The sequence below is a fragment of the Thermobia domestica genome, chromosome 11 (genome assembly GCF_964235325.1).
Source record: "Thermobia domestica chromosome 11, izTheDome1.hap1.1, whole genome shotgun sequence".
Lineage (NCBI taxonomy): Eukaryota > Metazoa > Arthropoda > Insecta > Zygentoma > Lepismatidae > Thermobia > Thermobia domestica.
In genome coordinates this window covers 186,749,970-186,822,058 of record NC_137464.1, presented here as the reverse complement: position 1 = coordinate 186,822,058, position 72,089 = coordinate 186,749,970, and positions in this window count along the sequence as shown.

Below are 72,089 nucleotides of genomic sequence, written 5' to 3'. Positions count from 1 at the left end.
TGGAAGGTAGTCGTAGTCTAATCACTCGTAAATAAAAGGTAAACACTAACCAAAGGTGAAGAACAAAAAGTAGTTTACTCCTGTTAGTCGAATATCTATGACTAATAAATGAGGTAATTGCATAATATTGCACGAATGGTTCTAACTTACGTTCTAGTGAAAGACGGACATTTGTAGTTTTGAACATTATTTTGGGGGTGTGGTGTGGAAGCTCCCTGTTTCTTTAATGGCTAGCACTTGTGCTTATGGTGCATGAGGTCTCGGGTTTGATTCCCAGTTGAAGAGCACACAAATTTAATTTAATGTAAATCCGGGACTGTCTCTGTGAAACCAGAACGTTTGGGAATTTTAACTCTTAAATGCATACCTTGGGTCTCAGAGGCCGGCATCTTGAAGAAAATGGATGAATTTAGTCATTTTTCAGATTTTTACGCTACTTGTCTCCGACAGCTTTCCAAATATATTCAGGATTAACTTCATACAAGCAATTTACTTAAGTTGCCAGAAATAAGACATTTATTGAGTTTTTCATTTGTACCCCGTTATTACATAACATGGGGCTCAGAGGCATGCTTAAGCTTTTACCATAGTTTGTCCAACATTTCTCTCACAAACGCTGTTGCTTTTTTCTACTTAAATTATAGCCTACTTATGAATTTCTCTGCTTTTGAAGTGAATGGTGTCTCAGAAGAGGAAACTCATATGATTGTGGTGTACTTCGTTACTGCCTGGAAGAGAGTACAGTAAGAAAATATTGTTCTATATGGATTATTTTGTGTCATCTTCAGTTATATATAGGGTGTTTCAAAACAACAGCGACAACGTATAGGAGGTGATTCCTCACACGAAGATAAGACAATTTGTATAGACCAACCTGGGTGCACAAATGTTTCCTTTCCGAGTTATTGGCTGCCGAAAACATGAAAAAAAATTAAATTTAAAGCTCCATACCTCCGTAGTTGGGTTAAGACTTCACTTAGGAACAAGTATGCGTCCTATCCAAATATCCATATTTCAAAAATCCTGCTGTAGGATTCCGATACATGTATTTTTGGATAGGGTAACATATTAGTTCCTAAGTGAAGTCTTGACCCGACTATGGTAGGTCCCGTAGGTTTGGAGCCATGGAGCTTTAAAAGTTCATTTTCAATGTTTTAGGCAGCCTATAACTCCGAAAGGAAGCATTTGTGCACTCAGGTTGGTCTGTACTTTTTGTCTTATCTTAGTGTCAGGAATGAGTTTCGAAACGTTGTCAGTGTTGTTTTGAAACACCCTGTGTACATATATAGAACAAAAGTTGTTGGTGGGCCATTTGCTCATTTGTAAACCCTCAGACTTGCGGAACAGTCAAACTGGTTTCCAGTCCTTTATCAATTATTTAGTAGCATAAGAAATTCGAAAATGTTAAATTTCCTGAGCTGCCGTTTCCTGAGTAGACAATATTATGGGTGTCCTGGATTGAAAATAAAATCTAAAGAAGATTATGTACCTTCTGGTGCAGTTGTTCAGTATAAATAATGTAACTAAGTATATGTGTTAATAAACACGTGAAGCAGATTATAATGTATCTACTATTTTGCAGACAAGTTGCAAGCCAATATGTAACTATCTCTAAAAAAAATCTATAATTGAGTAACTTTTTTTTTTCGGTATCAATGAAATACAGATAATTTAATCTTGCTGTTCGGTTTGCTTTTTTCAGGAGAAATTAAAAGTACCGTTAGATGATGTGATAAGGTATATTATGGAACGAAGACTGGTCGAGTGAGGAGGAAGATAGCCCGGGAATACACATAGATGCCTCATATGATGAAGATTCAGATGCGGAACCAGGGATGAATTCAGGGAATAGCCCGGGGGAATCTCCCCCCGAAGAAAATTTATTCCCCCTCCCCGGAGAAACTTCCAAAATTTCAGTCACAAAATGTAGAAATTACTTCACCCAATTATTTGCTTTTCTTTCCGAGCACATGCAGACGAAATCCGATCTCTCAATATACATATAAATGACGCAGACCGATTCTATATAAATATTAAACATGTAACATCTAAGATAGAATACCAAATAGTCAATAAAACCTATATTTCTTAACGCTATGACCGAGTTTTCCAGAACATGAAATTGTCAACTGTTGAAGAAAGGTTTGTATTTTAGTAGGTACTGTACTCTTTACCTATATTGTATATTAGTAGGTAGCACTAGCACAGATTGAGATAGGGAAGATCTTTCGATCATTCCATATGATCTCTTATGTCAGCATAATTCAGTTCTTCAAAATGTACAGTTCGTGCATTATTTGAAATAGAGCGCCTAAATCACATTCCTCGCATCGGAAGTAACAGACGTAAATGTGATTGACGATTGTTAATGTAAACACACCTTTCTTTAACTAAAAATAAGTCAGTTAAAGGGTGAGATTCAGAGGGATCAGGGAGGAGCAGTTATCCCTCCTGGGTTAGAGATTTATATAGAATTTATCAATATAATAGTATATATAAGTGAAAGATTGCTATTGAAGGCTACGAAGATCCTGCTCACTGCCGTGCCATGGGGGAGGGCAAGTGGGACGACGGCCCCGGGCGCCGAAGTAAGGGGCGCAAAATTCGGGAGGGAAAAAGAAAAGAAAGAAAGAAACAAGAGAGGAACGAAACACATGTGCACATGTGGGCATGTGGACATATATAAAATGAAAGGAAAAAAGTAATAAAAAGTGCTCAAAATCAAGGAAGAGCAGGGTTTACTTTTTTCTCATCTTTCGCGGCTGGTCTTTCGACCTCATTCATATATACGGGGGTGCCGTATACTCTCGCCCCAAGCGCTGATTTTTCACGACACGGCATTAATCTACTGAAGATTTCGTAAACTACACTGATGTGTATGCAGTGAAGAAACCAAGGCTAATATGCTTGATTTAGAATCAGAAGTGTGAGAAAGAATGATAACTTGTTGTTAAGATATTCCTATGTATGTTTGTCTTAGGCCAAAAAATATGTGAGTTAATTTAAATCTTTTTAAAAACTTCTACATTAGTAACAAACAGTAACTACTGACTATAGGAAATAATAACAAAAATAGCTACTGTAAATAACAGTTAAAGTTTACTATAAAATATTTTTGCCAGTCTTTATTTAACGTTTTAGATAAAATTAAACGATTGTTGTTTTCTTAATTATAATTTCACATTAATATTTATCAGCAATTAATCTCAATATTAGGTAAGATGTGCATGTGAATGAAAGTGTTAAATATGCTGCTTTCTTGCAAAAATACAGAAAACAACCCTCCCCCCGAGGAGTTCACATTCCCCCCGGGTGAAAATGTCTGAATTCAACACTGTGCGGAACAGTTAGCCTCAGCGTCTTCGAGTAAATAGTGAGATTCGTGTGCTAATACTTCAAATACAAGTGCTTTTTCGTGTAGGTGTACATAAAAGCTTCAAGTGAATATCCGTGTGTCTAAGTCTGATACAATTATTCGTGTGCTAATACTTCAAATACAAGTGCTTTTTCGTGTAGGTGTACATAAAAGCTTCAAGTGAATATCCGTGTGTCTAAGTCTGATACAATTCGGTCTTGTGTTCAAATTCTTAAACACCGGTCTGGAACATAATACGTTTCACAGATGGACCTACTTGTAACGTAAGTACGTTTGATATAAACAGTTCATTTTTGCTCTTTATGTCTCCGGAAATACTTTCCAAAATTTTTGTATGCACTAACAAAGAAGGAAAAAGGTTAACAGTTGAGAACAAAATTACTTCGAATGATGTAGCTATGAAAGAACTCTAAGCCTTCATTGGGATATTAATATTGGCGAAGGTTGAAAAAAGGGAGACACTTCAGTCCGAGTTATTTTGTTCTCATAGCGATCCACATTTTGTGTTTGTGAATCGAAGAAAGTTGTCTGACGATAAAAGGACCAGGAACGAGAGGGTAAAAATAGATCGACTGGCTCTTTTTCGATACGTGACGAACAGAGTGTTCCTTTTAGAGGACAATGTCAATTCGTTCAGTACATACCTAGTAAATCAGCCAAGTATGGACTTAAAATATTTTGGTGGTGTGATATGAAAAGTAGCTATGCATTTGATGGAATGATATACACAAGAAGAGAGGCAAATATCCCTGTATCAAAAGATTATGCCATAAACGTAACTCTTCAGTTAGCGTAGTTCTCAATCTCACACAGTGTACGTTGTCTCGGACATAGCACCAATTGGAGCTGAAAATCCCGAGTTTCTAGGACAAGTCATTCGTTAGTGGTCGCCGTTGACTTCCCACCAACGAAACTCCATTGTTTCATTCGAACTTAATGCGAACTAACAATTGTCTAAGAACCTTGTCTTACTATTTCCACATATTTCCTAAAATAAATGTGAAATAATGATAGTTCTATATCCTTGTGATCTGATAGGCTAGCACCTAGAAGATTCTATCAAAACATAATTACCTTTGTGACATTATACCGAGTAACGTTGGTTATTCTTCGAATAAAAACGGAGCAGATGCGTCTTAAATAATCATGAAGTTTTTTTTATTTGTATTTCGCCGTATAGTGAAGACAAGGCGAAAGATGCAGATTTACCTGTGAGTGCTGAAAAGTCAAATTCTCTTTGAAGAAAAAAGACCGAGTTAATGATACTCAGAATAAACAAGTTAATAAATTAAGTTTGAATAACGCGTTGAACGGTCATTCGGGAAGCATCATTGAAGAAACTATCATTGAAGGAACTTGGTAGCAAGTAAATACTTCAAACTTCGCCTGAACTCAATAGAACTAAAGAATAAGAAGCTATTGCAAAGCATTACATATTCTTCCTGCTCATATCCATAATTATGCATGTGGATTTTATTGAGCGGAAACCCGAAGGATGGAGTGCATATCACTTACTATACGTGAGTTGTTCAGAAAATTCTGAGAATAGCTCAGAGATGGCTTGCACTCGAAATAAAGCATGAGCATGACAAGGGCACCTGAACGTGCAGAGAAACGTCCATCGCCACATGTCCGATAGTATGATTTGCAGAGCAAAAGTGCGAAAGACATGACAAGTGGCGTCGCCTGTGCAGTTTGCAGGAGCACGTGAACCACCAAATATCGTGCCCTGTTTGTTGCTCCTTCAGCTATTTAACAATATTTAGAAAATTACTGTCGTTTTCTTTCTGCTCTCAGCTTGCTTTACCCCTTCAGTGTATGCATTCCCTAATCATATCACGTACACAACAGAGCAGCGAGCGTGATCTACTGTTCTGTGTGTAGTACAGAAGGGAAGCGCAGGTAGTTGAGGGAAGGAACTGCCGTCTCCTGAAGATTTGAACGTGCAGCGTTGACAGCTATTGTTGACTAATTTCCAGTAATGTGGCACTTTACACTGAATCAAAGAATTAACTGCAATTTAGAAAAGAAGAATATAGTAGATTCATTCCTTTCATCAGTTATCTACATTTCTTTTTATAATTGAAATAAATGAAAATAAACTATTGGAACATATAAAAATTACGGCTTTCCGAAGTCGTACCAAGGGAAATGGGAGGCTTTGAACTCTTCACCAGAGGTTCTTAAGTTAACGCAGAAGAAAATTAAATTTTATTTTCAAAACTTCTCTTGAAACACGTATAACGTTTGATTTTTCTGAATGTTTGTGAGGAAAGCGAATAGCTTATCAAAAGATGTAACTTACTTTGTAAAGTTGCTACAACGGTCAAATTTGAAGGAAATTTTGGAACAGATTTTTCTTTTCTTAACATACAAAATAGAAATAGACGAGTATTGGTATTTGTAGTAACGTACGTTCAGCTATAATAATTCTGAAAAAACACGGAAAGGATTTTTCTTTGGGCTGGGCATACTTACTTCGGAAACTGTACTTTATGCACAGAAACATTATTCTCTCAATGTATTTCAAATGGCAAACGTGAAAACATATTATGTGATGGTATACTGATTTACTTATAAATAAGTTTGCGAGTATTTATTATTTTTTTGCATAATTTCCATTGCTATGTACTGCTACAATTTTGGTAGGTATACGGCCGACCGTTTTCTAAACTATAGCTTATATCCATCCGTACCCCTCCATTACATATCTCATTGTAAATATAAGCTGAACTATAAAGAAATTAGGTGGGTATATTCCCTATACTCTCGTAAACCCTCCCTGATAGTTTTGTAATGTTAGGTTTTCCTAAAATACTTTCTCAATACTAGTGAATCTAAGACCTGTTCGGTACGGAAGCATTTTTCGGAAGATTTGTTGTAAGAAAATTTTTATCATCACCCTATTCTATAGAGGATTCTGTTGAGCGATTGCAAACTACTGTATATCTTTTAGTGCACTAACGGATTATGAAAGTTTAGAAAGAAGTTAGAACTTAGTCGGCAAAAGCAGAACTATCATCTGGAGGTAAAAACTAAGCTCTGTAGACATTTCAAAGTTGATTTAGAGGAATTTTGAAAGATTATGATAGATTATGAAATGAAAATATCGTTGTTTTACTTTTCTCGCGTATTATATGGAGGGATTTAGCAGCGGACCTGAATTGTGTAATATATAGACTTCGGAGTTTTGGGCAAATGTCTAATTTTTCCTTTCACAGTACAGCAATACAACTTTGGATCTTTACGAATTATGAAAATTTAGGCCTATTGGGACAATGTTTTAGTGACCTAAAATGTCCTAAAAGTGGTGTTAGCGCCTATTTTTGCTTTTTGTCCTTTAAAAGCTTAAAATAACCTAAAACAAGAAAATATCTATTTTTCACGCATTTTCTGCACAATTAAAAAGTAAACAAGTATTTTATTTATATGATAGCTTTTGTGAAAACTTTGTAGCAAATGCAACATAAAATGATTCATTTCATCTCTGTTCAATACTCTGTCAGAAACTTGTCAGAGCAGGAGATAAACTTATTCTAGCTACTTTGAGGAAGTAGGAAGGGGTTTGGTTGCTGCTTCCCATGGGCTATTTTTGTTCAAGGTTCACATACCTGTAGGTCAGGTGTGTGTGTGTTCTATGTAAACAAAAGATTTACAATGTTATATCTCGGTGCAGTGGTTGAAGTGACACGGTATGCGGTGGTATGCCATACCGCCTCTGGTTTTTCAGTGATGAAGGCATACCGCCTCTGGTTTTTCAGTGATCAAGACATACCGTCACTGAAGAGTAGATGCTATATATCTTGAATAACTCCATTTTTATATACAGTAATTGACGAATAGGTTTGCACGTAAAAATATTGTATTTCTTATATAGAAATAATTTCTAATTTAACAACACGGACATTTTAATAATATTTTTATCCTACCTTTTGTGTTTTAAATGAGGTGTCTTCAAAGAAGTTCATCTATTTTATATGTTGTCTTATATTGAGTTGTTTCTTTCTTATGTACGGTATGTCTTCTTGTCGTAATGAATATAAATGTCGTGTTTTGAACATAAGCAGTTTTAGGGGTCGGGGGCGGATCTTCCATGGGTTTAGAATATCCCTCAGTCGAGTGGGGTCCGCGAGTTTTCTTGCCGGAAATTAAAATAGAAACTCTCTTTTTGAGAATTTTTGTGCATAATTTTCGCAAATACAACAAAAAGGGAATTTTTAATTTTTTTCCAGAAAGTGGTTGACGAGGGATCAAAGTCTCCATGCTGCCCCCCGTAACTACAGAGAAGCTCTCCAATGATTTTTCAAGTCATTATGTAAAAAGAAATGGAATCTTTTAGACAACATACCACTATCTTTTGTAGTTTGGAAGAAATAAATGTTTGAAATCTGATCTTTCTTTTTGAATAACCCTGTATAGGAACTGTAATAAATGTTCTTTGTTCAGTTTTAAATGTACTGTGTTTTTAATGTATGCAGTCGGCATTTAATGTTCACTTGTGAAATATCTAGTGGGCTTTTGTCGTATCTTTGGAAAGTTAGAGTGGGCTTTTCTCTTACTCTTAATAAAATACACACCACAGAGTATATATTGCAATTCTGAGTGCTTGCTTGGTTTAAGAAAAGTCTGGTAAAATATGCTTTTTAAACATTTTTATTTAATTCTTTTTTTAGGAATTTGTCTTGGGATTTTTGTATGTCCACTTGAAAGAAACTAATTTTCTAACCAATTATATAATTAATTCTTACAATGAAAAAGGTTGTATTATGTAATTCATGTATAACTTCAGAACAGATAATGATAATAATTTTGGTAGTTCAAATATAGCTGTTACCGTTGGAATTATCTACGTTCATAACATTATTGCCAACTAGTTACTGCATCGTCGCAATTTCGTGTGATGGTGGCGAATTTCAGAGCTAAGGCGAGTGAATGAAAAAAGGCACAAGACCTAAACGGCACAAGACGTAAATGTCGTAGATCTAAACGGCACAAGACCTAAAAATCATTTCGCGGCAAGACCCAAACGGCATAAGACCTAAAATTCAGATCCAGTACCAATTTAAGGTCTTATGCCGTTTAGGACTTATGAATGTTACCCGACTCGACCCCATCATTTACCTTATAGCAAATGGACAGCAAACCATCTTCATAGTGACAGGTTTGGACGAATCGACATATTCTATTGCTGTCAAGGAATTGGAAGGTCTTTCAAATATATTAACCTTCGAGAAGACTATGTTAAAAAATAAATCTCAATCACTCTCATGTTGTTTATTTCTATTTGATTCTGAGATCTTACCAAACAGCCCACGTTGGTACTATTGTTCCTTTGCATTGTTGAAGAGAGCAAGCCTTCTACTCCCCCCCCCCAATTGACTCCGAACTTTATGAGTCTGCCTGTAAATTCCAACAAACATCTACCATGTACTATACAAAATTTCTTTTTTATCCACTGAAAATATATTTTCAAAATAGGGTATGAATCTCCAAGTATATAAGACATATTTCTAAGTCATTATTAGCGCATGCTCCAGAGGAAAACTTTCTATAATATATTAACGCAAGAAAAGTAATATAAAAATATGAATTGCCCCCATATTCTTTATCTGAAAAGGAATTTTCAGTATATTTAAGACATTCCATAAATATAAAATGATTTCTATAGCTTACCTTTCAAGAGAAGGCAAATGTTACCCCTATCTTCCATTTGTGTGCTAATTTTCAATATCCACCGATATAATAATGAACATCAATTCCATGTCTACTATCAGTTCGATCTAGCAACAATACATTACATATTTTTAATTTTCTACTTAAATTTTGCTAAACTTTATTCGGTAATATATTAGTAATACTGTAACAAATACACTGAGAAAAAAAATTGTAGGTGACATACTTAAAAAGATAGGTTACATGCATAATTCCTGTAGTTTTTGGACTTAACGTACAGCAGACGTATAACTGAAAACGCATGTTTTAAAATACTTTCTGTATAAGTGTTCCATCAATACGTACTTTCCGTATGAAACAATATAGATGGTCAGCATCTCACATACAAATATACGTATATAACATACAGCTGAGGAATGTAACATAAGTATATGCATGTGAACTACGGAAAACTGTTACATGTCAGACATCCTGCAACGGCATCATGTAACATCGAAGGGCAGTGCCTATGTAGCATATGGATAACGTGTGCTCCGTACTGATTTCTGTAGTAAGCAAGAGGATAACGTATATTTGTACAATATACCGCTGTCCGGAGAACGGATTTTTCTCTGTGTACCACAAAGATGTCCTAACTTTATGAAATGGACAACTTAATTATGCTCTTTTGTTACCAAAATAAATTTTGGAGAATTTTGGAGCGGAAGGGGTTCAGAAGTACGTAAAAATATAAAATTTACAGGAAAAAATGAAATAAAATCTTTGAGTTTTACGTCCCACACTTATGCCTGTTAGGCTAAAGGAAATGGTGATGTTGAGAGATGAATGAAATGGAGGAAACGGGAGAACCCCGAGGAAACCAAGCACACGGTATTTGTCCACCACAAAGTTCACTTGGTGGGAGCAGGGTTTGAAACCGGAACCCGAAGCACCAGAGGTGAACGCTCTACCACTGAGCCACCGCGGCCCCCAAAATTTACAGGAGAAATGGAAGGAAAATGAAATGAAATCTTTAAGTTTTACGTCCCAGGTTATGCCGGTTAGGCTAAAGGAGAGGATAAAGATGAGAAATGAGTGAAATGGTGGAATGAAGAAAGTGGGAGGAAATGAGAGAACCCCGAGGAAACACACGAGCACTGTGTTTTTCCACTACAAAGTCCACACGGCGTGAGCTGGGATCGAACCATGGACCCCAATCACCGGAGATGAACGCTCTACCACTGAGCCACTTCAAATATATCCGTGAAGTGTCATCATTTTAAATCTGGCAACAATTATCAAATAGTGTTCTTGTGTGTATTTTCTCGTACTATTTTCTATTGTGGAAAGGATAAGTACTATTAGTATGTAATACATGCATGGTTTAATATTTTATTAGGTTACAGTTGAAGTACATTGAACGTGGCGCAGTGCAAAGGTAATTTCTTTCTCACTCTGCAACCATCCGGTGTCAGAATTGTCCTTCCAACAAATGTTCTTTGAAAATGTCAATAAAAAATGTATTATCGAAATAGCTGTAAGATGCTTGACTCGCCAGTAACGGTGGGCACATCATTCAGTCCTCTTGTAGTTATTTAGTGCACCCGAACCTGATGACAGTGAGTGTACATTCTTCCTTATTATTATTGGAACTCGATCTCATTATTATCTGATCTTTCCTCATAGAACATTAGGAACGAACCCAGGATCACGATATATGATTTCTCTGAACTGGGATAGGGAAGAAACGAACCCATATACTCATAGAATGACTTATCCCAAACAGGGACATACAAGGTTCGAACCCCCGACTGTCATAGTATGCCTATTCCCGAACAGGGACACACGGTAATCGAACCTGTACACTCATAGTTTATTTCCTTCCCTTTTCTAAATCAGGAATTCACATGTGGTCCTGATTTAGAAAAGGGAAGGAATTCTAAATCAGGTAAGTGAAAGCATGTCAGTAAAATTAAAATCAGTAGCGATATTTATCCAGCACAAAACACGACTTTTCCTTCTGTTGGATTATATCAGTAGTGGTTCTCAAACTTTCCGATAGCGCGGACAGCTGTTCATTCGGGAAGTGATCTGCGGATTCCCTTGCAATTCGTATCTGAAATTTCACATTTTATAAAAATATATTAACTAGAATTACCACCGACAAGAAAAAGATCAAGAAATATAATACAATAAGTAATTTATTCTAAAGATACATTATTGTTTTCTAGTGAACTAAATTTCAATTCAAAATTCAGTAAATATCAAGACTGAACTTGATTTTTTAAAAAGGAAATCCACTTCAGAAACAATGTTCTCAAGTCAGGGGGTCAGTAATGTGAGAAATGAAATTCCTTGTTTTTCCATAACTGCATTTAACTCGGGAATAATTTCTGTCACCATCAACCTTAGGTCCGAATCCACATTAAGAAAATTTCGCTTTGAAATTTCAATACTGCAAAGAGCAGAAATGTCTGCTCACATGAGTGGTAATGAAATGCATCAAATGTTGCAATGCCTTCTTAGACAATTCTTCATACTCATAGCCTACACGCAAACCAATTTGAGTCAAACTTTACTCGCAGTGGCGGATCTAGGAACATATTTTGGGAGGGGTTTCTCATCTTTAAAAAAAATTTAAGATCCTTCGTAGCTAAGCGACTAGCTTACCCGCCTTTGGCGCGGGAGGCCCGGGTTTTATTCCCCGCTGGAGCTTATGTGGTTCGGATTCCACGTTAATCAATAGGTCCCGTCTCATATAGCCTTGCTGCTGATAGGGACGTCAAACTCAAAATCAACTCAACTCTTCTTGTCATGGGATTTTTTTTATAATTGTGCTATATTTGAAACAATAACGAATTAGGTAGAAACATTTAAAAGCGGGAATCTGCATTGGCAGGAGAATTGTTAATCCTAGTTAGTAGACGGCACTATTATCTGAATTTGATTGTACTGTACGTGGCATAGCCGGCGTACTGTTGCTGAAAACAAATTATATTTATTTGGACTTTTAAAATAAATTCTCAATTACGTACTTCCTAAGTGACTAGTGTTCTCTTATAACAGTCAAGCACAAAAATAATTGAAAATTCGCTTCGGGTAATTGTCATAAAACTTTATTACGTCTAACCCTATTATGCGGCTACTCTTGGTGGTTCCTTGTAGTAGAATGTTCTCTGTACATGCGTATAGTTTGGAAAGGTGGGAACCGGTGGCGTTATCTTGAAAGTATGCGCGTGTTTATTGCAGCTTATATAGGATAAAATGTGTATATTGTAACAGCATTTATCGATAGCCTTCATATTATATTTTAATATAATATTATCATGTATGCATAAATACTGTCTTCACAATAATCATGCATCTACTCTAAGTTAAGCATTTTACCTGAAAGTCGAACTCAGTAAATAAATTTAAGAATTTCTTAAAAAATGGAAAAATTGAAACTGACTTAAAATGTTTTATATCGTGTACATTTGAGATATATGTTTTGTAGGGTTCCTCTCTCAACATCCTCCCTAGTTTGGCCTTGGATACTCTAAACCCTTTTTCGTCCATCTTCTTAATAACATCAGAATTAATGTTACATTTTAAACAGGCATGCTGACTCAGAAAGGATTGAATTCGGCATTGAAACTGGAACATGAAATCACAATGTATAATCAACACAAGGTTACAGTACAAACTCTCCTATACTTTTTATTTTTTAGTATTTTACTTGGACTAGTAGCCAAAGTACGTACTGTTGGTTAACCAGTTCCCGAATTGAACGCACTACAGTGGTCAGATCCCTACAAAATATACGTAAGGTCAGTCAGAAGATGATTAAGAATGTTATTGCGAGATTGATTGCATATTATGCTTATGTCCAACAACAGTGACTCAAAATTCAGTACCAGTAGTATAACAATCTATCATTGTTCCAGTTTTTCGTGGCTATTATGTCGAGGTGTTAGCCAGAGAATATGATTAGTAAAGAATATTGCATGCTTGATTCCGGAAAATTTAATCCGATAAGAGTAAATCAGAAAGTGAGGAGAGAAGAGACAGGCAAACGGTTTTATAAGGAGTGATCAAATAAAACTCGCTCGGCACCCATGATAGAAACAATTGAGGACATAGGAGTATATCGTTTTAGTGATACGTAGTGACATGTATGCTTGTGGTATGAGTACAATACTCATTATGAAACGTTTTCTGTCTCTGGAGGAAAACGGTTTAAAGCATGGTATGCAACGTACTAAATCCGTTCTAGTAGGACCACCAAGTAGTCATTCAGTTTCTGAGTGCAGAATGATATCAATTGGCTGAGGTGTTCCGTCAGATTAAGGGTGTCTATGTAGATGTATATGTATGGATGAAGATCGTAATGGATATGTATGTATCGAGATTGTTTCCGATCTATTGTAAAGATTTCTAGATGCACCTACTTCAAGAAAATCTATGATACCACCGCCGATTTGGTCGAACTGCTTTCTGGGTATCTATTGTTTGGCACCAAGGTCTCTTTTATAGGAAGCTGCCACGCAGTGTAGACATGTAAAGTCGCAACGTCTTGACAGACTTTTCATAGGCTATGGTGCGGAACTTCCTCTATACTAAGGTCCGTTTCAGAAGACTGAACATTCAATAGTTCATCAGTGAGTCATCCATAGATTTCACTGTTTGGGGAAATGGTATGGCTACCAGTATGTGGTACTATTTATTGAAGAAACAGCACAGTCCTATAATGGGTATGATAGGATGTCTTGTGTTGATGCAGCCATAACTGGTTTGTCTCCTCTTCATACAGACGAGGAATGTCATGGCGTTAAATGGGTTTTCAGGATTTTATTCTCTTTATAGTTCAAGTGAACTTTACAATTTTTGGTGACATAGTGTTTCTTTAAATTTTCATTAGAATACAAACAGTAACAATGATAAATCTCTTGACAACACTTCCCTTATATAAACGGTACCATCTACAGAATACTTTAATACCTCATTCTCTGCATGAAATTACATGTGGGCAGCTTTGTTCTTACAATCATTAAATTACAGATATTCTTTACTTAGTGTAAAAACATATTTCCCCCTGTTGTCTTCAATATGGTGCTACGACGTTAAGCATTTTTGACAAGAGTTTTTGAACATGTTGATGTTTAGACAACCCAGAAAATGACCAATTGACTTGGACTATTCCAACGTACTTTGCAACATAGTGTCTTTGTAGTTGGGTATCTGTGTAGAGAGCCTATACTTTCCGGACATATATTGCCTGTGACTCATAGCAGGATGGGAGTTGGTTCTTCACTTCGCCTTTCCTGCAACTCTTAATATGCTATGTTATTCTTCTAGACGGTGAACCCACGTTCCAAGGGCACCTTTGTTATATCATCATAATGTGTTTGGCATCGAAAATTACCTTTATGTAGTCTTCCCAGTAGAAATCGGCCTTTGGTGACATTCTCCGAAACGTAATTTCGCCACACCTATCACAGATAAAGTGAGGTACATATATACGGGTATATATATAGGGTGGCTCACTTTAATCTTTCCTCGGAAATATCTCGAAAACGGTAGAACATAAATTAACCTAACCAAAACTCAAATAGGAAATGCTATGGGGCACACCGAACGGTGTTGTCGTGGTGTTCCACAGGGCCGTCCTTCATGGAGCCCAGGGCCCAATTTAGAAATTTTGAACGGAAATATGAGTCAAATGATACCTTGTTCGATAGATCTTAAAACACTAAACAGCGTTGCGGCAAAAGACTTTTCATATGAGTCACCATTTTCAAAATGGCTGCGAAGATATGGTGCCTGTATCACATAAAACGTCTAGTACCACTAGTATGAAAACGGTTGGATATATGAATCGAATAAAACTTGTATAGGAAATCACAGAGGGCATTCATCATTCCACGGATCGAGAATAATGCAACGGAGAAAAAGATTAATAAAGAATAAGTAGCATAGTGTAAAAGAGAAAATCTAATTCTTAAAAAAATTATCTTTTTGATCTCCCTCCGTAAGTAGGTGAAGCGGGAATGAATAATAAACTTGCATTTTACTTTCAACAGGTATGGTTTATCTGAAACATTTGTGTGCAGAAGTTATTGGTACTGTAATGAATGAAAATGAGATGAAATTCTCTTTCAAGAGTAACACCAATTTATATTGCAAAGTGTGATTTGGTCGGAAAAAGAAGCAACTGAAATGAGAAGCAAAGGTGTTAATAATACATTTTTGGAACTTGCAAACATTTTGGCTCCCCTGACAATTTAACTCAATGCGTGGCGTGCAAGATGTTTGAGAGGTATCTGCATTAATATGTACCGCTTCGTTACTAAGGATCACAACTGAAATTACCGCTGAAAGCTATTCGAAATGTAACTCTGGACATCTCAGTGAAACTCATATTCTATCATATAAAAGAAGACATAACAAGAAAAGAGTCGAATCAATATCTTGCGGACGGCTGTTGAAGAAAACCAACGTTTGCACACATTGTTTTAAAATTGCATTGTTCTACAAATTTGTTTCGCATTTCAATTGATTCATTTTTACATCAAATCATTGCCTGCAATCAAAATGGATGACACCATTTAACAAGAATGTTACCTACATTTTCCCATTACAGAGACATCTATCTCTCACAAAAACACATTTCGGATAATTTTGTTTCGTAGATGCAATTTGCAAAAACGAAGGTTCTCATTTGCAACTTCGCCGTTCCTTCCCGCTTCACCCACTTACGGAGGGAGGTTGGAAAAAATATTTTTCTAGGAATTAGATTTCCTCCTTTGCATTTTGGCAATTTCACTGTAATCATCTTTCCCTCTGTTGTAACATTCTCGAGTCGTGAGATGATAAATGCCCTCCCTGATTTCCTATTCGAATTTTTGTTCTGTTCATTTATCTTTAACCGTTTTCATGTTAGTGGTACTGACAGTGGCGAAGGGTACTATGAGGCTCTGAGGCCGGGCCTACCCTGTTTTCTACCGTATATTTTCTTTATCTTTGGTTTCTTATAAAAGAAGGTCAATACTTCAACATTTCGGTTTTTCGGGTAACAAAACACTAGGTTGGAAACTCTCAGAGTCCCTTCCGTCTAAACCTCACCAGCTCACTAGACAGCTTTACGAGCTGTGCTGCTCAGGGAGCGAAGCTATTATTGCTGGGGATTGCATGCGTTGTTGGGAAGGTGCGAAGGGTCGCCTCCGGTAGTTTAGTTTTAGCGTTGAAAGCATCTTTCAGTGCTAATATATTATAAAATTATTTACTTAACACAGAGTAAAAAGTTTCTGTGTAGAATTATGTATTTCTATTAGTGATAAATTGTTTAATTTAGGAATACACTCTCGGGAGTTATTGAGAATTGCTGTTTTTCCCCCTACATGGGACCTGGTCCATAATAGCTTATAGAATATGTCTAATACATTAAACATATGTATAAATTTACCAAACGCTACTCTACAGGATAAAATAATTGTATTTGTGTGTAATTTTAGTTGAGGTTTCCATTTCATAGAATTAAATAGAAGATTTACGATCTTGTTCGGGGGCTTTGCTTGTTTCGAGAGGGGCTTTGCTAACTTTATTCCTGGAAATATGAAAATTCTGTAATATATATAAAACAATAAAAAGTTGCAATAAAATTTTCCGTGAGTGCTTAAGCACGGAAGCCATCGTCTTAAAATGCCACTCCATAGAATGCAATATTAAATATCTTGCGTTGATTCAAATCGAGTTCGTTCTGAGAACTAACATTTCTGGTTAAGTCATTATCACGTAATGCATTAATTAAATATAATATTGTACTTTCTTTAAAAGTGAGAGGTGCAAGTAACAAACGCTTATTCAAGAACTTTGACAGCTAACAGTAAGAATGTACTTTCTTTTTCTCTCCCTCTATTTTCAAATATGCAGGAAATGAAAATAGCAACTGAGGATGAAATTCCCCTTACCCCCCCTGCAAATCCCAGAAAGAAGAAAATATGAACTGCACTTCAATAAATTTGTAGTGGAGCTAAATAACGATATACCATTAATATATATTGCGTGTTTTCCTCATGTAAATATTTGTTTAATAATAATAATAATAATAATAATAATAATAATAATAATAATAATAATAATAATAATAATAATAATAATAATAATAATAATAATAATAACAGACTACTTTCCGTCTACTTTTGCATATGAGGTTGGAAATACAGATAAGAACGTTCTTTAAATAAATACATTTGGTAGTTTTTTGTTTAACTCAATAAGGAAAATAGAATTCTGATTGTAATTTTAAACATTTTATGATACATTAAATGCTATTTGTGTTATCAGTTTGTCGGGCCTACCCTTCTTGTGGGATTACGCTTCGCCACTGGGTATTGAACACATTATCTGATACAGGTACCATGTCTTGGTGGTCATTTTGAAAATGGTGACCTATATGAATAATCTTTTGCAACAACGCTCTTTAGTTTTTAAAAATATATCGAAATAGGTATCACTTATCCCATGCTTCCACTTACAATTTTGAAATTGGGACCTGGGTCCCCACGACAAATGACCCCGTAAGCCACAACGATAATACCATTCTATGTCCGATGGCATTTTCTATTTGAGTTTTTGTTCGGTTTATTTATGTTCAACCGTTTTCACATTAGTGGTACTGGACGTTTTATCTGATACATGCAACATGTCCTCACGGCCATTTTGAATACGGTGACGGATATAAGAAATCTTTTGCCACAACGTTTTTTAGTTTTTAAAGATCTACCGAACGAGGTATCACTCGCCCCATGTTTTGATTTAAAAATTTAAAGTTGGGCCCCAAGGCCCCATGAAGGGCAGGCCTGGGGGGGAATTGCGACATCATCATTCGATTTGACTTATGGTATTTCCTATTCGAGTATTTGTTCAATTTATTTACACAGCAAAACTGAGGTTTTGAAACAACACAAAATGACTGCCATGTGTCAATTCAACACCAAGAAATCACCTTCAGAGCCTATTATAAATACCTTGTTACTTGCTGTGAGTATTTGCATAGTTTTTTATTGTTTGGTGTGAGTAAAGCTTTGCGGAACATATTTTGAATTTATGGGAAGTGACTAATAGCATTCTATGTTTTCTGTAATCGGTCACAATAATATTGTTGCAAACTTGTGAATCATCTGATAACAGTTACGCAGATAGTGCATCCATCTATTTTCTTTATCTTTATTCTTACGTCTTAGCACGTATGAACAGAAGATGGCAGAACTATTGTTTATGTAACTGTTGTCAGACGATTCACATGTTTACTACAATATTATTGTGATCGATTACAGATACCATAGAAGATTATTCGTTACTTGGCATAAGTGCCAAATATATTTCGCAAAGCTTGCGTACATATTTGTATTTGCGTACATAAATAAATTTTATATGTTAAGAATGGAACTGACCGCTGTTCCTTTACTAGACTATTACTTCAACTTGTGATTTTACTAATGGAATCCTTGGCTGAGGCCCAGAAGATAGATATAATGTATTGTTGCTATTAGCATTTGAATACCAATGCAAGTTCTCTCAAGTAGTAACGAGTTATTTCTGATATGCTCGAAAGGCGATGTGCTTGGTGTTGAATTGACACACATGTAACACGCTAAAGTGGTAGTCATTTTGTGTTGTTTCAACACCTCATTTTTTACAGTGTATGTTCAACCGTTCCCAAGATATGTCCGTGGAAAGATTAAAATGGACCACCCTCGGAGCATAAAAATGCAGCTTAATATTAGAAGATTCACAGAAAAAGAATGTTCAAGACATTTTTCAAAGTGGACAAATTCTTGCTTTAGTTCGAGGATATAAATGAGTTGATTTTTCACTGAAAACAACATCGATTAGTTTCTCTGTGTTAATAGTATGACTCCTTCATATGGTATTTAAATTCAACTGACGTAGTAGTTTACTGTTTTAGTACGAGACACGTGTTTGACGGCAATCTAATAAGAAAGAAAAATTCCCGAATGTATTCCTGGATAAACACAGAGCAGTTAAAGTTAGCATAACAATGTTGGTACTTTCACCTTAGTAAGGTAATTTAAACACGTTACTTTATTTTTAAAACACCTTCCTGTATTTTTGAAAGTCAAACCTTACAGTTGATGAAAGCCATACTATTGATTAAGTGATCATATATTTTTGAATTAAAACCTATATGTGGTAGATCTACGCTGTTGTAAGCTGAAGAACTATGGATTTTGTATTTGCGTACATAAATAAATTTTATATGTTAAGAATGGAACTGACCGCTGTTCCTTTACTAGACTATTACTTCAACTTGTGATTTTACTAATGGAATCCTTGGCTGAGGCCCAGAAGATAGATATAATGTATTGTTGCTATTAGCATTTGAATACTCACCAGCGAGAATAGAATATGTGGCATTTGAAAAGTGACGACATAAATCTTGTTTAATTTACATGTTCATATAAGCATAAAAGCATTTGCATACGCTCATACGCACTTTAGAGAATAAACTTTGCGCAAAGTTATGGATCCATAATGCAATTAAACGTGATAAGAAAAGAAACAAGTAGTAGAGAATGAGAAGATACCTAGCATAAAGTGATATCTTCTGCCTTAATACAAAATAGAATATTAGAATTAACATGTATGTTAGTATTAGTAGTATCTATGTGCCAATGTTAGAAGCAGATAAAAAACTAGCATTGGGAAGGGGGCAATCTGGCTCAGTGGTAGAGTGCTCTTGTCTGGTAATAAGGATTCTCTGATTCAACTCAGACCTCGTGACTTTGTAATGAATAACATTATATATATCTGGGTTGAGTCAGGGTTCCCTCGATTCCTCTTAAATTCTCATTCCACCAATTATTTCATTATCGTTTACTTTCATTAATTATCCGTTTTCTTTAGCCTTAAAATTATAATCGTGGGACGTAAAATAATAAATTTAATTTTCATTTGAATTCCATCATTAGATAGATATAAAATATAACACTGATGATGGACGAAATACGGTTTATCGTCAATAAATATATGTGGGAAATACTGGTATGAGTATGTGCTAGGGAAACGATTATTTGTATGTAAGAAACATTCTCAAGAAGGTAGTCATTATTGTTACACTACTAGCTCGTCTTTTATCATAGTGAGAGTGGGAACTTTCTGGTTTCTCTTCGTATGACCACTATTAATCACCCACTGGAATGTTAAGCGAAAGGCTTAATATCTCTACTCAGCAATGTCGTACCGAGAAATGTTTTCGGAGAGAACACAAAGTTACAGAGCCTTAAAACTAAATTAAATGCCATTTTATTATAGGATGTAATGATGTTGGTGATTGATATGTGATAGTTGGTGACAAATAGTTCATGAACAGTGCACAAACATCCTACCGTATATTTCTACATGTTAAAATGACTGGAAGAGTCTTTGTGTTAATTTTCTTAAATGTAATATCACACTGTTCATTAACTTAGTCGGATTTTATAGCAAAGATACGTGCTAATATTAAATACGCTATTAATCAATACAAAATTCTTATTTTAATGCAAAACAGTTCTCTAACAATGAGATTGTTCAATGCACTGTTAAATGGACGAAACTTTAACATATATAAACATATATTGAACCTTATTGCGTTGGAAGATTTAACACAAAATGGTCTTCCTCTTTTACGATTATATGTTTAATGAAGTATAATTTTCACTTCACCGCATTCTTGTTTCTTTGGATTATTTTCTTTTCCCTTTGTCGATTTTATTTGCTCCATTACCTAAAGAAATCATTCGGAATATATATTGCTCATTGCTCAATCAGAACACAACCGCTGAGTTTTGTATTTCTAGTAAAGCCAATATTTTTTTTTGTTTTGGTTCCTGAATGTTTCTTTTTCTTCGTGTGTATGTGTGTGTGAGTGTGTGTGCACAATATACGTACCGGCATATGTAGTCCTTTCATGTATACTTTTGTACGTAAATTACGACACAAGCGTGAAGTTTTATAATTTTTATTCCATTTTTTTTTAAATAGCTTCCCTTGCTATTGTCCTCAAGTGCAGGCTAAACTTAGAGTACTGTACCAGGTAGAGTTCGAATTTTGGAAATTGTGCCTACCAAAATATCTAAAATTTTATAAAAATATCATAGATTCATTATATGCCACAATTTCCCCTAAAGTTAAACATCATTTCAACTATCAGCATTTTTTATCACATTTTACAAAGCCAACATAAACATTTTCTATGTCGTGCCTTAGAAAATCAACAGGTTATTCAGATACAACTTCACACATTTTGTTTTCATGGTCATCAAGAGCTTCAAATTTATTCCAATACTTGTTACTTTTGGCACATCGTTAAAATAAATTATCAAAAAGATGAGATCTGGTGTTCGTGCAAACTATTCCACGCATTTCCAGTGGAATGCACGAAACCCAAACCATTATATTATATCTTCCCCCTTAACCCTATATTGAATCCGGAAGTGGTTTAAATTAACCATTTTCGATTTCAACACTTATTGCCATAGAATAAAAATGGTTTTTAAATAGCGACAAGCGGTTTTCTGTAATCAATTCAGTGGTCTCAAGAGTATATACCATCACAACTAGCAACACTATACCAAAATCGGAAATGGTTCAAATTTACTACTACTTCCGGTTTCAATACCGATTTCCGTAGAGCTAAAATGGGAAGAAATATCGAGATGTAGCTTTTTGCAGTCTATTCAGTTTCCTAAGAGTAGATTTTTTCTCTTCTTTTAAACCTCTATTGAATGCGGAAGAAATTAATATTAACATTTTTTCACAAGAGAACAAAACTAGTAATAGATAGTGAATTATAGCTTTCTGATATAGATTTAGCGTCCGAGGAACAGATTCTATCTTTTATCTTATTAGTTTATTGCAACTAATAGTTATATATGAACTACGAGCGTTGTACCAAAAGTAAGGTTCCCATATTTTTACCAATAGAAAACATTGTTTATTGTTATTAATTTATACATTGTTCGAAAGCTTACACTATTGTCTATTTTTTCAACATAGTCTCCATTATTTTCAACACACTTTTGAAGACGGTGCTCCAGCGTTTGTATTCCTAATTCGAAGAAGTCTCCCGCCAAGCCGTTGAAGAAGCGTGTGACCTCTGCTGGGACTTCATCGTCGCTCTTGAAGCGTTTGCCACCTAAGTGTTCCTTTAGCTTGGGGAAGAGGGTAGGAGAAGTTCACGAACAGTGACCCTCCGATCTTTGAGCAGCTCACTGTTGATCTTCTGGTCAATCGCATCCGACACCGGCGGCCGTCCACTTCGTTCTTCATCGTGAACTTTGGTGCGACCCTCAGCAAAAGCCCTGCACCATTTGCAGACGTGCTGCACGGACATGCCCTCTTCACCATAAACCTCAGTCAGTTGCCGATGAATCTCCACGGGCAATTACTTCCTTGCATGGAAAAACCGGACACCTCGCAGGCGGGAGCGGCGATCAACACTTCCATCTCTGACGGCTGCCAAGCGAACACTGAGCGGCCTGAAAAACCGGAGACTATGTTGAAAAATAGACAACAGTGTAAGCTTTTGAACGATGTATAAATTAATAACAATAAGCAAAGTTTTCTATTGGTTAAAAATATGGGAACCTTACTTTTGGTACAACCCTCGTACTTCGAGTATTGAATTCCCATAGTGTGGAAGTCATAATTCCACACTATGAAATGAAACTCACTTGTTATTTTGTAAGTCTGGTCACCTTACTATAATGCAATTTTAACGATTGGGTTTCCAGTTAAAATTTTGAAAATGTTTCTAGTTGATTTTTTTTTTCATCCCAATGACCCTAACAATGTTAGATAAACCGTATAAATTATGCAATTTCTCGTTATGAAGTTTCTGGCATTTCCCATTCCCATTCCTCTTGGCTCCGAATATTTGCCTTAGAATTTTATTTTCAAATATTTCAGTCTGCGTTCTTCCCTCAAAGTAAGCGACCGTTTTTGGTAATCATACAGTAGAAGCGGCATAATTATCTTATATGTATCTATCTAAGTTCTCCAATTAATTTCTTCGTGGATATGAGTTTGGTCCTTTAATTTTGGGTCTAGATCTTCGAAAGTATCCTCTTTGTCAAAAATTTTACTTGATATTTTAACATATTCACAATTTGAAATATTACTGTTGCGGCGAACTTCCATATATTTGATTCTTTTTGCATTTATTTTTAGCTCGTGTCCCTGCACAGGCCCATATCCAGGGGGGTGTAGGGGGCAGGACCCCCCCTAAAATTTTCACGGTAGGCTTGCATATGAACTATAACATGGTGATGAGCTATAATATGATTGGATCGCCCCCCCCCCCTAACTTCAGCCGGCCCCACTACATTTTTGGGCTGACTACAGGCCTGTCCCTGCACACATTTAATAAAACCTCTGCATTTACACTATTTTTCATTGTCCTCATAACTTATCATCTCTTATCAAACTGACATAATCAGCATAAGCAATAACCCAGCGAGTGTCATTCAGCTCTAGATCCTAGTTGTTATCTTTAAATTTCCTTATAGCATACTACAAAATTAAATTTAATAATGGCGAAATCGCAACTCTTTGCTTCCAGCCATGCTCCACGTAAATGCTCATGGACAAATATTTTCCCACTAGAACTTTACTTTGTGTTTCTTTTAAACGTATTTTTATTGATCTAACTAGCTTATTCGGGATACCAAATTCGATGAGAATGTATTATTAACGTTTTCAGCTGAAATCATTTCTCCGTACACGATAACAAGATGAATTTTGTCGTGAAATATCACAGAAACTATTTGTCATACCCATTTTAAAATGTATCCAGACACTAACCTACCTCAATACTAAATGTTCACATTTATATTTTAAAACTAGCTTTCATAGTTCGTTAACGTTATTTTTGATAATGAAATATGGCAGCATTAGAGACAACATAAACATACACACAAATGCAATTGGCAGTTATGTGGCTTTCCCTTTATCCTCATCCAGCTGTGCACTCAACCATAAAGGGAGGAGGGAAGAGAATAGAGTAGTTGGAAGAGGATAGAGTTGGGGGAGACAAGACTAGTTGCTATCAGAAATCAGATAATGTCATCCCCGTACAAATAGTTGTACTTATTTATAACATTCTTGTACAACGGAGTGTGTTTTTCTATTAAGGTCATTTTTCAATATTTTTTAAAAAAATCTTTATTAATCTTTATTCTAATCCACAGGGGTGTATATCAATCTGCGACATATCTTGTTTGTCTAATATCAAATTGGCGTTTTTGTTTGTCCATTCATCAGTTTGGCTGATTTAAATCATTTTCGGCACAAATTTGGGCCTTTGATCTAGAAAGTTCTTTTATATCCGCATTCTTGATATAAAAATTGGTATTTGATCCACGAAGGTTTATATATAATCAATTATCACAGAAAAAATGTTCAAAACCCAATGTCCTCCCTTTTTAGTTATTACTTAGCTACCAAATGCGACGGGATCATATGGAAGTGTGAAGATATGCTATTACAGTATGTATGAATGAGATAATAATGAGATAATTAAGTTCCTTGTCTTTCAGCACAGCGATTTCCACGTTTACTATTTTTGTCTTTCGGAGTGATTGAATAAGCAGAGTAAGTGCATTCGAGTATAAACGTGTTGTTGACAAGAAAGAAGTTGGAATGGAAAGTTCTCAATTTCTGTTCAATTAATTTTCTAGTCTATGTTTTGTGAAACCATCTAATCCTGAGGTAAATTATATCACTCGACGTTATCAAGATCTTCATCCTCTTTTGTTGGATACGATGCATTATTTAGCTGTACACCCCGCACTTTCTCGTTTTATGCACACACTCGTGTCACTATTATTCACACTGTACTGCTACACACTTCCACCGAATCATCCTGATATTCATCTACTTGACGATTTTCATACTCACCTTCATCACCCTCTCATCTTCACACATGTAGTGCACAGTGACATTCCCTTTTAACTAACATGGGCTTCCCTCTGTCTCCATTATAGACTATAGTAGCCCATAGGCGAGAAGATGGTTTCATTTGTGTTCTTGCATAACCTGCGTGTTGTGGCGTGATTTGCACCTCATCTCCATAATCACAAGACTTATTCCTATATCGAAGCCTTTATCTTATATATAAACATATCCCGCTACCATTATTTTCACATCGTTATTACTTTCCTTTCATCGATCACCCTTGCTTAATAATATGAATAATACTTTGTTTCTTTCTCAATATGTATATCGTGTAATTTCCTTATTCTGTGTATCTATTACAGCATATATTGTATTTATTTTGTTTGTTTGTTTCTTTGTTTTCTTTTCCTGTTCCATCCAATATGTTACGGCCGAAAATGGCCTTAAGTCCTCTGTTTTTGTTAATATATTTAAAAAATAAAGATTTTCTACTTCATAACATCCCAATCAATGTCAATCTAATTCTGACTATAAAAAGTTGATAAATTACTGTAAATCATTTCAGTTACAGTATGTATTAGTAATGATCAAAAGTGAACCTCTGATTAAAGTAGTCATCCGCAAATTACCAATTGACACTGAAGTGGATAATATTCAGACAGATTTAAAAAATAGAGAATACTCTGTTGTATCAGCGCATCAACTCAAAGGACGTGGTGGGAAACCTTTCCCCCTCTTTTTAGTTACTTTAAGACTGCAGATGCTTTATCAATTTGTAAGCTAGAATACATTGAATTTTACCGCTTTATTGTGGACAATGCCAACGCTTTGGATACACCCAGTTACATTGTTGGGCTAATCCTAGATGTATAAAATTTGCCGAACCTCATGTCACGTATGAATGTACAAAAAAAATCATCTGAAGTTCTAGCTAAATGTCCGAATTGTGGAGGAGGTCACCCAGGAAACTTCCCAGGAAACAGAACTTCTAACCATCCTTCGAGATCTACAGCTATTTAACCTTCTTCAAACGTTCCGAAGCATACTTCCACGTTTACAAAAAGCTGCAGATGTTTTAACCAAGTTGTCGATACTTTGTGAAATTATGGAAGATATCACAAAAAACTACGCTTTAAAGACATCTTCTAATTACATTGAGGACCACCACCCTTATGAGGGCCATTTTAGACAACCACCATCGGCTACCTCATGAGGCAATCATCGTCAGTGCTACTAGTTTTTCGCATAAATGCATCATCAGGACCTACCACTCAATTCCATCTATCAGCTCTACCAGACTTACGTCACGTGAAGGTGCGACAGTTGTCCTTCGACACATCATCTCATATGCGTTTCCTACATATGCTTCTTCCAGCTCTTATAGGAGGCAAGGGATCCAGAAAGGAACCCGGTACTCCCTACCTGTAAAACCGTTAGATACAAGAGAGAGACAGAGAGAGTACGTCCACTACTTCGTCAAGTCGTAAAGTTATCCAAAGTTAATAAGTTTATACAGATTGTCCAATCTAAAAGAGGACCGTGTGATACGGAACGTGAAATTCACAGCTTTCTGAGTGTTGTTATTTCTTAACATTAGCGCGGCGCTTGAGCTGGGTCACGTGATGACGAGCGGCTGTTAGTGACCATCATAATAATTTACTATTCTGTAATCTGTATTTACAATAAATGAGTTATAAGGCTGGGGCTTCTTTCATTTTGGGCACCCTGTAGTTGTCATTGGGTGCTGATGAATACATAATTACGTATCTATCCTTTAAGCTATTTACCTTTCTACTCTACCTTTTTAGCCCATTTACCGTCACGTCTATTTTCTCTTCGCAGTGCTTAAAACCCTAGAATGGTAGTGTTAAACTATCATACCCATTTTTCTTCATTTCAGACGTAGTCTGAGCATAATTTGGGTTAACACTAATCACCTGCATACAATGTTCATTCCTTGCAATACAATATATTGGTATCTTTTAACCATTCAATATTTCATTTCTTGTCCCGCAACTATATTTGCCGTACATGACTTTTAAAACTATCGTGAAAATGGGAACGACATAGCCAAAATATCTTCTCTAAATGTGTTTTTCTTTTTCCATCCTTACGGATAGTAAAAAAAAAACATTCTGAAAGTATTTAGTAACAGGAAATCCAACTGTCTCTCTATGATTTCACGCTCTGCGTCCTAGGTTCAATTCGTAGAGGAATCTTATACTTCTGCATTGACCCAAATCATAAGCCAATTGGAGAATTACTCGAATTAAAACGTCGTAAATTATTGTTCAAAAATTCAGAAATAATGACTCCTGGGTACCGATATGCTGACCATGTATCATTAAGTTGCATGTGTGTCATCCAACTAACAACAATCCTTTATGGCCTAGAATGACTGGGAGTTTTCGTTATAGGCCCTCCTCCTAGTGATGTTTTGTTTACTTAATGTTTGTTAATCATCTTTATATTTTACTTTAATTTGACCACTGAAATTTGAATATATTATTATATAAGGGTCAAACATTATAATAATCAAACCTAATCTAAACATTAAAAATGCAATCTATTGCAATATTAGGTAAATTAATGCTAAATAAATCCCAATAAAATCAATGTAGATATCAATTAACTCTCTCAAATTCAGTTTTCTTCCTCTAGAAAATTACTAAGTTTGTAATATTATGTAAAATAAGCGTAGAGAAAATCGATTATATTCAATGGCGCTGACGACCAGGTCGCTATTCTTCAGGTCAAAACAAACTGAAAATCCTATATAATGGTCTACCCTCCAGGGCCTCCTTCAGCCCTTGTAACGAGTCAAAATTTCACTATTTGAGATTAACTTCGAACCATGAGCATTGTTTTAAGAATCCTTGAGCTAGTTACACCGATTGTTATGCTAGTAGGTGCTGCTAGTATCAATCTATATCGATTTTAATTTCCATCTTGTAAGAATCAATGGAACTGTTTGATAGATTGGAAGATTTTTCTGTGTGGTTCTTTATTTGTGACGTTGCCACATATTGTAATTGCATATCTAAACGAAGACCCTATATATATATATCTTTATTTTATCTTGTAGAATAGTTAGTGCTCCGTAGTCCGTGGGTGTCCCCCAATATATATATATATATATATATATATATATATATATATATATATATATATATATATATATATATATATATATATATATATGTATAGGAGGGAATAAAGATTATGTAATATGTTATATGGAAGATAGCTAATGAGTAGAATAAATCAATAAGAAAAGCGATACATTTGGTATTGTCCCTGGCAATATCAGTGAAATAGATAAAGAACGAAGAGTAACACCCTTGGCGTTGCGTCTTTCAATACGAATGTAATATATAAATAAAAAACGAATAGCAACCTTTCGGCGTTATCCATCTCAATGTAAGTTTAAAAATAAATATAGAAGAGAAATGTTTTTGGTTTGATTTATGTCAATTCCTTGACTAATATCCTTTCTTGCGCAAATGTGTGCTTAAATGTCATCGGAACTGTCACCAATCAACTTACCGATCCCAAAAATTATGGATTCGGCATTAGTATCGGTCATCTTAGACGTTAGTATCGGTAATTTCACACCTCCTCCAACCTCTAATAACGACAGGGGCTAAATGTGGACTTGAACCGCATTGGGAGTGTTACGATTCATTTGAGCGATCCAGAAAACTATGAATTTGACACTTATATCTGGAGCCCCGGGTATTTATCATTTACTTTTATGTACAAATGTTAACCCACTATAATTCCTCTTCCCTGTGTTGAAATTCGAAAAAATGGGTTCATATGTGATTAAATCTGCTGAAGATCTAATCTGATGACAAAACATTATTATTATTATTATTATTATTATTATTATTATTATTATTATTATTATTATGTAAGCACTCTTTTCAATGCGATATCGCATCATGGTTTGCGACATAAAATTACAGAAATGCGATGCAAGCGAAATATTGCATCGCAAAACCCGATGCATTTGCGGAATCGTAATTTATTACTGAAATAATATATTTTTGCTAAACAGTATATCATAGTTTGCTTCAACATAGAACGGTTCTCTTTTGATGTCACATATACTAGTAAACGTTCAATGACAAATGACTCCTACCTCAAATACAACCTTTTCCCTTTATGTGTACGTATTTAGGTTCGAAATAATACAAACTAATTTATTACGACTCACACCATATTACTGAAGACGGTCATAGAATTTTCAACTAAGGTAACTTCTGTACTTTAACTCTATATTGCAACTAAAAAAAATCTCCTAAATGAGATTTCGAGATGAGTAACCCTATTTTAGTTCTCGGGAAAAAGATCACTAGCACAAGCACGGGACTTTACTAGTACACTCCTCTCTGTCGTCCTACCTTTCCATAATTTCTTGAAGATCTGGTAAGGAGATCATAAATGGCTTATCTAGTTATTATACAGGATTGCTCTAGAAATATTGTTTTTGTTAAGCACTCTTGTTTTCATCCTTTCCATTGAAAATAGAGAAAGAAAAATGGTGTTTTTGTTTAAAACCTTTGTAAAATGAACAGGATTCGGTACCATGTTGTTACAATGTAAGTTCGATAATAAACAGTTACAATGAAATTTATTTACTGTGTGATTACCATAAAAATGGAGGTTGTCTTCGAAAACTGCATAATTCCAATTCTTTTTTCGTGAGGCCTTTACAAAGACAATGTTAAGTTGGCACTATTATGGTTTGAAACCTTGAACCACTTACTTGATTCACCTGAAGTAGCTAGATGTGACTATCACTTATTCATAAATCAAAACTAAAGGGGTGAAAATGCACAAATATCTCTTAAATGATTGCAGCTGTCAGTGCTTGATTTGACACTGAACTAAATTATGTTTTTGGAGTTATTAAATAAACTGCAAGACCAAAGCAGAAAATATACTGTAACAATTAGACAGAGAGCATGTTGAATAAATCCATCATGAAACTTAGATTTGTTTATCTTTATAAAGCTAAAAACATCTCAGTACCCTCTCGTGTCCCAAAATTGTAGTAATTATATTAAAGCTCTTACATTTAAGTTTTCATCTTTCTAATAAGAGGATAATAGGCAGTACAGGAAAGAAAAAAACACTTTTTGATTGGTTTACCTAAGAGAATGCACTTCTAGAACGAAACTCATACAGTTTTACTTAGAGAAGGTTCTCATTTGAATTGCAGTCACAGAATTCCCGTAGAAGAAAGCAAAGTGAAAATTATTCGTATCACGTTTCCTTGTGTCGCTTTTCTAAATTGACTTCTGAATGAAGGTTGTCAACGAAAAATACCACTTGTAACAGTACAGTACTTGCACTAGGGAATTCTTGAAGCACGTACAGATGGTTGGCTTCGATTTTTTAGTCATGATTTAAAGCTTTTATTTGTTCATTTATTGTTTTACACTTTCTTTTCTTGTTTTAAGCTCTGTATTTCAAAGCAGTTTCCTCTTATTTTATACGTTGCCTCGTAGGGCATTGGAAACAAGGATCGTAATGTTTTATGGTATGTTGAATCGAAATAGTTAGTGTCTCAATTTTTCATATTTCATATTTTGGCAAAATTTGTATATTTAGCAAAACGTTTTGTATTTCTTTATATTTTATATGCCTTAATTGATCTCTGACTTCCTTGAACCCAGTGACTTTGCATCGTCTTCAAAATTAAGCACAATATCCCTTTTGCATGTACAGTCACGAACATTAATAAATGGAGGCTGAACCCATTATTTCTTATGGCTCGAACCTCCATTTATTAATGTTCGTGACTGTACAATAGGAGGTTCCTTTGTTATTAGATACACCGATGGGCCAAAGGCAATCTCTTAATTACAGGTGGGGGTAAAACTCATAGTGAATGGGAATCTACAACAATTTCTAGTGTTGGCACCGGAGCATTTTACGGTAAGCTAAATCCTCTTTGGTGCAACGAGTAGCCCGACTCTCATGGTATTATCTCAAGGTACTGAATGTTGTGATATGGCCACAACCCGAAAGAACCAGAGCCATGAACTGGGAGCTCCTTGAAACCAGAGAGGGGCTGCAATCCCAACACTATCCACCACAGATTAGGGATGAGGCACCAACTATATTCTTCGAACCTATGATCCGTACAATCTGCCCATTTGGGAGTGGGATGAATCTCTACTTCTTTGCTAGGAACTCTCTATTCACATTTGGGTCATACATATCGAATTTGACATCTTCAACTTAAGTATATCTTCGCATTTGTCATTTTATAAATAAAGATGGGGAAATTTGTATATTATATGAACGATCCCCAGTTATTTTCCTTAGGAGTAATTCTTGTGAAACGTGAAATATGCATTCATTTATTTTAAAATATGATCTTATAATGAATTTAAAATTACTTATCTTAATTTAATAATTCTCATACTCTGCAATTTGTTGATAAAGAAAGGGAAATATGAATAGAAATGAACACCCTTAGCTCCTCAAGGGAAGAACCTTCGAAAACGTTGAAATATATATACAATATTATCTTTTCTTTCATTTTTTTAAATAAGAGTTTAGATGCTGAGTTTTAGTTCTGTAAATTTAGAAATTCGGGAGATACTCAAGTCTTGGTACGTAATTTGAATCCCTGTTTACCCCCTTCGGATTCTAACTCTATGGCCTATGGAACCCGAATGGTCAGTGCCACATTCACAAAAACTCTCTATTGACTTCTGCCCTTAGCCAACTGGATCCGGTTAATACTTTGTATTCCTATTTCTGCGAGGTCGACCTTAATATTGTAAATGCGATTAGATCTTCCTAATAGTCATTTTCCGATTGGATTTCAAGTTAAAGCTTTGAAAGCGTTCCTATTCTCTTCCACTCTGGCTACAGGGCTTGCCACCTGAACCTTCTAGGCTTCATAACCCTAACAATGTTTGATCAACGGTATACATTATCCAATTACTCGTTACGAAGTTTCCACCAATCTACATTATCATTCGCGCCAAGTGAGCTTTGTGGTGAACAAATACCGTGTACGTGTGGGTTTTCTCGGGGTTCTCTCGTTTCCTCCCACTTTCTTCATTCCACCATTTCATTCATTTCTCATAGGCAAAGTTTCCTTTAGCCCCGCCGACATTACTGTGGGACCTAAAATTTAAAGATTTCATTCTTTAATCCATTGTTGTTCCTTTTGGGTTCGAATATTCGTCTCAGCGTTTTATACTCAAATATTTCAGTCTGCATTTTTCCTCTCAGAGTAAGCGACCATTTTTCGTAACAATCAGCACAAGCATGACAATCCCCCCGTTTTATATATTTTAAACTTTGCAATACACGTTTCAAATAAAATAATTTCTTTCATGCCTCCGTTACAAAAGTGTTCCGTTTAAATTTCACGTTTCTAGCTACATATTAGAATGGCCTCAGCGATGATGGGTGAGTCACTTCTACTCTTTTATGTACGTATTAGTATGTGATATATAGTTAGATAATGTAAACATACCTCTGGCATTTTTTTAAAAAGTTTAATGAATCAAACGTAAGGTGATATAAGTATACTTTTTCGGAAGTATATTATTAAATTCAATGTTTTTCCATATTTGGGACTTCTGATTTTCATATCGTTTCTCCATACAGAGAGATAAAAAGTGTAGAAGCACCCAAATAAATTCCATTCCGATCAGAACCGAGATTAACACGATCTCTATCTGCTCATCCTTTGTTAGTGCCATTACGTCTTACCCCAACCGAAACAAAAGAAAAACGGCTAAACCTTTACAATGGTTGAGCCAAACATATTTCACCTCTGGATTTCTGAAAAAAGTCAAGTCCTATTTGATGCATCACACGATAGATTTCCCATTTAAAAATGTTCCTGGCGTTTCAAGATGGCGTCTGATTGTTCCATATATCTTAAAAGATTTCTCCCCTCGTCTGTTATCATCAGTTCTTTTTCTTTTTCCTAAATCTGAATGGTTTGGATTTTCTTTTGTTTTTTCCACACTTTTGGACCACCCTGTATTTTATCTTTTAAAATTATATCACAGATGCGAAAGGCAGGGATACATACAATTTGAAATTGGAAATTTAAAAATAGGATTTAAGTTTCATTTTTTAGTGTGATACCACTGTAGGCTTTATTCAGATTATGTGAATTCAATGCTGATACTGGTCGTAGTAAAGGGTGTCTCATACAGAACGCAACTTTTGAAATGACCGCCATTTGTGTTCTAGTAAGTTGGCAGCACTGAATTTTACATAATTTTCATCTGTTGTCTTTGTGGTTAATAGTAGAGCGCCGAAGAGCACATGAGTTCTATAGAGTTTGCGAACAATGTCGGAAAACATTCATTACACTAGTTAACAAAGGTTTTGCTACATAAAAGGAAATACCTGTTCTTAAAGGAACTTTTTGCGCTGAATTCGAATATGCACTCGGTTTTTCTCCATCACGTACGATTTTCCCGTAACAGAGGGATTTTCGGGAAAATCCCTCAAAAATTTCCCTTTTCGTTTATTTTACACCCCAAGACCTTGTCCCCTTGCATATACTAACATAGAAATTATACCTAAGTATACTTTGATTCATATTTAACAAACCCTCCAAGTTTCGTAATAATCGCTTTATTCTTTCTAGAGAAATAAATATGTTTGTATGTATACTGTGTGTACTGTTTATTGCACCTTATAGTAATGCTTTCAGATCTCTTAAGTTGAGGTAAAACGTTTTGCTTTATTACCACAAACACATATATAAAATATAATACAATATAATTTACAAGTGTGACAATTTACAATAAACAATAATACAAATGTACCAAAAAGTCATGAAAAGACAATCAAAACTATCACAATATATGAAACTTCCATTGTGTTACAAAAACGTACACTACTTCCTTCTTTTGTAAGAAATGTTGCATTCTCTAACAAGACCCCAACAATAGTCCCCATCATTGAAGGATCCCATCGTCCCTGGTATCTTTTCTCCATTGCCATTATATCTTGGTGGAATCTTTCCCCCTGTTCGTCGCTGAGAGCACCTAGGTTAGCAGGAAAGAAGCTGAGGTGGGAGTGCAAAAAGTGGATTTTTAAAGACATCCTACAACCCAACTCTTTGTATTTCTGTATCATGTCCTGTACGATTTCTGTGTAACTCTCAGCTTTGTTATTGCCCAGAAAGTTGCGCACAACACACTTAAATGCTGTCCAGGCAGCTGGCTCAGCACTGTTTAACTTGCTGTCAAAGCTATCATCAAGCATTAATTTCCTAATTTGGGGACCAATAAACACTCCCGCTGAAATCTTAGCATCACTCAGGTTAGGGAACTTATCTCGCAAATACTTGAAACCTTCACCAGATGTGTCCATGGCTTTGACAAAGTTTTTCATAAGTCCTAACTTGATATGAAGTGGCGGTAGTAATATCTTATTAGGATCTACCAAAGGAGCGTATTTGACGTTGCATTCTCCAGGTACGTAATTCACTCTAGGTTCCCATTCCTTCACTTCATAATGTTTGTCATCAGCTCGGCTATCCCATAAACATAAAAAACATTGGTACTTCGTGTAACCGCACTGCAGTCCTAATAAAATACCAACTACCTTGAGATCACAACATATTTGCCAACAATGGTCCTTGTAATTTATAAGATTTAGCAAAGTTGACATGGTGTCATAGGATTCCTTAATCTTCACTGAGTGCGCAAGTGGTATAGAAGGTTTTTTATTTCCATTATGTAAAAGGACAGCTTTAAGGCTGACCTTTGACGCGTCGATAAATAACCTCCATTCTTCTGGAACGTAAGGAATTCCTAGCTCCGCCATCAACCCATTTATATCCGTACATACGCACACATTATCTTGCATTGAGAAATAGCTTGAAAATTGAACATGCCTTTTCCTGTACACTGATATGTTCGTTTCTGCATCCAATAAGTTCCACTGCTGGAGCCTTGATCCCAGAAGTTCCGCCTCTTGTTTTGTCAGGTGCAAATCACGGACTAGGTCATTAAGTTCACATTGCCGGATGAAATGTGGCTCGCGAACACAGTCAGGGATGAACGTTGGATCCTTGGATGTACATGTTGATGTCGATGGTTCATCAAGGTCATGATCATCATCAGAGTGAACGCATTGTTCAATCATCATCAGAGTCTTTTGGCCATATCTCTTCCCAGTTGGTAAGGGGCTTGGGAAGTGGAAGTTCTTTTGCATTCTGTTACATTTGATAACAAATATTGATAACCATTTCATGAACAAAACGAAGAAACTTGGAGAATTGTATATATATGTACTAAGATACACATATACTGTACGTTTAAAAAAATATACGTTGGAAGTACATTCTATTTTTATACACGTTTCTAATTTACAGAGAGCAATACAAGTGTGTTGTTGACTATTGTAAATATTCATTTTTATGTCTGTGTTTGTAGTAATAAAGCAAATCGTTTTTTACCCCAACTCAGGAGATCTGAAAGCATTACTATCAGGTGCAATAAACAGTGCACACAGTATACATACAAATATATTTATTTCTCTAGAAAGAACAAAGCGATTTTTACGAAACTTTTAGGGTTTATTAAATATAAATCAAGGTATACTTAGGTATAATTTCTATGTTACTATATGTAAGGGGACAGGAGCTAGGGGAATAAAAAATCTGAAAAAGGGAAATTTTTGAGGGAATTTCCCGAAAATCCCTCTGTTACGGGAAAACTGTACGTGATGGAGAGAAACCGAGTGCATATTCGAATTCAGCGCAAAATGTTCCTTTAAGATCAGGTGATTTTTCTCATGTAACAAACAAAAAGTTTAAATTTGTTAACTAGTGTTATATTTTAACCCTTGGAGTACCAAGATATAAACTTTAATTAAATGTACAAGATGAAGTCAATTTTACCCCATGGGTTTTTGTGACTCTAAGGCCAGCAAAGAGACCAAATGATATTCTATTGTTACAATACAAGGAATGAACATTTATTGTAAAGAGGAAAATGTACTACATAAGAGAAACTAACAAATGAGGTTGGAGCCAACACTCCCTTGCAATAAAATGCCATGCATTAAGCACCATCTACATTTGGCGCAATGAGAAAATCTTTTTCTACTAGCGTCTCGGAATATGACTGAAAACTTGACCCTATTTTCCATTTCTGTAAATAAAAAGACAAATTAGACTCTACGATACTTGATAAATGTCCAAAATTATTGAAGAGACTCTTATAGAAGCATTCCTAGAAGATCATTTCAGCATATATTTTTTTAATGCAATAAAAAATAGAAGATGTCTCGCTGGGGTCAAATTGACCCCATCTTGTTACTCCAAATGTTAATAAGTTTTCAAAATGACAACATGCTGTTCCTCCAAGAAGCACTCCATTTCTACCCGTACAGGAAACAGATGGTGATCATGCTCTCCGTGACTACTAATCACAAAGAAAACAGATGAAAATCGTGTACGTTCAGTGCTGCCAACTTACTAGAACAGAAATAGCGGGCATTTAAAAAGTTATGTTCTTTATGGAACACCCTTTAGATCTGTAACTTCTGATTGGAATAGAAGAATAATATCACAAATATAACCTATTCCTTGGACGCTAAATCCACATCAAAAAGACATTACAAGCTACTTCTTACTGTTTTTGCTACCTGGAAATCAATATTAAAACCAGAATAGTGGTAAATTGCTATCATTTCGGTTTTACTAGAGTGATGCTAGTAAAAACTTCTTTTGTTCAGACGTTGAAACGATTCCGAAAAACCGCTTGTCGATATCTTACAGTTTTTTTTTTTTTTTTTTTTTAAATGAGAGGTTCACAATCTTGTTTACCTGGTGCTTCGTTGGTAAACTCTACACATTTTGCGCCTTGCTACCCAAAATATCCGAGAATGTAACTGTAAAAAACAGAAAATTATACTTACCCCCTAATGTCCTCAGTTACCTTCAGAGCGATCCCCTCCTGTATGTATGAAACGATCACAGCGTTGTTCTAACTTTTGGAAGCACTCCTGAAAGTCGGCAGGGGTGAATGTTGTTCTGGGCCCGTTGCGATGAAACTTGGATGTCTTCAATGAAGTCAAAACGTCGCCCTTTCAACTCGAGTTTTACCCTTGTGAACAAGTAGAAGTAGTACGGGACTAGATTAGGGGAATGGGGAGGATGGGAGACCGATGCCATGTTGTTTTTGGCCAGAAATTCCCTCACGACAAACGAGGTGTACGCTAGCATGTTGTCAAGTGCAGCGATCACTCTCTCGTTTGTCACAATTCTTGCCATTTGCGCCTAACATCAGTCTCTTCAAAACCTTGCAGTAGAACGCCCTGTTGTACTTCTGACCAAGTAGAAGAAACTTCTTATGCGTAATTCCTCAAATGTGAAAAAAAAAATAATCAGCATCGACTTGATCTTGCTGTGAACTTGTCGAGCTTTTTTCGGCCTTGTAAAGGATGGCGTCTTCCATTGTGATGATTGCTGGTTCGCTTCCGAGTCGTAACTATAGACCCAAGATTCATAACCTGTAATGACTCTGGATAAAAAGTTTGTACAGTCTTGAATTCTATGTTGCAACTTAGTGCACGTCTAAATTATGACTTTCTTTTGTTCGATTCTCAGAAGGCGAGGAACAAACTTCGCTGCAATTCGCCACATGCTCAGTTCATCGAATAGAATTCGTTGAAATGTACCGTACGACAGTCAAAGTCTGTTACAAACATAATAAATTGTCGGCCTTCTGTCACACGAATCACATTACGCACTTTCATGTTCATTTCCGGTGTTGTGCATGTTGAAGGTCGGTCAGAATGTTTGTCATTTTCCACAGATTTGTGGCTTTCTTTGAAACGCTTGAACCACTTAAATGTTCATCCTTTACTTAGTGAAATCTCACCAAATGCCTCCTTCAGCTTGTGGTGGGTTTCGGCTGTAGTGGGTTTTGGCTTCAACTTCACACACAACTTCATGCAAATCAGTTGCTCCGTAACGTCAACCATTTGAGAAATCGCAGAAGTACTGAAACACATCCTGACACCCACAACTTCAACTCATAACTGAATGCGCCAAAAATGACGCAACTTAATGGTGCAGTAGCTAATACATGTACCTTGAGACAGCTAGCGAAGGAATTTCGTACTGCTACTGGTTTACCCGGTAAAAGAAATCGGATATTATGGGTAGCACCTAGTGTAGCCCCCTCCTTCCTATGACAAAGATAAAATGTCAAACACGTAGTGTCAGTAAAGTTTGCTAAAGTTAAATCGCTAATGGCCATTAGAAGTGGAATTTTGTTAATGATTTTACAGTTTATTTCTGTTAGTAACTTCCGCCTCCTTCTTTATTCTTCATTATCTAGAGTTGCGTACCACTGTTCTATGGTGATTGACGCTGAAATTGGACGTTGTTACTTTCTAGTGAAGGATCTAGAAGGGAAGAACTGGGGTGCTAGCATGAACCCAGACTATGATAGATACATCATGAGTTTACTATAAACTTTCTAAAATATATAAACAAGAACTTAAATTATTTTCTTCATTCATAAAATTGGGGGGACCTAGAACCCCCAGCCCTGGGCTAGATCCGCCACTGTTAATTTCTAGCACTTCTCATTTGAATGTGAAGTTAACGCATGAACTCGAACTTATTCTTAACTATTTAAAAAAGAAATTTAAAGATATTTTCAATCGATTTAAAAAAGAAAAAGGCTTGTAAATGTTTCTACTATGGTATTAATGTCAATAGACAGACAAATATACAGGCGGATATAGTCATAACACAAGACTTCCAATACTTATGCACAATAATAATTTGGATGTTTAATAATATATTATATTAATGTTCTATCTTGCAACATTCTTTATTCCTGCTGTACATTTATGATTTCACTTCAATATTTGTTGCCACAGTAAAGTTTCAACTGTATGTGAAGGGTTTTCTCCAAATATTTCCTAAATATTTCGTAAACGGAAGTTGCAATAAATACAGTCATACGATGGTCCCAAACGATTTCTCTCGCAGGAGCACTACAAAATAGCTACACTGTTTGTCGATTAAACCAGAGAATGGGGTAGTAATCAATATATCATCACAGTTTAACTTGAAACAATATTTGAATTACATGAATTATGGAACAGTCTATATATATATATATATATATATATATATATATATATATATATATATATATATATATATATATATATATATATATATATATATATATATAGAGAGAGAGAGAGAGAGAGAGAGAGAGAGAGAGGGAGAGAGATAAATGTATGTTGTTTCCATTATATTATTTTAGTAAAAGAAATAGTAGGTGTTAAGTAGTTGAGGGAACTAGGATCATTTATGATACTCTGGGCACGAAAGTAAAGAATCTCTAACCTAGTAGGCATTTTAGAGGAAAAGTTGGCATACAGCATTTTCACGAAGTTCAATGTCTACATAATACAGATCCACTCTATACCACCGAATTTAGGTCTTCGTTGTTTTGTAATATTCACCAGAAAATGTAACCATTACATAATCTTTTGTGTATCTATATTGATAGGTACGTTGTAGAATTATATGTTAGTCACTAGATGGGAGATACTTAGAACTAAAGTTTACTGCAAATAATATTACTCACAAGAGTTTTTTTAATTAACAACAAAGACGAATGAAATATAAAATAAAATATGTAAAATAATTAAAATTCCTAATTTTCTATACAAAATTAGAAATTTTAATAAAATAAACTTTGAAATCCGCATTTGCTATTCCAACGTATTTTTTAGGTGATTTAGGTTTACTGAAAATACTGCTTATGATGAAAATAAAGTCAATTATTAGTTTCGGCTTTCAGTCTAAGTGCTGGTGTATTTAAGGTAGTTTCGGATTTTGTTGTTTCTGAATCGACATTGTTCAGATTCCAACATTGAAGCTGTTTGCAGCCTCAAAAGGAAAAAGAAGCACAATGTTGATGAGTGCCTTACCTATCAAGAAATAAGAAGTTAGCACTCCATGAGGTCTAGAGACGTTAAGTCAAGCTTCCAATCCAAGCAGTGGTATCATATTATCAGGAGTCAAGGTATTGTGGTGGCATAAGTAGTGTTGTAAAGGCCTGAAAAAAAAACAAAAAAAAACGGAAATTTTAGGTAAGAAAACAGTTTTTTACCATTTTTTCCCGAGCTTGAAAAAAAACGGGAAATTTGAGAAAAATTGAAATTTTCGAATATTTTACTACATTATGCTTTTAAAATGAAAACTATTTTAAATTTACTAGTTTACAGTTAAGATCATTGAGTAGTTACGTTTCTTGTATTAGAATAGGGAAATTTTCTGGCAACAAATATTTTCTATATTTGTACAACTTGTTTAAAGTTAGCACCGTAACAGATTGGAGTTATGGCTACAAAAGATCCTAAAATATAATCCTATAAAGAAATATAAAATATGATCCTTAAATATAATATAGACGTAATTTAATTATCTTAAGTAATCTTATCAAGTTACCGTTTTAAGGCAGGGAAATGTTAAAATAAGAGAGCCAGAATAATTTTAGTTAATACCAGTATGTAAAAATCAAATATATATTTTATGGAGAAACTTATCTTTCTTGTGCTGTGTAAAATTTCCGGAAATTTTGAACCCATTAGAAAAAATCTTTTGTTCGGAAATATTCACAAAACCAGAAAAATATAACTAAAAACTATTTCTTCGTCTGATACTAATCTTATTTTCTCTAACGAGTCTGCAGCATATATGTATACAACGTATTTCGCTAGCAGAAAAAAAAACTTAAGGCACACTGAGAAAAAAAAATGTAGGTGGCATACTTAAAAAGATAGGTTACATGCGTAATTCCTGTAGTTTTTGGACTTAACGTACACTAGACGTATAACTGAAAACGCATGTTTTATAATACTTTCTGTATAAGTGTTCCATCTATACGTACTTTCCATATGAAACAATATAGGCGGTCAGGATCTCACATACAAGTGGACGTATATAACATATAGCTGACGAAGGAAACATAAGTATATGCATGTGATATACGGAAAACTGTTAGATGTCAGACATCCTGCAATGGCATGATGTAACATCTAAGGGCAGTGCCTATGTAGCATACGGATAACTTATGCTCCGTACTTATTTCTATAGTGAGCAAGAGGATACCGTATATTTGTACAATATACCGCTGTCCGGAGAACGGATTTTTCTCTGTGCAACAGCTTTTAATTTTGCCTTTTAGTTTTCTGATTTCTCATAAAAATCCCTTTTTATTATTTGTAATTATATTTTTCGAACAACTCAAAAAGAGAGATTATCTTATTTACATATACACATAAACACCACACAAGTGAGTAAATTTAAGCAGCGACAAATATATTAAAGAATTTAACATGTGAAATTTCCGTTCTTTATTATTAGACCCGCTAAAGACTAACAGAATATCCGTTCTTCGCACGTGGAGAGTACGTTTCATTTTGGATATAAGGGACACCAAAACTGTTCCCAATGAACTTAGGGACCCCAAAAACTATGAATTCGACACTCGTATCAGTCATTTTCAATTACTCTTACATGTCACTTTCTCCTTTAGGAGTAAATAATGGGGGCTGAATTTGGATTTAAACGGCATCGGAAGAGTTAATGTTCATCTCAGGACTCCAAACCCCATGGATTGGATACCAATATCAGTCATTTTTGATCATATATATATATATATATATATATATATATATATATATATATATATATATATATATATATATATATATATATATATATATATATATATATATATATATATATATACATCCTCACGGCATTGTCAAGGCTCTATATTTGTATTTTACATTTATTATTGCAACCGGGTGTTACTGACTTCCGTATACGGTAGCCCGATCATCACCCTTGTTCTTCGCGCGCACAGTCATTCGAAGAACTGAAAACGTACTCTGTACACAAACAGTTTATGGTTGTGAACTCGGAAAGCCTGGTACTTCTGCTTGTCAAGGTCAAAAAGTGGGAGAAAAAAGGATGTGTAGAATGTAAAGAGGGTGCAACAGTGACTGATGCTTGTAAGAGAACATATTCATTTGTAGTTCGTGCACATTCCGCCTGTAGCGCTACTGTGGCACGACGTATATTGTAACTGTATAACTCTTGTACACCCCTAGTAGGTCTATTCGCGTTAGTGACGACCGAAACTATGTTGTCAGCTCTGACTGCGATAAGGCACTGCCGTGCTGCTTTTCCTTCTCTTTTTTTCCCCTTTTCCATTTGTGAGACGCCAAACATGTTGTTTTTGCTTGTTGCACGCGCTGAACGTGTTTCGGCGAGCGAAGTATTTAAGAAGTTGACTACATATTCTTGTTTGCGATAGTTTTAAATTGGTAAACTGTTGAAAAATATACGAAAATAAAGCTGTACTTGTTAAGGTATATTAGTCGAGGACGTAGCTACTGACAGTGTTGATTACAGATTTTCTCGAGGAAGAATTTAATTACAGTAGAGGTGAAAAGGAGACGTCCATTTAGACAGCCCCCCCCTTATCAGACTTAATCGGAAATGGTCTCAATCGTTTGTACACAAATGTGCAGGCTAAATTTTCGTTTGTACACAATTAGGGGCGCCGTCAGAACGAAAACAAAGTGGGGGCTGTCTAAATGGTAGCCCCCCAACAACATGTCCTATTCAAGCACAAATTGTCGCAATCATTTCTACATCGTTTCTACAGAAATGTGAAGGCGAAATTTTCGTTTGTACACAATTAGGGGCGCCGTCAGAACGAAAACAAAGTGGAGGCTGTCTAAATGGTAGCTCCCCACCAACAAGTCCTATTCAAGCACAAATTGTCGCAATCATTTGTACATCGTTTCTACAGAAATGTGAAGGCGAAATTTTCGTTTGTACACAATTAGGGGCGCCGTCAGAACGAAACCAAAGTGGGGGCTGTCCAAATGGTAGCCCCCCCCCACCATGTCCACTTCAATCACAAATTGTCGCAATCGTTTTATACATCGTTTGTACAGAAATGTGCACGCGAAATTTTCGTTTGTACATAATTAAGGGCGCCGCCAGAACAGAAAAAAAATGGGGGCTGTCTAAGTTGTAGCCCCCCACCATGTCCAATTCAATCACAAGTTGTCGCATTCGTTTGTGCATCGTTTGTACAGAAATGTGCAGGCGAAATGTTTGTTTGAACAAACTTAGGGGCGCCGCCAGAACGAAAACAAAGTGGGGAGCTGTCTGAGTGGTAGCTCCCCCCACGATGTCCAATTGAATCACAAAGTATCGCAATCGTTTGTACATTGTTTGTACAGAAATGTGCAGGCCAAATTTTCGTTTGTACACTATTAGGGGCGCCGCCAGAACGAAAACAATGTGAGGGCTGTCTCAATGGTAGCCCCTCCCATTTCCAATTCAATCACAAATTGTCACAATCGTTTCTATATCGTTTGTACAGAAATGTGCAGGCTAAATTATTGTTTGTACATAATTAAGGGCGCCGCCAGAACGAAAACAAAGTGGGGGGCTGTTTAAGTGATAGCCCCCCACCATGTCCAATTCAATCACAAATTGTCGCAATCGTTTGTACATCGTTTGTACAGAAATGTACATGCAAAATTTTCGTTTGTACATAATTAGGGGCGCCGCCAGGGCGAAAACAAAGTGGGGGGCTTTCTAAGTGATAGCCCAATCACCATGTTCAATTCAATCACAAATTGTCGCAATCGTTTGTACATCGTTTGTACAGAAATATACAGGCAAAATTTTCGTTTGTATTAAATAATATACGGATGTGAGTATTTTTAGTATCTGCGATCAACATTAACCGGTTTGAATAACGGTTGACGAGTTTGAAAATGGTTCCTATTGCACTAGTTGAAAAAAAATTCTTTTTCTCTGGCACACGGAAGAAAATGCTTGATTCTAATAGAACTTTTCACGTAGAATTCGAATCTGCAATCAGTTTTTCTCCATCACCCTCAGTTTTCCCGTGACAGAGGTGTTTTCGGAAAATTTCCCCTCAAATTTCTGTTCTTTTTCTTTTTTTCTTTTTTTAAACCATTTTCATACTTGTAGCTTGGGTACCTTAGGTATATAAACGCACAAATTATATTGTATGTTAGCCTGGTTTATACTTAGTAAGCCCTCTAAGTTTCATAAGAATAGCATTATTCTATCTAGAGAAATAAACATATTTATATAAAAAATATGCTATGTGTACTGTTCATTTTACAATATTCATTAGTGCAGATAAAATCACATATAACTTCCACGAAAATTACAATATAAGCACGGTTTATATCTTATTGGATTTGAAATAAAACATATTTTCAATGATGTATACACCGTGTCACCATTTTATATCTACTTAATAAATAATACAAAAGAAGTGAGTGGTATCTTCTTAATAAATGTGCACTTACTTACCTCAACTAATATGTTTTAGTTGTCGACTTTCTTCTGTGTTTGGTTTCTGGAACATCTCTTTTAAGTGTCCAACAGTAATCAGCTAGCATTTTTGAACTACACTGTCACTGGTACCTCTTCTCCATGGAGGAAATGTCCTGATGAAAATGTTCCCCATACACATCACTAACAGCACCAAGCTTTTCAGGAAAGAAATGCAGGTGGGAGTCTAGAAAGTGAACTTTAAGGGACATGTTGCAACCCATTTCATTGAATGATTGCCGGAAATCACTCACAATTTCACGGTAATTTGGGGCTTTCTTGTTTCCTAAAAAATTCTCTGTTAAACATTTAAATGGACACCAAGCTGCTTTCTCAACCAGAGTTAAGAGATCCTCAAATTTTTGGTCACGAATCAAACATCTTATTTGGGGGTCTACAAAAATCCCTAGCGTAACTAACCCGAGGATTTTTTTCCTTGAGGTAACAAGATCCTGCATTACTTTTGTCCATTGTCCTTACAAAGTTTTTGAAGAGTTCCAACTTTATGTGAAGAGGAGGTAGAATTATGTAATCAGGGCTCACCAGTGAGGAATAAACAGCATTCTTCTGTCCAGGAGTTAATACATGCGTTGGCCATTCCTTCTTGATGTAATGTTCCGCTTTGTTCCTGCTGTCCCATTCGCAGAGGAAACAACAATATTTCGTATAACCAAGCTGCAAACCCATTAACAAAGAAATGACTTGTAAATCACAGCAAACGGTCCACTTGTATTTCTCATACTGAATTTTTTCTAACACTATTTCGATGTTTTCATAGGTTTCCTTCATATTAGTTGCATAAGCCAAAGGCACTGAAGGAAATTTGTTGCTATTGTGCAAAAGGACAGCCTTAAAACTAGTTTTCAAAAAGTCAATAAGCAATCTCCACTCTGTACTTATATGTGCATGTCCAAGTCTATCCATCACAGCACAGACATTATTACAATACACTAAATCATTTTCTTGAGAATAGTAGTTTTGAAACTCTGTATGAAGGTTTCGAAAAATACACACTTTAGTGTCACGATGGAGCAGATTCCAGCCTTAAGTTTAGAATCAAGAAGAGAGTTGGAGAGTCTGTGTATTGGAGAGTTTTAAATCCCGTATGAGGTCATTTAGTTCACCCGGAGTTATCAGATGGGAATCCAATGTAGATGTGCTTCCTACATAAGTAGGATCATCATCTTCATTTGGAACTTCAATAGTTGCCTCAAGTACGTAATCCTCATTTACCGTAAGATGAGAAGGAGGTACCGGTACAGGTAATTCTGCACTGTGTGGAACTGGCCTAATTGCTGATGCAAATTAGGGTACTGTACTGTGTGGTTAGATTTACTGCTTATTTCTTTTATCTGTGTCATACAAAAGTAGCAGTCTGAAGAATGATCTTTTGGTTCCCTCCAGATCATCGGTACTGCGAAGTTCATGTTTCGTCCACCATTTGCCCACCCAGTCAGACGTTTCACGCAAGTACAACAAATGTAGTGAGGAACCCAGTTCTTATCCTGGTCTCCTACACAGCAACCAAAATATAACTGATAACACTTCCTCACAAGTGGAGTAAAACATCGACGTTGTGATTTAAATATCAGCTCCCCACATACATAACAGAAATTGTCCGGTTTATTTACACACTTCCTCGACATCTTGTATCCTGTAAGGTATCACACACATACATACATACACACACACACACACACACACACACACACACACACACACACACACACACACACACACACACACACACACACACACACACACACACAGGAATCTACACTCCATCAAATTCCCACAAAATCCCTCTAGACATTCCCTCATACAAAAATGGTGACATGGTGTACACATCATTGAAAACGTTTTATTGGAAGTCCAATGAGGTATAAACCGTGGTATATTGTAATTTTCGTGGAAATTATATGTGTTGAAGACCGACCCGACCCCACCCGTGACCCAAATTGACTGACCCGACCCGACAACCTTACCCGACAACCCGACCCGAGCTGACCCGATTTGCCCGACCCAAAGTGACCCGAGTGAACCAACCCGAGGTGACTTAACCCGACAACCGACCCGAGTGACTTGACCTTACAATCTAACCAGTTTGAGAGAGCTAGAACTTTACAAAACTGCCACCAGAAAAAAAATGCTGACCAATTCTTATGCATAAACCATTGTTTCGGCTTTTTTTACTTGTAGTATAATTATTCTCCTCCTCCTCCTCAGTGTTCTCCCATTAATAAACAGGCCAGTTTCCGTGAACTAGGTAAGAAGCTTCCATTTTTGCGATTTCCCGCTAATATCTGCCTCGCAACCCAACATAAAGTACCACCCTCCTTATTACAATCTATCAATTCCAACCTTCTTACACACTCTCGCTCTCCTGATATCACCCCCTTTACTACATCCCTCAGAATGCAATCCCTTAGCAAGATCAAAACTTGTGATCCGTCCATTTTTCGCTTCCTTATATCGTCTAATATTGCTCTCGTCTCTTGCATTTTTTCAGCATTTCCTAATTCGTTTTCCTCTCTACCCTGCTAACCTTCATTATTTTACTCCACATCCAAATTTCCAAGGTTAAAATTTAGGCAATCAAGTTCGAAAGTCAAAATAAAATTTGACTGAGTTCTGAAGACAAGTTCTGAAGGCTAAAAGAATAAAAGTTCTGAAGACAACATTATTTTCTAGTAAGGAATGTATATAGAACTTCTTTTAATATTTTTTGCTGTGTAACAAACAACAATTTCATCACGTTAACATTCCGATTTTTCTATTTAAAAACAGCGTTGCTGTCTGATAGAATCATAAGGAACTAATTGCACTGAAATATCATTCTGTAGGGAATTACCTTTTATTTTTTCTTGATTAAATTATCTAGAAGATATTTGCAACGTTATATAAAATTAGCAAGTATTTTATTGCGGAGAAAGTCAAATCACTACCCCAGCAATAATAATAATAATAATAATAATAATAATAATAATAATAATAATAATAATAATCTGAAGGTGACCAAGAAAGTTCTGTCTCTTTGTGGAGGTCTGTGTTCAATTGGCCCTCACACCGTGAGTTGAATGCGAATGGATATAAGGTGAAGGTCAGTTGTTGGACGAGACGAGACGAGACAGAATTTTCATGAAAGGGTACGAGATGAGACAGAGCTCTTTCAATAGAAACATATGCACTTTTCCAGACGAGACTACCTTCACGACACATTTTCGAAACGAGAATGCCCCAAACCAGGTCTCGTGAGCAACACTAGTAAGTATATCCAACATACTACTTGGTTGTGGCTGTTCAGATACACCGTGAACGTGCGTAAGGACTGAGTGAACATGGGGTCTTCACAGAGCGTCATAAGGGCTTGTTTGCTGTACGAGTTCAAATTGCTGCACCGCGGGACGGAAGATATGACAGGCCTTTGGTGAGGGTGTCGTGACTACGCGGAGAGTGCAGTGGTATGACGGTTTAAGGACGGTGACGAAACACTCGAAGACGCACCACGTGCCGGAAGACAAACAGATGTTCAAAATAAAGATCTTCAGGCAGCAATTGAGGCGAAGACAGACATGTGAGGAACTGGTACTACCTTTCAGTGTAAGTGGAGAAACCATTCGGCACCACCACCATCAACTTGGGAAGCACTGCAAGTTGGGTTGATAGGTCCTACATGATTTGACTTGGAGCCAGAAAGCAACGCGAGCAGACACCTGTGTTTCTTTGGTGTCTAGTCTGAGGAAGGAGCAATTTCTGGACAGGGTGTTGACATGTGATGGGAAGTGGCTCCTGTACGAAGCTCCACGGCGCCGTCATTGTTGGTTAGCATCCCATGAACCGGTTCAAAAACAGCCCAAGCCAGCACTACGCCAGAATAAGGTTCTCCTGTGCATTTTGTGGACTGCTCGAGGCATCGTCCATCGGGAACTGCTACCAGCTGGTCAGATCATCAATGCAACTGTGTACTGTCACTGTGTACTGTCTGGATCCAGCAGTTCTGAATCGCAAAGGGGTCCTCTTGTTACAAGGCAACGCTAAGCCCCACGTGGCTAAAATGACCCAGTACATCATTCTACGCCTTGGATGGAAAACACTATTGGATCCGCCATACTCCACGGACATTGTACCGTCCGATTATCACCTGTTCCATTCCTTGGACAATCACCTTAGAGAACGCCAATTCAAACAGCTAGAAGAGGTTCAATATGCACTTGATACCTTCTTCACTTCACGTCCCACCAAGTTCGACTGCGATGGAATCCATGGCCTTCCAGAACGTTTTCAGAAGGTCGTCGAGGCTGATGGAGACGATTTTTGATATTCCAGGTACGTCTTAGGTTACATACCAATGTTCGAAGGTGTTGGTGAAAAGGCGGCGGAACTTTCTTGGGCACTCTTAAAGTTATAATAATAATAATAATAATAATAATAATAATAATAATAATAATAATAATAATAATAATAATAATAATAATAATAATAATAATAATAATAATAATAATAATAATAATGTGTCCTGCCCAAAGGCAGATGTTTGGCCCGAAGGTCCATGGGTATTGATTCCAGCTCGTACCAAGTAAGTTTTCTGGTGGACAAACCCCATGTGCATGGGTTTTCTCGGTGTTCTCCCATTTCCTCCCACTTTCTTCATTCAACCACTTCAATTATTTCTCATCATCACTGTCTCTCTTAGCGTTGGTGCATAACGTGGGACGTTAACTAGATATTTCCTTTCAATTTCACTTAATGTGACATTTAACTTGACATAGAAACGCAGAAAGGAAAAAAGTCAGTAGTAATATTAATTACAATTACAATACCAATTAGTTAATATAGGGTAAAATTAAAATTTTATTACTATTTCACCTTCAATTAGTCACATTTATCATTCATTCACCAACTTCGAATTGCATTCCACAACAAAGCTCTTTATAGTATTCCGTATAGAAAATAAGTGAAGAATGTGACGACCCGACCCGAGTGACCCGACACGAGCTAACCCGACTGACCCGACCCGACAACCCGACCCGTAACCCGACCCGTTTGAGAGCACTATCAGAGGGGTACTATTTATAGTACAATTTATTTTGTATGGTTTAGCATACTTTAAGGCTACCATACTTTTTGAAAACAGAAAAAACGGGACATCTTACAAATTAGTAGTAAATATTGCATTTTGTATTAATTTTATCTTTCGAATTTTACTACAGTATCGCACTAGTTATACAACTTAAAATAATGTATTAATATAGTCCATACTCAGTGGCGTATTTAGGGGGAGGGCTTCCGGGCTCAAGCCCCCCACCGAAATCTTACTTACTATAGTAAAGTATATGAAATATCTTGCAGAATTTCCATATTTTCAGGCAAAGCACCCCCGGAAGTTAGCAAAGCCCCTCCCGAAACAAAATCGTAAATACGCCACTGACCATACTTAATCAACAGTGCTAAAAATTATTATAGAAGCTAGAAGCTGTTATACAATATAAACGCAATCAGTGAACATACAATATTTAGGCAAAAATTATATTTTCAATATTATTACGCATACCACCTTTACATGCTCTACATGTCTATAAAGAAAAATATCCAGATTTATGAAGTTGTTTCAAAATTTCAATAGGCTGATTTATTTTTGTTAACCTAAAATGCGAACTAAAAGAAAGCAATTTGCATAATTGTTTTTCTGAAGCAGAAAAAAAAATGTGTTTTCGGGGCTGGTCTACAACGTCACAAGAATTTGTTGCCACCTCGGGGTATACATTCTTACTTTTAGTGATAAGAGTTATACTTAGGAGGATTTAAACATTGCATGTTATATCCGGGAAAGCAGCGATTGCAATAATAATAAAGATTAGAATGAAATTGTTCCTATAGTATTGTCGGAATTGAAAGCAAAAGGAATAAGTCGATTTTATTATCTTTTCAGAAATTTTGATATGTAATTAATAATAATAATAAAGAAAAAAACAGGACAAGAAGGAAAATTTCTGCACACCGGGACAAATTTTAAGAAACCGGGGCGTATGGTAGCCTTACATACTTATTTGCATGCGGAGTGTCAGTACGGAGCCACTACGTAGCAGAGTTGAAACAAAACCTCGTAAATAGGTTGCCAACTCAGGAAAACAAAATTACCGTTCACACCCTCAAAATTCTCTGTACAAATGAGAAACTGAAGACTGTATTGATCGTTATTGTATTTACCAGCAATTGTCACTTGTTTAAAATTATCGAAACAGATGAATAATACTGGATATTAATCTTTATGTAACAATAGTTGATTCATAAAATGAAATTTATTCTATAAACTTCACTTCAAACAAAGGAAATTGCTTTAAAAAGTCATTTTCTACTCTCAATAAATGAATAAAATTCTTTTACAATAAAATATAAGTGTTATCAAATTTGTTATGTTAAATAAATACAAAAAAAACTGCCATACGTTAAAAAATATCGATAATGTATAATACAACGGAAATTTGTGTTTGTAAAGGCACTGTTGAAAAATTTCGATGTTCAATGTTATATTCTGGATTGCAGATTCCAAAATAGCGGTCAGAAGGGGTCTAATAAGAAGTTTGTACCGGTCACCGGCCTTAATCAAAATTACAGAAATACCGGCCAGTTAGCAACTCTACTCGTAAATCAGAATGCTGAATGCACCAAAATACTTCACCATGCATTCTATAGTTTCTGCAAAATGAGTTTAATGAAGATGATCAAATAAAACAAAATACTGTGTTATAATTTTCCCTTTAACAGTCTACTTTGTGAATTTGTTATATCTTCCACTTATCAATTTCCTGTACGAGATGAGAATAACGGTTTCTGCGCAAGATAGAAAGAAAAAAATACATTTTTCTCATAAGGATTCAGTTCACGTAAGAAATAATGAATAAGTTTAATAATAAGAGCCGAGGAGTGAAAAACTAACTCAGCAATAATGATTGTAAGTATAAATATAAATATAAAAAAAAATAATTAATTCCATCATCGTTAGGATAAGATCAATATAGTGAATCACACGATAGTGTGAACAAACCAAACCACACAATAGTGTGAACAAAGTCCTGTTAGAAAAATACTCCATAAATGTGACACATTTTTTTAATGCTTCTACCATTTATACAATCCCTCACATTGTTTTCGTTCTGGCGGCGCCCCTAATAGAGTACAAACGAAAATTTCGCCTGCACATTTCTGTGCAAATGATGTACAAGCGATTGATATAATTTGTGATTGAATTGGATATGATGGGGGCTAACATTTAGACAGCCCCACTTTGTTTTCGTTCTGGCGGCGCCATTAATTGTGTACAAACAAAAATTACGCATGCATATTTCTGTACAAACGATGTACAAACGATTACGAAAATTTGTGATTTAATTGGACATGTTGGTGGGAAGCTACCACTTAGAGAGCCCCCAGTTTGTTTTCGTTCTGGCGGCGCCCCTAATTGTGTACAAACGAAAATTTTGCCTGAACATTTCTGTAAAAACGACGTACAAACGATTGCGACAATTTGTGATTGAATTGGACATGGTCGGGGGCTACCACTTAGACAGCCCCACTTAGTTTTCGTTTTGGCGGCGCCCCTAATTGTGTACAAACAAATATTTCGCCTGCTCGTTTCTGCACAAACGAAGTACAAACGATTCCGACAATTTGTGATTCAATTGGACATGGTGGGGAGGTATTACTTAGAAAGCACCCTACTTTGTTTTCGTTCTGGCGGCGTCCCTAATTGTGTACAAACAAACATTTCGCCTGCCCGTTTCTGTACAAACGATTGCGATAATTTGTGATTGAATTGGAGATGGTGGGGGGGGGGTACCACTTAGACAGCCTCCTTTTTTCTGTTCTGGCGGCGCCCCTAATTGTGTACAAACGAAACTTTTGCCTGCACATTTCTGTACACACGAAGTAGAAACGATTGCGATAATTTGTGATAGAATAGAACATGTTGGTGGGAAGCTACCACTTAGAGAGCCCCCAGTTTGTTTTCGTTCTGGCGGCGCCCCTAATTGTGTACAAACGAAAATTTTGCCTGAACATTTCTGTAAAAACGAAGTACAAACGATTGTGACAATTTGTGATTCAATTGGACATGATGGGGGGGGGGGCTACCACTTAGACAGCCCCCACTTTGTTTTCGTTCTGGCGGCGCCCCTAAGTTTGTTCAAACAAACATTTCGCCTGCACATTTCTGTACAAACGATGCACAAACGATTGCGACAATTTGTGTTTGAATAGGACATGGTCGGGGGCTACCACTTAGACAGCCCCCAATTGTTTTCGTTCTGGCGGCGCCCCTAATTGCGTGCGAACATACATTTCGCCTGCACATTTCTGTACAAATGAAGTACAAACAATTGCGACAATTTGTGATTCAATTGGACATGGTGGGGGGGCTACCACTTAGACAGCCCTCATTTTTTTCTGTTCTGGCGGCGCCCCTAATTGTGTACAAACAAAAATTTCGCCTGCACGTTTCTGTACAAACGAAGTACAAACGATTGCTATAATTTGTGATTGAATAGGACATGTTGGTGGGGGGCTACCAGCTAGACAGCCCCCAATTTGTTTTCGTTCTGGCGTCGCCCCTAATAGTGTACAAACGAAAATTTGGCCTGCACATTTCTGTACAAACAATGTACAAACGATTGCGATACTTTGTGATTCAATTGGACATCGTGGGGGGAGCTACCACTCAGACAGCTCCCCACTTTGTTTTCGTTCTGGCGGCGCCCCTAAGTTTGTTCAAACAAACATTTCGCCTGCACATTTCTGTACAAACGATGCACAAACGAATGCGACAACTTGTGATTGAATTGGACATAGTGGGGGGGGGCTACAACTTAGACAGCCCCCATTTTTTTTCTGTTCTGGCGGCGCCCTTAATTATGTTGAAACGAAAATTTCGGGTGCACATTTCTGTACAAAAGAAGTACAAACGATTGCGACAATTTGTGATTGAATAGGACATGGTCGGGGGCTACCACTTAGACAGCCCCCAATTTTTTTCGTTCTGGTGGCGCCCCTAAGTTTGTTCAAACAAACATTTCGCCTGCACATTTCTGTACAAACGATGCACAAACGAATGCGACAACTTGTGATTGAATTGGACATAGTGGGGGGGGCTACAACTTAGACAGCCCCCATTTTTGTTCTGTTCTGGCGGCGCCCTTAATTATGTTCAAACGAAAATTTCGGGTGCACATTTCTGTACAAAAGAAGTACAAACGATTGCGACAATTTGTGATTGAATAGGACATGGTCGGGGGCTACCACTTAGACAGCCGCCAATTTTTTTTCGTTCTGGCGGCGCCCCTAATTGCGTGCGAACATACATTTCGCCTGCACATTTCTGTACAAACGAAGTACAAACAATTGCGGCAATTTGTGATTCAATTGGACATGGTGGGGTGCTACCACTTAGACAGCCCCCATTTTTTTCTGTTCTGGCGGCGCCCCTAATTGTGTACAAACGAAAATTTCGCCTGCACATTTCTGTACAAACAAAGTACAAACGATTGCGATAATTAGTGATTGAATAGAACATGTTGGTGGGGGGGGGCTACCAGTTAAACAGCCCCAATTTGTTTTCGTTCTGGCGGCGCCCCTAATAGTGTACAAACGAAAATTTGGCCTGTACATTTCTGTACAAACAATGTACAAACGATTGCGGCAATTTGTGATTTAATTGGACATGGTAGGGGCTACCATTTAGGGAAACTCCCTCGAGAGGAATCACTCTACTTATTTATTGCAAAAAGCAGAATTTAAAAATTCGCATTCGTCCAAAGTTATCGTGTGAAGTAACAGCCGTTTGTATGTACGTACTAATATTGATAAGTTCCACTACGCGATCCCAATTAATAGTTCATATACCCGCGCCACACACACACACACACTAGCATTTGTACACACGAAAGTATACCTAGTAGTATCCACACGCTTACGCCGGAAACTAGAAACAAACAAACACACACACACACACACACACACACAGGGAGAGAGAGAGAGAAAGAGAATATCTTGTTGTACCTTTATACTGAATGCACCATTACTCACAAAATCAGTTAAAAAAGAAAAAAGAAAAAAGTTGTAAATGAAACTTTCAAAGATTGGTAGCACTGCTGCGTGTCACACATGAGATTGTTCCATAATGATTGATTCATAATATGATGTATATGGGTTTCTTAATGGTAGTATAACAAAATGCCTTCAAATTGACCACTAAATAAAAAGTGAAATTTATTTCTCAAATTTTGTAAAATCGAAGTCAGTGGGCATTATGGGAACAGTCTACAATAACAATATATGCAAATAAATATTAATATACTTCACGTTTTCCAGTGGGTGCAAGAAAGCTTCGAATAGTATTTGTTGCCAGAAGCATTAGCTGATGTAAATATATATATATATTTCCTCTCTCCCCCGCCCCCAAGTTATGAGGATAAATTTTGATTTAAACGGCATCGGAAGTGTTACTATTCATTTCAGCTACCCCAAAAACTTTGAATTAGACACTAATATCGGTCATTTTCGATCATATTTATATATCTCCTAGCCCCCAATTTGCGTGGATGAATTTGGATTTAAACAGCATCTTAAGTGTTACTGTTCATCACAGCAACCCCAAAAAGTATGGATTCAACACTAATATTATTCATTTTCGATCATTTGTGTATGTTCCCATCCCCTAGGTCACGGCGCTGAATTTGCATTTAAATGGCGTTAGAAGTGTCACTGTTCACCTCAGCGGTCCAGAAAACTATGGATTCACACTAATATCGATCATTTTGCATCATTATATATATATATATATATATATATATATATATATAAAATATATCCCTGCTCCCCCAGTTTGCGGGGATATATTTTGATTTAAACGGCATCGAAAGTGTCACTGTTCACTTTAGCGTCCCCGAAAACTATGGATTCAACGCTGATATAGGCTATTTTCAGCCACTTTTATATATATATCTCCCCATCCCCCTCCCCTAAGTTGCGACCTGAAGTTTTCTTCAAACAGCATCGGAAATGTTACTGTTCATCTGAGCAACCACGAAACCTATGGATTTGACACATATATCGGTCATTTTTGATCATTTTATGTATGTCCTTCCCCTTTCCCCAAGCTGCAGTGCTGAATTTGAATTTAAGCTTCATGTGAAATGTCACTGTCCATCTCAGCAGCTCCGAAAACTATGAGTTCGACACTAAGACCGGTAATTTTCAGTATATATCCGCACTTCCTTCCTCCAAGTGTCACTTTCAAAGTGAAATGGTAAAATCCATTCCAGGTCTCTGCCTCATCTATGTTGAATTTTTTTATCGAGATCAGTCTGGTGCTTTAAATGTTGTTAAGTTACAAATATAGTCACTTTCATTTTATATACGTAGCCTAGGCTTTGGCTAGCTGGGGGCTACTCCCCCAGACCCCTAGTTTGCTCGGCCTACGGCCTCGCATTTCTTATCTATTGGCTTTTGAATGAACAGTGAATTTCGTGAACTTGCTCTTCACATTTCCTAAATTTGTCCATCCGGGGGCTTCGCCCCCCAGACAGTGTCTTTCCTCGGCCTACGGCCTCGCATCTCTTGAACTCACAATTCTAGTGTTTCTTTTCTTATTTCAACTGTCTAAAATATAAGATTTTGTATCCCAAGAAAACGCCCATTTAAATAGCATAGAATTTCTTCATCCACCTTTAGACTCCTAAAAAATTAAAAATATTTACTTTTGGAAATTTTCCTATCGGTTAGTCCTGGAAAGTTACAATCATGCTAAATTTCATGATTCTAATCCTACCCGAAATCCCTAAGCATTTTGGGGTGTAGAAGACGTACCATATAATTAACATGGGAAAGATTTTTCACTTCTTCATAAAACCACTCTACGGTGGGAAATTTTCATTTCTGATCATTCACTTAGGTAACGCTAACGAAAACGTACAAGCATACCGAATTTCAAGTTTTTATTCCAATTTTAAGTACCTAAAATATGAATCCAGAAAAATAAGTCCAGAGTAGAGAAGTCCAGAAAAAGGCCCATTTAACTAACATGGAGAAATGTTTCATCTTCTCTTTAGACGCCCTAAAAATTAAAAATTTTCACTTTTGGCAATTTTCCTGTCGGCTAGTTCCGGAAAGCTACAATCATGCCAAATTTAATCATTGTAGCCTACAGGATACAAAATAGCCTACATACAAAATTCTGTACTTAAGGATTATATTAAAGTCTGTATTTGAATGTTAAATAATAATAATTATATGTCTTAGTGCATGAGTATTAGTGAAATTTGCCTACTGCTCTTTCTTTTAAGAAGTAATTTGGTTAAAATTAACAAAATTTCACTAGATTAAAGAGCACATTTAAGAACTCAGTTTCATTCAAGAGCCCTATTTGTTGTAACAGAAATCCTTGACGGTAGATATGTATGCAATTATAAAATTTCTGTAATTAATACACAACCAGGAGTAAGCGTAAACGACTAAATGGCACGTAAAGAAAATGAGTGCAGACTATTAATTTTCAAGAATATTTACAATTTTATTTTCGAATGATTCTTTTTTAAAATATTCACAATACTGAAATTTCTCAATTTACATTTTTCACGCGTTCGAAAAAAACTGTCCCATTACTAGTAAAACTAACCTAATACAAAGAATTTTGTTATTTTCCCAATTTTTCCGGAAAGAAACCGGAAAAAACGGTTTTCTACCAGCCGGTTCAAAATTTCCGGAAATTTTACAACACTAGGCATAAGTCAAGATTTTCATCATTCACAAGCAAAACTAAGATTCAGCGCCTACAAAAGAGAGCTAACAGCTCAGGATCCGAAAGTTGCATTCACCCAAAAAGCTGAAAAGCTCAACATCATCAATCAATTGGAAGCTTTGCATCTTCTGACAGAACTCTAATATTACAGGAGCATTATGCTCTGTGACCACATTTAATATGAGGAACTATATACTGAAGTTGTCCCAATATGATCTACACATTCGTACACGAGCAGCCAGAGTTACTGATCTTATCGCAGCGGAAGGGAAATATCACCCAAAGTGCTTGAAAAAGTTTTGACGAAATGCATGAAGAAGTAAACAAAATTCAGCTGAAACAGACATTGCTATGGACTGGTTAATCGATGAGATCAGAGACTACCTAAGAAGCATATTATTCAACTAAATGAAATGTGGAACAGATACTGTATATTAGTAGTAAAATCAGATGCTGAGATACCGTCCTTCCTAACTATATATAAAACTACATGAACTGAGATCAAATAAAGGAGTACTTCCGGTTCACATGAAAAATTGAAATTTGCCATCAATTGTAGCTTTCTGACAGATAGCAAAATTGCCAAAAGTGAATATTTTTAATTTTTAGGGGGTCTAAAGAAGGGATGAAGAATTTCCCCATGCTATTTAAATGGGTCTTTTTTTTTTTGAGGGGGGACTTATAATTTCATGTTTCAGGTACTTGGAATTGGAACAACAACGTGAAATTCTGTATGCTTGAACGCATTCGTTAGCATTACCTAAGTAAATCAGTAAAAGTAAATATTTCCAACTTTAAAGTGGTTTTCTGGAGAACTGAAAAATCTTTCCCATGTTATTTATATGGGACACCTTTTACACACCCAAAATTATTGGGCACATCCTGTAGGGCTATAACTATTAAATTTGACATGATTGCAGATTTTCGGGACTAACCAACAGAAAAATTGCCAAAAGTCAATATTTTTAATTTTTTAGGGGGTCAAAAGGGGAAATGAAGAAATTCCTCATGCTATTGAAATGGAACCTATAATCTCTTTTCTTTGGACCTATAATCTCATATTTTAGGTATTTGGAATGGGAATACAAACTTGAAATTCGGTATGCTTGTACGTTTTCGTTATCTTTACTTAAGCAAATCAGCAAAAACAAAATTTTCCCAATTTAGAGTGGTTTTATGAGTAATGACAAATCTTCCCCATGTTATTTAGACCCTATATGCAACATCTTCTACGCCGCAAAATGTTCAGGCACTTCTCTCAAGATTAAAAGGGTGAAAGTTGTAACGATTGTAGCCTCCCGTGACTAATCTACAAGAAAATTGCCAAAAAAGAATATTTTTCATTTTTAAGGAGTCTAAAGGAGGATGAAGAAATTCCCATGTTATTTAAATGGATATTTTCCTGGGAAACAAAATCTTACATTTAGATATTTGAAATAAGAAAAAAAACTTGAAATTTGGTAGAATTGTGGGTTTAAGTAGTGCGAGGCCGTAGACCGAACAAAAGCGGGGTTGTGGGGGCGAAGCCCCACCTGGACAAATTCACGAAATAAGACGAGCAAATGGACGAAATTCACTGTTGATGCAAAAGCTGATATAGAAGAGATGCGAGGCCGAGCAAACGCGGGGATCTGGAAGCGGAAACTCCAACTAGCCAAAGGCTAGTCATCATATAAAAGCAGAAGATTCACATTCAATGAAAACCTTCAAATCAATGTGCAGGATTATTATGACTTCATTGCAGTGGCAAACCGAAATGTATTGCCTGTCCCTTAGTCATTTGGGCATTTGTCCATTTCAGATCTCATTTCAGAGGAGAAAGAGGAGGAGAAAGAACAAGATCGGTTGGATGCCTTTATGAAGGACAGGCTTCTACCAACTGAAGAAAGAATTATAGATTTTATGGACAAGCTGGCTCAAAACGTATCTGACCTTTGCATCTCTGTATGAAGTAAAGCAGTCATATGCAAAAAATGGAAGAAAAAATAGTGAAAGCTGATAGAACATTATCCAGTAATTCATTCCTGGATATGAAGCAAACGGTCAGTTAACTTTATCAACATTATGGCGCATGAATTGTTTGTACAAAATGTTTTCCAAAGTGAGTAACACTTCCAGCGCATTGATATAATTATTTTTATCGTTACTACCATCACTTAATCAAGAGTGGCACACGGAAACGGCCTGGAAGAGGCCCCGTTAGAATCAGGAAACCGCCTCTTCCTGTAAAGTGAGAGAACTTTAGTGGGAGCAAAGCAGATCTCGATAAATTTCTCTCACGACAGTTGATTCTGCAAGCACCACGTAACAAGGCCATAGTTGCTGCAAGTGGCTTCAGCGACGAGGAAAGGGTCGAAGCTTCTGATGAAACCCTTGACACTAATAACTTATAGGCTAAACATGAAGAAGCTGACATCAGAATCATTTTACTCTGGGTTAAAAGCAGAGCAAGAAACATTGTTGTCTCGACAACAGATACTGGCATCTTAATCTTTCTTGTTAGTTAGTTTCACATGATGTGCCAGAAACTGTGGATGACAGCAGGGACAGCAGAAGTAGAAAGTAAATTCCAGCTCACACTATTGTTGAAAAGCTACAGATGGAACCACAAGTTTTAAAGCTTCTTCCAGCTTTTACTGGATATAACTCAACTTCGTACATTACTGGAAATACGAAGAGGACACGCTAGGATGTGTTTGCACAACATAACCATCTGCTGAGATGATTAGGAGCTGATACCGTCCTTAGCGACCACACCATTAAGAATGGTGAAATCTTTTTCTGCAAAGTGTATGGTGCACTGAATGCTGACGTCAGTGAAGTTCGATTTAGGATGTTCGTCAAAGGCATTACGAAAAAGAGCTTTATCATTTCCTTTATTTTAACATACAGTGTTCTCATTACTACGAATTATTGTGTAGACAAGCCCATTTGCAGCACCCAGTTGTGCCTTTCCCTTTAACAATATGGTGGAAAATGTAGAATAATTCACTTGTTCCTCATTTATTAACATTGCCACCAATTGCTTGTGAGGAGTTGATTACCTGTAACTGTACCACTGGATGCAAGAGAGTTTGGCGCAACTGTCCAAACCTATACACAGCGCCTTCCAAATGTAAGAAGTGGAGTGACACTTGTATGAATTAGTAAATTAAATGTGATCGGAATTTTAGCGTTCTAGCTGCTATAAAATCCATAGTTTGGTACAATGCATCATGTACTTCACATATGTGTATTATCATTAGAAAATACCAAATACCCTAGAAGCCGATGCAGTGACATTTTAAGAAAGTAATGTTCGTAGGGTACCGAATAATGTTCATATCAAGTTTGGCGCAGATTCGTTGAATGGCAAGGAATGCATCAGAAAAGGTAATTTTTTAATAGGTTGGTAACACTGACAACTGGATGCATGAAGATTCTGCAATTGCTTTTTTTTTTAAAGCATCGACTGATATCCATGCCAACTTAAAAAAATGTTGAGTGGTGTGCAAATTTTCATCGAACAAACACATATTTTGAGTTTGGTATGTTACAAAAAATACTTTCGACCGCCATTTTGTTTTCAGTGAATTTCTGAGAAACACTGAATCTTACAGCGTGGCATACGAAAGATACAAATTGAGCAACAACAAATGATAATGAAACAATAATTGAAGTGTGAATCCTCACAAATGCCTATCCAACTTTATCCTTGAAGATTTGTCCATATACGCACCTAGGTATGACCCTTTTCACCTTATTTTCGCACCATTAACTTCTCTTTCTTTGGCGTATCACAACTCCCGCATAAAACGTTAATGCTGCTTATGATACATGGCGTTATGTGTCTTGTGTCTTAGTGGCTACATGAAACAATTCATAACAAAACTTGCTGATGAATGTAATTTTGAGGAGGTGCAGAGTTCTAGTCTCTCGGAGTGACTTTGGCAGGAAATGTTGTTCTACGAGGATGTGTTCTCAGTGTTCCAATGTTCACTATTCCCATCAAGATTGTTTTGTTACAGATCTAATCTTCTGGTTGTAGTCTACTGTATGTTTGACGATTCTGTCATATATTGCTGCTCTCTATATTACTAGTATTACACAGTATTACTTGATAGCTCTAACTTACATTAAATCGCCTTACTCGGTGGTCAAATGAGCAGGTTTTCAGTTCACTGAACAAGAAGCAAACAAATAAAAGAAAGTTATATACTTTTATCGCTTACGAACTTGCTTTTACGAACGATGTGGGCTTGTATCTCGGTGGCACTAGTCTAAGTCTCTCAAATGTTAATGCAATACTATTTTGGGGTTTGACTTTTTGGCCACCGCTTAACGTGAGCTCCACACATGCTTAATATTAGGCATTCTTTTCTCCGACTTCTGAACTGCTTCCAGTACTTTTCTATCGCGCCTGGGGTGTTGATCGAACTGTTACGATTGTATTGCAGATTAATTCGGTCTAAGTTAGACTAAGGAGTATTGCTTATTTATCTACTCGTTCCTCATTGCTAAAGCAGCTTAACATTGTTCATTAACTTTAAATTCGGCTCTGTAGCTTTTCGCATTAGCACTGTAACTAGCTTTTATGCAGAAAGAAACGGACCACCATTAGTCTATCACCTTCAGAGTTTTAAGAAAATCAATCCCATGTGTGTTGTATTTCTGATCAACCTTGCAGTTTTTCGTTGCGTGGTGAACAGTTTCACGACCACTATCCAGTACATTTTCCAACTATACGCTTTGATATATCCATACTTACGATCGTCTCACCGCAGACGAATTTGTACGGTTGTCTGTTCGTTTGCGACATGTTTGTGTTCTAAGCCATGGCCGTTGTATCCACCAAGATTCTACCTCCAGCTGTACATGCACCAAAGTCCACATAAACATGTAGGAATTCTAGCAAGACTTCGGAGCGTTTCTACAACAATACCCTAGTTCACACAGACGATTCACAAATGATAATTCTGCTGATTGTGCATTCGATAGAACCAAGAGCAGTTCAGATTTATTCTCTATCACCTGTGTTTAGTTTCGATTACAGAATAAAGCTTGCCCTCGATCATACGCGTTACACTTTGCTCCAGAGTGCCCTGTATGAGGCACGTTATTGTAAAATCTCTGTAATACTCAGACCTCAAACAAAAGTTTTTTATTCGTGCCAAAAATCTTAATCAGGTTTTGGATGATAATACGGTCTTTAGTGAACTTCTTACCTTTATTCAAATATTGAAAAAGTTAACGTTCTCTAAATTTCGTTTCGGTTTTAGTTATTATTATTGTGTTTTTGAGTTATTTTCCTGCTATTTACGGTACATTTAGTTTAGAATATCATTCTAAGCTTTCTCCCGACATTTCTTTAATCTCTTAATTTCTAGAACTAACATAAATTAGACTTTTGTAGTTATGATTTGAATGTTTAATTTGCGGCAAGTGTCGCCCCACTAGTCTTGTCATGAGAACAAATGATGCTGAGATTGTAACTAAACTACACATACAGTACATGCACAAAAGTAAATATAGGTATTGTTTGTTTCAGGGGTTGACAGTGGCTGAAAGGTCAATAATGGTATACCAGCTATATCAAGCAGGAGCAAATTGAAGTGGAAGTCGGGATTCTAAACGATACTGTATCTTACGATACTAATTCTACACAATACTGTATCGATTTCAGACATTTTGCTTGTACAGTCCGCAGCAAAGAACCTACAAAAAGAGCATGTAAGTTTATTGTGAAACTACGCCTAACAGCGCAAGGAATCAACATAACGTCTAAGGGGCACGAATCACGCCAGGAGAAACCTTGGCGTTCTCTCCTCCACACTTAGTTTGGAGCAAAATACTTCGTCGTTTCACAATAAACTTACATGCTCATGTTTTTTTTTTTTTTTTTTTTTTTGCTGCTGACTGTACAGTTATGTTTAACAATTTGTATTCAAAGAATAAAATGCTTAAAAAGATCAGATCTAATGAGAAATAAAAATGGCCGAAGTCGGCATGATGCTGTGTAATTTCTCTTATTTAATTACTTTTCATAGATTTGAAATATATTTTTCATAATATTTTAAAAGCATAAAAGTAAAATATAGAACTTAGCAGTCTTGTGTCGAAAGTTAATATTTATTATAACGAGTAAGTCTCTTGGAATTATGTCCGCATTTTGGCATTTCAAAATATAATAACTTTTATTTTAATAGATTTGGAGTTGTACACTTTATAGTAAATGAAGATATTTAAGTATGTATTCACGCGGTGAATTTATAATGCTAATTACAATATCTGAATGGGTAAAAGGCCAATCTAATAACAGTAAGGATCGATAAACTAACACAACAATAAAATGTTTTAAATTACAGTAACCATGACATTGTTCGAACAAATTGACAATAATTTAAGTAAAATTGGAGTTCCGCGGCGATTGTGATAGTGTTAACACCTAGAATAGTGAGCTGCCGAAGAGGAAGTGTATAAAGTGGAAAATTCTCATCTATTATCATTTACACACATCACATTTTATCATGAAAACATTTATACACAATTACATCTAATTTTCATGTATTCATATCATTTATTTTCCATTTTATTCAATATTTTCACCCTGGCCAACTGGGTAACTGGCCCTCTTCTGTCCGTTGGAACTCCATACCGAATTTGACTATTTTTTACCTGATTATGACATTCTTCTTTTTCTCGGAGTTGACTAATTGTTCTTTTTTTCATACATTTTCTTTACATTAAAATCTATCTTAATTTTAAATAATATATCCTACTTTATATTCCTTTTATGACATATTACAGGCACTTCGACCAGTTGGTCGGCCAAACAATGCAAATGGCGGATTCCGCCATTTGCACGATTTCGTACAAATCAATTATACTATACAATCAAATTCTTTAACTTACAACAATATTAATTGAGCATTTATGGCACAAGCTGGATATTTCCCGGTGCCCTTCTTTTCCAAAACACTATTAATAGTGAAAAACAAGAACAAGAACAAGAAGTAAAATAAAAAAAAACTATTAAGGCAAACATGTAGACTGAATTAATGCATTTAATGAATGTTCAGATAGATTAGGAAAGAAGAAATGAACTCCAATTATCGAATTTACGTATGAAATGAGTTTTGCGTCATGAGCAAAAGTAAGTACTGAAATCAGTGAAACTAAGTTTGCAATTTGAAGAGCTAACGAAATAAACTGAAAAATACAAGGACTTTTCCAAAAGTTTCTGTACTGAGTCCGAAATATCGCGACGATAGTAATAAGCAATTATTTGCAAATAGTGCCACCTACCGAAGAAATAATGTATCAGTTTCAACTGCCTATTTTAGTCAGTTCATTGGAGTCAGTCGTTTGTCTCAGTCGTTGTGCGCTGACCTCACATATTGCGTGATAATGCTCCAATCCACATGGTAGTTGTTACCTGAGCCACAGTGCTAAATCTGGATTATTGTAGGTGTTTAAATCTCCTCAAAGCCAAGAATCTTTCACTGTTGTTTTGGCAACCACAGCTGTGTGAACCGGAGCATTGTCATGCAGTATGGGAGCTCAAGATACATTGATTCAAATGACTGCCTCCAACGAAATGACGCAGCTAGAAAGTTGAAAGTAACATCGTCGCTGCGCCTCGAAGAACCTCTATGTGACATTTTTGTCGAAATTGAGTTACGTCGTGCAAATAAGCCAGAAAGCTGTCAGGCAGCGTCTCTTATAATGTCATAAGTCAATATTCAATTGTTTCGCCAGAACAATGAAAAATTATAAATTGAAATTAAAGACTTCCGGTTCTCATCAGGTACACATTGATTAATGTATACAAATCCTCTATGTGCTTATAACGGCGCAAACAATGCTACGTAAACACAAAAGTAGTAATATAATACTGTTAACGCAAGCTACAAGAATGTGCAGTGCTTAATATATGCAGAATCAATTTATTACATTTGTCAAGTGTTTCCTTGTATTTGACAAAGCTTTAAGAGTACGGAATGTTTTTTGCTTCTCCTGAAAAGTTGTGGTTTTAACATATAGCTGTTCTTCGAGGCGCAGCGACGATATTACTTTTTCCATAGATGGCATTAACTCTGGCGCGATATTTCAGAGTCAGGACTGAAACATTTCAAAATGCCCTCGTATTTATATATTCTTCAGTTTTCTGTAGACAGTTTTGCCGTCTTTTTATTATATGTAATGACATGTTTTATTATATGTTGTAATTTAATTCAAATAGTCTATTAAAGTTTTATGCTATATGTCTTGGCACAATATAGTTTTGTCAAATCAATGAAAAAATAACGAACTATAATATTACATGTACACAGATAACTTTCTACAGAACGCAGATAAAGAAATGGTTCACAATTGAACATACAATAAAAAGTTACGTTTAACCCTAGAACGGTCGGGGCGGGTCTGTGAGACCCATCTACTTATATTTTAAATAAAATTTTTAACTTTAATTTAGATGTTTGAGTTGTAACTTCGTATACCTTCCTGAAACACTCGATAAGGGACGGCAGTGTTGCAAACCAGTTTGATTTATTGCTAGTTTGCTTTTATTAGAGCTTTGAACCTCACGTAGGCCTGTCAGACCCAGCTCGACCGTTCAAGTAAGTTTTTTGTCAATAATCTTGTTAGAAGTTTACTTTTCTACTGTGATTACCTATTCGACATTTTTTGAGTGTGTATATATGAACATCATTTGAGCTGCTATTTTGAGCAACTTTAGAACATAGTGCAACGTGAAACAGTAGGGAAGAGGTGGGCAATGGCGATCACCTAAGGAAAATGGGTTATTTCGTAGTTTGATTTGCAAAATATATTGAAAGAAATTTGTAAATACCTACTCCAATCCTAACTGTGTGTCGTGCATTAGACGTAATATACCTTTTTATGAATCTTAGCAACTTCAAGATCTTACAACTTAAAATTGTACGTATCGTGAGTTGAAATATACAGATCCTTATAAGAAAATCAACAAAAACAAGTTTCAGCACGCTGTAGACTTCAGTCTTCTCTGGCAACTTCCTCGACAATACATAAAAAACCTTGCTACAAGAGGCAGATGGCAGCACTAGTTTGATTTCTTCTCGGGTCACGCAAGAGGGCAAAGTGGGTTGATCGCCATTCCCAACTGATCGCCATTCCCTTCCTCTCCCCTACATTGTGACTGCAATTCATAGAATTTTATATGATGATGGAAGTGAACTAGATGATTCGGATACAGATCCTGATTTTGAATTTAGTGATCATGGTAGTAACAGTAAGTGTGGTGAAGATATTCTTATCTACTGCCACTGCTGAAAAAACTCCACCCACTCCACCATTAGGTAACAATCTTACCAACAATGAAAACTGAAAAACTTTACCCCCTGACATTCAGTACATTTCAGCATAGGTGGTACCTTAGGTTAAGTTAAACTTATAAGTATCCTTCGAATATTCCTTATCTATAACAATATTTAAGCAAGTATTCTTTTAATATAACTTTCTGGAAAACTCATATAATTTACTAACAAAAATATGCAAACAATTTCAAATATTTTTTAAAAAATAAGCGAAACACAAGTTTTGAGCTCTAATGCATTTTTTCTGTTTTAGAAGTACTTGTAATTACATAAAGGTTTGTTTTTATTAAAAATTATCGGTTACAAATTAATTATACAGTTTTACTTTCTTGGGTATCTCAGACCCAGCCCAACGGTTTATGAAACTTTTTTCCGCCCGACCATTGTAGGATTAAGGGATGTGTGAGAAGTAGATATATATTATCGATGAAATTAGCAAACGCAATACAATAAAGAAAGATAAATAGTTATATAAAAGTTACTGAATATGAATAGCCATGTAAAATTTTAAAAGGTAAAGGAGGTACAAAGAATAGGACGCAAGCAAGCAAAACAATGATACATGGGATAGACTAACATTTTAAAAAAATAAGATGAGCAATTACATTCATGAGACTGTTCTTATCATATTTACTTGACACTTGAACCTCTATCTCCCATACATACACACGGGCAGATTTTTTAGCAATAAGAATGATAGAAGAAATGTATTGTTATTGATATACAAGTAAATACAAGTAAATACCTTGGCTGTTTTTCACGTAGTCACCATGAAATTTAAGACATTTCTGGTAACGCAGCAAAAGCTTCCATACACCATGTGTGTAAAACGTTGTAGCCTAAAAGTGGAACCGGTCCAGAACTGATGTTTTGAACACTTCATTGTCGTAGAAAGGCTTCAATTCAAGCTACGTTTTCACGTGAAAGAAAGAAAAAAAAAGCTGCTTGGGCTTGTAAGAGGAATAATTGAATACTTACCATCAAAATCTTGGATTTGTCTCAACAGAACGAGTCCCTGTGTGTGTGGGTAGGCGTTGTCATGAATCAGAAGAACCGCAAAGTGTAGCATTTTTCTCTTCCGATTTTGAATCGCGAGTCACAGATTATTCAGTGAGTGGGACTACACATCTCACGTTTCTTCCTTGTAACTATATGAGAAAAGAGGTCATCCATATCATTTTTCCTAAGGGCTAAAGACACATGCAGGCGTCCTTTTTTGCTCTTTGTAAGAGTTTGTCAGCACTTTTAACACTTACTTTTTGGAAACTCTGTGGCGAGTTCAGTTATTCTGGAATGGCAATCGGATCGCACTTTTTCGTTAATGTGACCCACTAGATTGTTCTCTGAACATTAGACTTGTACCACGCTCATCGTTATGAACATTTGGAAGCCATTCCCGAAATCTGTATACTATTGCTTGACCTTCATTTCACTCATTACTGTCGGTCTGTAAATAGCAATAATTCGCGATGCATTTGAGCTTCATGATTTCCATTGGAGCTTAGAAATCATAGGACCAACTCACTTCACATTTGGCGGGTTTTTGTATTACGACAGCCATTACAACTTATTGATACTTGCACGTACGCAACTTCTCTTTGTGTTGTAAGCAAACAATCCTTGCATATGCTCCTGCGCAAGATCAACTTCATCAGTGTTGACAACCTAGCGTAAAAAAATATTGGCACTTTTTAATGTGGGCAGACTCCTGAATTTCACATGTTCGTTCAACCGGAGAGAGTACAAGCAACAAATGTCCTTATTCCATTAAACCGATCTTTCTGAGAATTTCTAGATAGCCTGTCACATTCTCTGACATGCGTTTCCTGCCAGGAGGCCATTGAAGGTCAGAGAGGTCGAATAACTTTCATTTACCCCCGCTTTCAGTTAAATACCTACTGCTTTTGCATTTTTCATCCTAATATAATAGTTCATACATCATTCTTTTCAGAATAGAACAAGCTATAAAATTTCCCTCCAAAATATCCCTTTCGAGAATTTTGGGCCCCTGAACAGGTCCCAGCTGCATGTATCCGGATACATCTTGAAATATACTATTGTCCCTTCGTAATTCATGTGCAAAGTCAGATTGCAATGAATTGGATAGTTACAGGGGAAACTTTGTCGGAAGATCTAAAATACAATGTTGAAACAAGAAAAAATTCGAGCTCAAATAATGTTTTCTAGCAATAACACTATTCATCCAACTATCGTTATTCATATACAATTCTTTCTAGAATGGAACAAGATTTCAGATGTTCCCTTGCACATATGTGTGTTTGCCGATTTGGTTTGCGTTCACATACCCCATTTGAAAGCTTGTTTTCTTCTGAAAAGAATTACGTATAATCCATTATACTGGGATAAATAGTAGCGCTAAAGTAGTAGATATTTAACTGAAAGCAGGAGTAAATGAAAATTCTGTGACTTCTTTGATTTTTAATAACCTCTTCGGAGGAAACGCATGGTCAGACAAAGTGACATTCAGTCTTGAAATTCTCTCAATTATTACTTCTTTTTCAAAAATGTTTCTTAACCTTCTTACGTCCCTCGGGTCCATTTTGACCCAAAGCGATTTTTCAACTTGATTATCTCGAATACTATGTGAGCTGTGATCATAATACTTCGTGACTTTTAGTTATTTTACCAAATATGTGTTTTGTAAAAATTTCGATTCAAAACTCCATCCTGTTACGTCACAGTAGAAAAACTAACACATAAGTTCCTCGGGTCCATTTAGACCCATTAGTTCAATGAATATTTAAGTGACTAAAAAATCATTATTGAATGGATTGTTGATGATAATACCTCCACAAAACAATGCAAAAATCATTATTATTATTACTATTATTATTATTATTATTATTATTATTATTATTATTATTATTATTATTATTATTATTATTATTATTATTATTATTATTATTATTATTATTATTGCACTGTCCGAAAATAATTTAGTTTCTTCCATATATTGTGCTGGCAAAATTGTTTAGTTTTTTTCAGATACCTTGTACTGGTAACATTAGGTTCATTTTGATTAGTTTTTATTCGTAGTATTGTTTGTTTCCTCGTTGTGCAGTAATTACAGTCTATTTTGGTGTCTAAAATGACTGCTTTGACACTAGAAGAATTCATAACTTTCTTACTTTTTCTGACGATGAAGAAGTGACATCTGAAACGGAGGATCAATTATCAGTGCGGGATTCTTTGTCTTCGTCTTCCCTGTCTGATGAAAATTCTTCGGAAAGGTCTGATTGAAAACTACATCAAGACTTCCCTCGTGGCTAACTGGTTAGCGTACGCGGCTTTGGCGTGGAACACCCAATTTCGATTCCTGGCGGGAATTCATGTTGTTCGGATTCCACGCTAATCAGTAGGTCCATGTCTCATATAGTCTCGCTGCAGAAAGAGACGCTAAACTAAAATCAACTCAACTGAAAACTACATCAAACAAATAAAAATATGCTAAGAACAAATGCAGCCCAAGAAATCGTACGATCGCTACGTAGAGAGACACAGGAGGAGTGTGTTCATCAAACGACGAGTAGCTCTGATGTTCCGAGGAAAAGAGGTATTGCCACATGTGAAAGGGGACAGACAACAAAAGTACGATCAAATACAGTTTGTGAAACAAATTTATTTGTAAGAGACATTTCAATCAGATTTGTGAGCAATGTCAAAAGCAGTAAAATGGGTGTTCACATCTTTCAAGTAGCATAAAAGAAAACAACCACTTACGTTTTCGTAGGGTTTTCGATAAAAGTTAACAGGAATGCATGACCTAACCTAACCAAAAAGTAACGTAAATAAAACCTGCTTGTAGCAGAACATTGTAAGTCAAAACATATATACATACATATATATATATATATATATATATATATATATATATATATATATATATATATATATATATATATATATATATGTGTGTGTGTGTGTGTGTGTGTGTGTGATGTTTTAGTGTTCTAGGTGCAAGGGCATCTCTGGCATGTTAAATTTCGGTGAATAATAAAACAATTGTACAATTATTTCTAAATATTTGAGGACGACAGGAACATATATCATGTATTTAAAAAAAAATATAGGGAGCCGAGAACATCACCCTCGAGAACATTGACCCAGAGGAACTTACGTGTATGCAAGAATCGAGGGACGTACAAGGGTTAAATCGTTGGAAGCAGAAGCAAGGTGTTCGCAAATATTCAAAAAGCACCTGCGGTAATACAACACAGTGTTTTACATTTCGGATAAAATCATGAAAAATGGAAAGCAAACTTTGGGGTGAATTAGATTTCAAAATACTTTTTACTTTTCCGTCATTAGATAACAATAATATTTTCTCGTCAGGACTTTCCTAAGATTTTGTAAAATTTAAAACACAATATAATGACCTTTTAGCAAATCAGAAAAAAAGAATATTTGAAATACACAAGGACAACAATTATTCATATAAAATGGCCAAGTTTTCAACCAAAAAAGCATATTACATGAAATCTTTGAGTCGCAATGGAGGGGTCTCCAAGAAGTTTCCAGGGACAATAATTTCAAGTACAGAAAGAAAGTCAAAGCTAACTTCACCTACAATAGGTGAAGTTTGAGAATAGGAAACTTAAACTGGCTATTAGCACGTGACATGATATTGGGAGATCTCTAAGGTGACAGGCGAATTTGAATATTTGAATATTCAGCTTATAATTGGGCTACTATTGAGTAAGTTTATAAATAATATGTTGTGTAATTAAGCTTAACATAGTGTGTCAAATGTCGAACTGAATACTACTAAATGTTTTCAGTTAAATGACTACATTGTTACAAAATATATCCAGTATGCTACTTTACTTCGTTTCCATCAGTGTTTCTTCCAGATAAGTTTGTTTTGGGGGTCACTGCCCCCCGGAGCTCTGAGAATGCCCTCCCGAAGGAGACCAAAATAATAATAAATAGAATAATACCATACAAAAATATATGTTCCCCTCCGAATACTAAGTGTGCCCCCCAAGAACATTTTTTGAAAGAAATATTGCTTCCCATACGTATCAATTCCTCTGTAAAACATTTGGTTCCTCAATAAAATATTGTCATTCATGACAATAAGAGACTGTAAGCACTACTCGTTTGACTCTTTAATTTCATTCGTTAATTCACTGTTCCCTTGTAGTTATTGATGTTACATAATTTAACTTGGTCCTTATTTCGATAATATTTTATTCCATTTTGTTATTATACTACAATTATACTTTCGCTTCGCCCACTGCCAAGAAAATTTAAATCAAAAAGACTTGCATTTTTGAGCAAATAGAGGGAAAATCACAATTGTATTTAAAGGTAAAGCTGTAAATAAAGTTTTAATAAGATACATGGCCGAGATATTTTGAACAAGATTAGACCTATACGTTGATAAATACCTGCAAAATAACTGCAGACCTCCGATTTGACTTCTTGCATTGTCCTACATTATGCTTAAATCTGTGGTAGCTGTCGTTTGCAGCTTGTAATGCTTTTGTTGAATTTTGGAAAGAACTCTTCACTTTTCCGTAGCAAGAA